Here is a 72,089-nt window from a genome sequence, read left to right on the forward strand (position 1 = left end):
CCATCATACAAAGGTTTCTCTGCATCACTTACCAACCTCTCAAACATTTCGGGACAATCCTTAAGATCTCCTTCAAGTGCTTCTGCAATCTCTTCAACTCGATCACAATCGTATGTATCTGCGCCACTATAGTTTGAGGCATAGGTCGTACTATCCCCCGGTTCAACATTCTCGTTACTTTTCTCACCATGCAAATTCCAACATGTATAACTTCGATCAATTCCATGCCTCATTAGATGCGATGTCAACTGAACTGCGTCAACCCGTTTCCCATAACAACAACCCAAGCAAGGACATATCATTCTACTGGGGTCTTCGGCGTGCGCAACGGCAAACTTAACGAATTCTGATACCCCATTCTCGTACTCTCTCGACAACCGATTGGAAGACATCCATGTATTATCCATTACTAATTAGAATAAATAAAAAACAATTTCAGAAGAGTTCAAACACATTTGGACCTAGGTTTCTAATGATACTGGTGTTGACACAAAATCAGATGTTCATAGGTCGTATAACCCATTGCATCCGCAATCATGGTCACTAAAAACCAACCGTCAATTTCCTAGTGCATCCGCTATCATGGTCGAAACAAACGTAGAAGGAGGAAACGCGCAGTAATAAGGTAAAACAGAAATTGGGCAAAGCTAAAACAAAGTAATAACATAAAACAGTAATTGGGAAAAGCGTGTACCTTTGATTGGTAGAAGGAGGAAACGCGCATGTAGATCTAACAGAGGTGGAAGGAAAACGCCTCAGAACCCTAACGTGAAAAAGAACGCTAATAACAGATAGTGAAATAACAAAACGCGCAGTATGTTATAATTTTAATGTTTACTAAAGGAGACATTAGAGGGCGCTTGTGGAAAAAAAGCGCCCTCTAAAGGGGGCCTAAGAGGGCGCTTATGAAAGCGCTCTCTAAGGCTTTCCAGAAGCGCTTTATAAACTGGAAATGTACATGGACTTAGAGAGCGCTTTTTCAAAAGCGCCCTCTAAGGGTAACCTTAGAGGGCGCTTTCACAAAAGCGCCCTCTATTGTTGTCCCTCCATTTTTTTTTTGGCTTCACTTTAGAGGGCGCTTTGTTACAAAAGCGCCCTCTAAAGGGGGCCTAAGAGGGCGCTTCTAAAAGCGCTCTCTAAGGCTTTCCAAAAGCGCTTTATAAACTGGAAATGCACATGGACTTATAGAGCGCTTTTTTAAAAGCGCCCTCTAAGGGTAACCTTAGAGGGCGCTTTCTAAAAAGCGCCCTGTATTGTTGTCCCTCTATCTCCTCCTTATTTTTTTGCTTCACCTTAGAGGGCGCTTTATTACAAAAGCGCCCTCTAAAGTGCGCTGTCTATTCCAGTTGTTCGCTCCTTATTTTTTCTCTTCACTTTAGAGTGCGCTTTTGTAATAAAGCGCCCTCTAAGGGGCGCTGTCTATTCCAGTTTTTGGCGTAGTGTCTCTTATTATCTCATATTTTGATTTATGATGAGCACTTAATTTCCCTTAGGACCCACCTCAAACTCACCAAATTCGATCTCCAAACTAATTTCCTATCACCTCCATTTATAAGGTTTGGAAAGGTAGGCTCGCTAAGAAAACCTCCAAGGTAGGGATATAAATTTGCATTTGTTAACGCGGATCCTAGTGGGATTATCTGTGTAGAGGTTCGAAGTCGGGGATCCACCCTCCCCCCTGTGTGGACGGGGATGGAGGGAAAAGTTCCTCCGATGACACTTCAGGCGAGGATTACGAAAGAACCATCTGCCCTGCGGATTCCCAAACCTCAACCATATTATTTAAACTTTATATATAATATATAATTATATAGTTTTGCATTTTTTTTTATAAAAATAATAAATAATATATTAGAAAATGAAGAGTTATCAGTGGATTATTTTACTTTTTATTTTATTGTATAATGTATTGTTTCATTACCCAGGTACCTAACCTTAGAAAAGTTGTCTCCTCTTCTTCTTTTCGCAACTCTTTATCTCCTCCATTACTCATCTCCATTGTTTCATTGTATAATGTATTGTTTCATTACCGAAGTACCCAACTCTAAAATAGTGCATCCATTACATAAAATGTACACATTGTGTCCTCTTCTTCTTTTCTCAACTCTTTGTCTCCTCCTCATCTCCCTTGTTCTCATCATCATCACAACAACCATTTTGTTGTGTTCATTGTGCTTATGGTAATCACTCTTCAACTTCACTATACTTCAATTAGTAACATATTTTTCCATTCAATTAGTAAATCAATGGTTATGTTTTCGTAATTGCAAGTGTTTTTTTATTTTTTTTTGTTATTGATGCAAGATGTATTTTTATTTTAAAAAAAGAAAGATGAAAAATATATGTTTTTTAAAAGAAAAAATAACGAAATACTAGTGTCATAGTTTTGATTGAAAAGTATATAAATTTTGTTAAGACACGATCTCTGTGGATCTCAGATTCTATATGGGGATGGGAATGGAGGAATTTATTCTCACGTAGAGGGGATCAGAGACAAAGATGGGGAAAATATTGGGGGACAGGGCAAGGAGCGGAGAAGCATCCTTTGCGCATTCCCTACTCCATTAACATCCCTACTCCCATGCTCACTTACTGCACCTACTTTATTCTAGGTTAAGCAATGTCAATTACCCTATGACTAGCCTTGTCGCATATGCTTGCTAAGCGTACCTCCCCACTAACTTAACCCTAAAGTCTTTGAACCACTTTTGACACTTATCACATGTCTTAATCCCATATAAAAATCTCACATGTATCAAAATCTTACACATTACCATAAATAACCATAAATAATTATCAACAAAAAATAATAAATTATGCATAATTAATAGTCGGAAAATTAAAACAATCTGTCAAAAAGGAAGTCTTTAAAATAACTCTCCCTTGTTAGCACTAGTCTTATAAATATGATACCATACGAGCATTACAATAACATAGTCTTCCTAGACGAAATTGAACACAAGAACCAGACAACACATCAATGGTTGTTTTTCCTCTAAATCAAACAAGTTTATCACATTTTGATAAGATAGAAGACACGATGAAGTTGATTGTGGTGGTGGTAGTAGTGACAAATCTAATTGGTGATGGTGGTCGTAGTTAAAAGGTTGAAGTTTGTAGTTGGATTTGATGGTCGTGGTGGTCGTAGTAAAAAAGTTGGTTTTCGTGGTTGGAGTTAAAGATGATGATGGAAAATGACGATTGTGATCGCAACATAAATAACTATGAGATCCAATTCAAACGACAATGTCTAACTTAACAAAATTGAATTTTGTAAGTTGATCAACTCTATTTATCATGATAAAAAATATATGCAAAAGGAGCTCAATATTTTAATTTTAGGTCCAAAATTTTGATGATTTTCTTTAACGTTTTTGGGTTTTAAAAGTTTATATTTATACCATGTTAAAACAAATTAAATTTTAATAGTAGAGATGTTTAAATCTTGTAAGCATATTTAAAAAAAATCATTTAAAATTTTAAAGTGTATTTATATATTGACGTATCAACATGAACTAAAATCAATATTTAAAAATCGAATTGAACTAGCCGGTTCAATTGATTGGATCAAAAATTGGAGTTGAATCTGATTCGATCAATTTTTCAAAATTGCTAGTAGATCAAAATCGAAGTAAAACTTGAAAATTCAAATTGAACCGTCTAAAACCATATTTCTAACAATCTTAATAGATCCACGTCTTAAGAAATGAATTACAATAACAAACAAAATTGTTATCAGATGTTAGAGCTCATGATTCTCTTATGTCAAAAAACACATAAGATGTAATTGCAATCATTGAAAAAATGACATTCAATGATCATCAAGAGTAACATAATATAAGTTCTTCTCAAAAACAGATCGGTATCATAATTTTTTTAATAAATTGATGTCATATAAAAATGCTATTGAATCATTATATTTTTCTCTATAAGTGACCATAACTATTAAAAATTTATATAAATAATTGCAATATTCCGAACTCTAACTCAAACGATAATGTTTAACTTAACAATATTAATTTTCTTAAAGTTGGTCAACTCAATTTATCATGATAAAAAATATATGCAAAAGAAGCTCAATATTTTAATTTTAGGTTTAAATTTTGGATGATTTATTTTAACGTTTTCGGGTTTTAAAAGTTTACATATACACCATGTTATAACAAATTAAACTTTAACAGTATAGATGTTTATAATCTTATAAGCATATTAAAAAAAATCATTAAAATTTTTAAAGTGTACCTATATAGTGATGTATTAACATGAAGTAAAATTAATATTTTAAAAATTGGATTGAATTAGTCGGTTCAAATGGTTGGATCGAGAATCGGAATTCAATCCGATTTGGTCAACTTTTCAAAATCACTAATGGGTCAAAAATAGAATAAAATCGAAAATACAAAATTCAATCATTCAAAATCATTGGAATAAAAGAATCGAAGTCGGTCAGTAAAACCACTAATTTTTTAAAAAAGCATACAAAGATCATTTTTTATTTTTTATTTGAAAAAGTTTAATATGTTAATATCAAAATTTAAAACATTTACTATTCACAAAATATAATTTATTGTTTTGTCTACAACGATACAAGTTTTTAAGTTTTATCATTCCGTTTTACTTTTTCTTTCAACCACACTCCATCATTATCACACCGTCCTTTTTAAACATAGTCACGTTGTCTAACTCAATATTAATTGTCGTTCAATTCAATATTATATGTGGTTGTTCAGTTATGACTTATTTGTCGTCGTTCATCTAGTATTTTTTTATTGTTATATTGTATTGTTTGTTTTGTAATTCTTTAATCATTTGAATTTTATTTGAGGTATTATGTTCGGTTATTTTGATGTTGATTTGAATTAGTTTAATTTAATTTATTTTAATTCTTTAATTTATTTTAAATTATTCTTAAATGAATGTTCAAATTTAATGTAATGTTGTGTTATTATGTATACTATTAATATTGATATTATTGTATTAATTTTGTAATAAATTTTTAAAATAGTTATTTTATTAAGTTATAAATATATAAATGTGTATGACATATTTATAAAATTTAATTTTATATTATTAACTTATTTAATAGATGGTTCAATCGTTAATTTAACATATTGAACTAATTATATTGAAAATTTTAATATAGACAAAAAGCCAAAAACAAAACCCTCTATTAAAGTTAAAAATAAATTTTAAATTTTTATACCAAAATAAATACATTTAACTTACATAAATAAAATTTAGTTGATAAGAACAAGACCATTCAATTGCGTAGAGCCGCTAATATATAATATATTAAATCTGAGACATTGCATTATATTATGACATAGGTTAACAAGTCTATTACATTTGTGCCACATCATCCTAGAGTCCTATGTGGCACCTTCAAAATCTTATTTTTATTTTTCAAATATACAAATACAATATTTAGGACCTGTTTGATTTAATTTTTAAAAACAGTTTTTTTGTTTTCAAAAATTATAAAATTAAAAATCTGTTTGATTACAATGTTTTAGAAAATTGTTTTTAAAAACACTTTTTATTTTTATTGTTTTTAAAGTAAAAAGCAGAAACAAGTTAAACATAAAAACACTGAGAAAAATGATAGTTTTCATTAATGGCAAAACTATAATTATAAATAATTTTCCACTAAATCACTTGAATGCATAATGAAGTAGAAATAAAACATGGAATGTGACGCACTTACTCCATAAGTTTGTAAAAGGTTTTCTTTTTCAATTTTATTTTTCTAAACTGTCTTTGACTTTGCAAAGTCTCATAGACTCATAGTTAGACATGATATTGACAATCTATTATATCATTTTAAAAAGTAAAAGAATATTATAATTTTAAATTAAATATTTTTTTCCTTTCAAAATTATCAAGTTTTATTTTAACTATCATTATAAAAAATCATATTTTAGATTTTATAAAATTATCATGCAAATATTATTAGTCTATAATATTTTATCAACCTATTTAAATTATTTTTGTAAATATTTTTAGAGTATTATAAAATGTTTTTTTAGAAAAATAAGTTCAAAATCTAATATTAAAATTCATTTTTTATCTTGAGAATATATTCAAAATTAATGATCATGTGTGAGATATAGGGATCCCACTTTTGAGAAGGTACAAAAGTTTGTACCTTTATGTGACCCATTATGGATACACTCGAGAGACCGATCTATCCAAAATGATCTATGTGGCTAATGTGACAACAAGACTAACATAGTCAACATGGATCACCTTGATTATGAAATAAATTTAGAATGAAACTCTGTTAGAAGTTATCATTCGATGTTTTGTAAAAAAAACTAGTATTCAACCTTGTAGAAGTAGTTAGTCGAAGTAATAAGAGTCAATTGTATTCGATAGAGTCGAATACAACATATAGTTGTTGTGTCGAAGGTAAAATAAATTTGTATGTTTTGGATTTGGTCCTTGATTGCATATATATAGACATACATTTGTAGTTTTCAATAACACTTCATTCTGTAATCAGAGCCGACCATTTCCTGGTGCAGCATGTGCTGTAGAACAGGGGCCCAAATTTTAGGGACCTACTTATTTTTTTATTATTTAAACAATACATTTTACACCTATTTTTACAAAAATATGTGTAAAATCTATATATTTTCAAAACCTACTTTACACATTCGTTTTAAAAATAGGTGTAAACTCATAATTTACTTTTTTATTTTTTTTTTAATTTCGGTATAAATTTTTATTCTTTTAGGTCTTTTTTAAAATTAAAACAGGGCCCACAAATTGATTGGGACGACTCTGTCTGTAATCACTTTAGGTTTACTCAATAACATTTTTCTCCTCTCTCTCTTCTTCTTTTTGAAACCCTAATTGTTCCATTAGTTCCAACAAACTCTTCCCAAAGATCTTCTCGAAGCCATTATTATGAAAAAGAAGAGCCTGCTCATACTTGATCGTAGGGGGAAGTTGTACATAAAAGGTATTTTTGTTGAGAATGTATCAAGTATGAGTAGTGTCGATAATGGTCTCACAATGATTGAAAATATGCAGGCTTGAACATTTATAAATGAGAGAACTCACCCACCTATCACCTTAAGGTTTTGGATGAATTGTGGTGTGTCTCTCACAAAGGTGTTGCTTTAAAATAAAGAAGTCTCACAATGTTCAATGCTCCATAGTGAAAAACTCCCCCAACAAATGGTATTATGAGTCTTTGGTTCGAGAAATTGACTGACTTACTTGTATCGAAAGTCAACGACGCCAGTGTGGTGAATAAGAAACGTTATGTGCGGTACAAGAGTTTGAGAAGTAAGAAGAACTTTCACTTGAGGGGGAGAATTGTGGACTCACACTTGAGGGGGAGTGTTGAGAATGTATCAAGTGTGAGTAGTGTGGATAATAGTCTCACATTGGTTGAAAATATGGAGACTTGAGCATTTATAAGTGAGAGAATCCACCCACCTATCACCTTAAGATTTTGGGTGTATATGTGGTGTGTCTCTCACAAATGTGTTATTCTAAAATAAATAAGTCTCACAATGTTCAATGCTCCCTAGTGAAAAATTCCCCCAACAATTTCCACCTCTTTCTCAAATGTTTAAAGCATATGAATTCAAATAAATCCTCGCCAAAGTCCATGAAGGTATATCCGAGCAACACCTCAGAGGAAGGGCCTTGGCTAATAAAATCTTTAGAGAACCATACTACTAGACTTAATGGTCAAGAATGCCGAGTAATTTGTGATGAAGTGTGAAAGGTGCTATAAGCATGAAGACACTCAAATCCCCCTATCTGAACTTAATTATCTAATTGCAACATGGCCATTCTTCTAGTGGGGCATGTATATATCCTTCGTTTTTTCCCATTTGCTCCAAGGTAGTCAAAGTTTTTGATAGCGGCGGTGGATTAGTTTTACAAATGGACTAAATTCGTGGTGTTAACAAATATCACAACCACAAACAGTCACACATTCTTTAAGAGAAATATCATGGCTAAATATGGCATTGTGCAACCTATCATTAAAGACAAACGATACCCAATTTAAAGTTATTGTCTCCTTATAAACCTTCTAGGAAACGACTCATAGTTATTGCATGTTGTGTTATTCATAATTACATACGCAAACAAAATTTACTCAACGAGTTGTTTATGATATGAGAAGAAATGGATCCTATCGAATTTGAGGGGATGAATGAAGGTCCTATCATAGAAGGAACAAATTTCAATGCTGACAACTTAACAAAGTTATCTAATGAAGGTTCAACTAAAATGAAAATGGACAAAAATCATATTAAAATGGGATGTGGGTACACCGTAACAATTAATTGAACCAATTATCTTTCTTTTAGATTTTCTTAGAAGCAACTTAGAAATTTTGGTGGTTTTTTATGAATACTTATGTTTACTTTGATACTTATCCTTATGATATTGATAGATAACAAAATATTCGGTGTAAATAAATTTATAACTCGACTTTAAAAATACATTAAATTATATTTTATTATAAAAAATTTATATCTCAACTTTATTTGTAATAAAATTGTACATTTGTATATTTAAATATGAGTTCTAAAAAATTAATTATTAATTATAATAAAAGTCTTTTTAATTTTACATTAGTTAATAATTATTTTTTAAAAATAATCAATATTTTCTCATTTCTAAAACTATTTTTAAAAATTAGTTCACCAAATAAATATTTTTATTTTTTCTCTTCCAAAACTGTTTTGAAAAGTTATGTTACCAAACAATTTTTTTAATAATTCTCTTCTTAAAAATACTTTTCTAAAACATTTTTATAAAACATATTTTAAAAAGTAAAAAACAAAATTATTTCAAACGGACCCTTAATCTCCATTGGAGGTCACGGGTTCGAACATTGAAAAACACAAAGAAAGTTCTTATTTTTAAGAAAAATGATCTAATAAGAAGAAGGAAAAGTGTAGAAATCATCATCAGAATCGTCTCTTATGTATCTTTGTGGCACTTTTTGTGGATTTTGAAGTGATAATTCTTGAACACTTGGAACTGTAAGGGATGACTCTAAGCTCTTACTTTTGGCATCCATTGCTAAATTTTCTTCAACCTTGCGTTTGATAAGAACAAGACCATTCAATTGCATAGAGCCGCTAATTAATTTCAGAGTGAAATTATAAAAACTAAATAACTTCAAAAAAGTTTATAAAGATTGAGAGAGACTTATACTATAGATGTAACCTAAAACTAGTCAAACGTAAGGTTGAAGAAAATTTAGCAATGGATGCCAAAAGTAATAGCTTAGAGTCGTCCCTTACAGTTCCAAGTGTTCAAGAATTATCACTTCAAAATCCACAAAAAATTCCACAAAGATACATAAGAGACGATTCTGATGATGATTTCTGCACTTTTCCTTCTTCTTATTAGATCATTTTTCTTAAAAATGAGAACTTTCTTCGTGTTTTTCAATGTTCGAACCCGTGATCTCCAATGGAGATTAAATATTGTATTTGTATATTTGAAAAATGAAAATAAGATTTTGGAGATGCCACATAGGACTCTAGGATCATGTGGCACAAATGTAATAGACTTGTTAACATGTGTCATAATATAATGTGATGTCTCAGATTTAATATATTATATAGATGTCTAGCTAAATTTAAATAACTATAAAATCATTTTTGTTTTATTTTGATTCTCATATTTTTTAGTAGTTATCTTTAATTTGGGTGTGTATTCTCAAAGTCAAACAAAATTAAAAATTTATTTGTAAATATTATCGAATAAAATTTTATTAGCTTTAAAATTTATATTTATTTTTGTCAAGCTTTAGTTATCTAATGAATAAAGGGTTGAAAATGCTAGTTGCTATATTAATTTAATTATTTTTTAAATAATTATTTAATTTTATTAATGAGATTATAAAAATTTATCTGATTTTGTCGTTAATATTAATTCAAATATGAATGTTCTTTTTTTAGACATTATTCTCAATATTTATATTATACTCTATAAGGTCAAATTGCTATTTTAAAGTTGAAATTTAGAAGAATATATAGATATATAGTTGGAATAGTGATTTTCTTATTAGATCATTTTTGTTAAAAATGAGAACTTTCTTCGTATTTTCCAATGTTCGAACCTGTGACCTCCAATAGAGATTAAATATTGTATTTGTATATTGAAAATTGAAAATCAGATTTTGGAGGTGACACATAGGACTCTAAGATGATGTGACACGAATGTAATAGACTTGTTAAAAATGAGAACTTTCTTCGTGTTTTCCAAGGTTCGAACCTGTGACCTCCAATAGAGATTAAATATTGTATTTGTATATTTGAAAAGTGAAAATAAGATTTTGGAGGTGTCACATAAGACTCTAGGATGATATGGCACGAATGTAATAGACTTGTTAACATGTGTTATAATATAATGCGATGCCTCAGATTTAATATATTATATAGATTGTTATAAACTAACATAAATAATTATAGTGTAAACAATATTAATTAAAGGTAAAATTGATATAAATTAATTGACTATGCATTGAAAAAGTAAAATAAACTTAATTTAGGAAATATACATTTAAATAAAAAGACAATCATTTTAGGACAGTAAAGTGATTTCAATGATATATTTTTCAGATTTTGTTTTATTGTGGAGTTAGATTTGTGAGTGATTAGTGTTGATGGACTCTTGATGTGGTATTATGGATCTCCGATGCAACAATTTAGAGTTAGATCGCAAGATAAACACTTCAACACTCAAGTTAGTTACAAAGTAAAAAATGAATAAAGTGAAAGTATGAGATCCGGAAGTGTACATTACGTATCATGTATGTTAGTTATATATGATGAATAGTTTTATTTGAGTTTGATATTTTGGATCCATTTGAAGATGTGCATATATAAGACTCGTTATCGAGTCACTAGACATTTTCGTAGTTCGACTTGAGTGGTAGCTATTTGTAGCTACTTTATTGTTCTTTTCCAGGTGTTCTTCCCTCGGGAGATTCAAGGACGATTTACATATGATCTAGAGTTGAAAGAGATTCGGCAGGGATGCCTTCCTTCGTAGAAGGTTGACAAATCCATTGGATGCGTGGAGTTTTTCTCTTCTCATGGTTGCTAGAAAAATTGGTTTGATGCCTTTTTCATTGCATTTGATACTATATATAATAATGTCAATAATTACAATTCATAATGACTAATTACAATTCGTGACTAATTTCCTATCATATGAAAGTAAATTATTCACAATCAATGCAAAAATTATTTCCTGATTAACATCCCCCCTCAAATTGATGCGGCTAGTCAAGGAGCATCAATTTGCTAACAAGAAACTGATGTCGTGGATGTGGAACAACCTTGGTAAGAATATCTGCAACCTGCAACTGAGTACTGACGTGAGAAAGTGATATCACTCGATCATCGTAGGCGTCACGTATTGAATGACAATCAACTTCTATATGTTTGGTGCGTTCATGAAAAATGGGATTTGCAACAATTTGAATTGCACTTGTATTGTTAGCATAAAGTGAAGGTGGATCTATTTCAGGAAATCCAAGTTCAGCCAAATGATCACGAAGCCAAAGTATTTCTGAACAAGCAGCAGACCTGGCACGGTACTCTGATTCAGTAGAAGATTTAGAAACTCTTGCTTGCTTCCTACTTTTCTAAGAGATCAATGAAGAACCAAGAAACATGCACCAACCAGTAACAGATCGACGAGTATCAGGACATCCCGCCTAATCAACATCACTATAAGCACTCAACTGAAGAGAAATTCCAACGGAGGCTACCCACAAGTTATCGATACAATAAGGGATCAGGTAAAAGATCACCATCATCACGATGATATTTAACATTAACCTCAAGAAGAGTATCTATCGGATTAGCCGAATTGAGACCGACCATAGAAATCAAATTTGTAGCATACTTGTGTTGATGGAGAAAGATGTCATTGGATGTAGAATGAACCTCAAGACCAAGAAAATAATATAGATTACCAAGATCTTTCATGTGAAATGAGGCTTGTAATTGTTGCTTAAGTCGCTGAATGGATGCATGATTAGAACCAGTAATAACCATATCATCAACATACAAAAGAAGCAGAACAATACTCGTAGATGTGCTATGAATAAATAAAGAGGAATTATACTGACTCTGAGTAAATGAGAATCCAAGTAGAGTGGAGCGGAATTTCTCGTATCATACTCTAGGTGCCTGTTCCAAACCATATAAGAAGCGTTTGAGCTTGTACACGCCTTTAGATGAAGAGAATAAGCCTTGAGGTGGAGTCATATAAATATCTTCTGTCAGGTCACCATGAAGAAAAGAATTCTTCACATCCATTTGATGAAGATACCAACCACTAGAAGCATCTATAGAGATGATCGTGCGAATAATTGTCATTTTGGCAACCAGTGCAAATGTCTCATCATAATCAATTCCATATTCTTGATTGTTTCCTAAAGAAACCAAACGAGCCTTGTAACGGTTGAGGGATCCGTCAGAATTCAATTTCACAGAATACACCCATTTGCAACATATAGGCTTGACATCAGGAGGACAAGAGACAATATCCCATGTGAAATTCTCTTGAAGAACTGGGAGTTCTTCATTCATTACTTTTATCCAACGCGCATCTTTAACAACTTGTGAGTAACAAGTAGGAGTAGATATGCTAGAGAGTGTGGCAGTCATAGAAGTATTTGAGAAATCATACATGTCTGGTGAATATCTATCTGGTGCCGAGATATTCGACCAGAATGTCGTGGTTCAACCGCTACAGGATCAGGTGGCGGTTCAACGTCGGGAAGGGGTGTGGGAACCTGCTGTCTGTATTTTCTGACATATACATGACCTAGTTTATAACGCTTTATAGATTGATGCATAATAGAAAATTTAGGAAGAGTAACAATATCATTAATGGCAGGAGAAACACATGGAAACATAAACTGATTATCAAAAAATGTCACATTCCTAGAAATGCGAAAAAGATGGTTAGTGACATCATAACACATAAATCCCTTATGAGAGTGACTATATTCCATAAATGCATATTGAACGGACTGTGTGTAGCACCTCAAATTTGCACCCTACCTTTTGTACATTCATTTTCATAATTAGGTCATTAACATAACATAGTTCATTGCATAACATTGCATAGCCATTTGCCCAAGTGCAGGCTCAGCTGACAAATTAGGTCAAACTGGTCAGGAGAATCAGTCAAACAAGCAAGCATGTGCTATTTTCATTGGGACAAAGCCCTAGGGTTGATTTATCAAGTTCATATGGTCTAAGGATCATTTTGAAGTGGTTTGGCCAAAGATTGGATGATCAAAGCTCAACTGTCAGGCTGAATTTCATCTGGAACCATAGAAAGTCAACTGTGGTCAACTATGCCTGATTTAATGGATTTGGAGGAGGGAGAGGGTTGGATATATTTCATTCATGTTGAAACAAGTTTCATTTGACATTTCAAACATCAAGAATGAAGAAAATAAAGTCAGATGGAAACTTTCCAAAAATAGAAAGTGACTTGTAATTGAAAATTGCCAAAAATGGAAAGTTTTTCTCCTCAAAATTACTTCATCATACAAGCTTCCAATGGAATTTGGTCCAACATGAAAGTTGGAGATCTTGATCTCACCATTCCAAAAAGTCTAAGAACTTGAAATTCCCATGTGTGGTTAGCAAGATATGGTCCAATCATTTTCAGAAAATGCCCGAATTCAAAGTGGCATAACTCTCACATGGAATGGCCAAATTGGATGGTTCTTCTTTGAGCAAACCACATTTGATGTGTACTTTCATAATCCATCATCACATTTCATGAAAACTCATCACATAAAAAGTCCATTTTTCAAGTGATTTAATTTTAAAAGTGGAGGGAAAAAGTGATTTTGAGAAATATTCATGGTTTACACATAATTTCACTTGCATTGGCTTACAAACATCATTTGAAACTTGCTCCAAAACATATTTTTTGAGTAAATTTGAAGGAAAATTCATGCACTATTCACCATGCATTTTCATGCATAGGGTGAAAACTCAATTTGCCAAAACACTCCCTAATTCATTCATTTCATTAACATTTGGCTTAAGTGTGATTAGAGAGTGATTAGTAGAGCATATATATACTCTAATCATAACAGAATTTGGGGGGTTAATCACTTTTTTCACCATTTTTGGATCTTGAAACTTTTTCCCTCCAAATTTTCTCTCAATCAAAACTTGAAGATTCTCCACATAGCATAGCATTTTTCTTCCATATTCTGGTTTATTGAGTGTAGTGGATGAAGAATCAAGCATTGGATCATCAAATTCGAGCAAAATTTGTGTACATTTCAAGCAAACTCATGAAGATGGAAGTGGAAAATTAATCAAGATCTAGTTCGTTTCAAGCTTCAATTCACACATAAAGCTTCAAGTTATCATCTCAGGAGCTGATTTGGATCATTTAAAGCCTTGGATCGTGCACATTTAGGGACTGCTCTTCAAGAGGTTCAGTTTTCGAATCTCTCAATTCTTAAATCCATTAACATGTTTAGATAGAGTTTTTCATGCTGATTAATCTGATATAAAATTCGTGTGAAATGGATAAAAAATGAATGAGTTATGCTTGCTTAAAGTTTGACATGTCAAAACGTTTTTGCTCGGATCTCTTAATCCATGGATTGTTAGGTTTAGATATTGATTGATCTGTTATCTACATTGAAAGAGCTTTCTGTTGATGTATGCATCTCAAAATTCTGGAAAATTTTCTGAACACAGCTCCGCCGTCTTCGCGAAGAAGATGGTGGAAACCACCGTTGGCCATACGCGTATCACTATGCGCCATACGCGTATCACAGTGCGCCATACGCGTATCACTGTGCACCATACGCGTATCACTGAGCCACCACTGCCCATACGGGTATCGCTGTGCACCATACGCGTATCACCTGCAGCATGTTTTCAAACTTAAATCCATTTTATTTTTCCCTCCAATTTCCATATGCATTATTTTCCAAACTTCAAAAATTCATAAGTGCTTCATTTTTTGTCCAAATTTGATGAGACTTTTTGCATTATTCTCCTTGTGATGTGTAGTTTTTTATGGTGATTTTTAATATTTTTTTTGCACGTGTAGAAAAATAAATTGCCTAGGGATTGTTTGAATGTATCATTTGTGTACCATGCTCACCATATCATTCATAAAATGATGATGCTTTCAAAGAAATGGATGAAAATTTTTGTGCTTATTATGGACATGTTGATGGTTATTTTCATGTAGAGTTTGTGATTTTTGGATACTTGGTTGAGTAGATATGAATTTTTGGATTAAGGTGTGACAGTTTGTGTCACACCAAGCTAGGTCAACTTTCTGATTTTATTTGCATGACCTAGGATTGTTTGATTGCTCCAATTTTTTGCATGAATGATCATTGATATGTCAAGATAACATGTGATTTTGTCTGGAATTTTTGATGGAGTTTTCTAATTGATTGATAATTTTCTTCACTGTATGCTCATTTGGTAACATTGTGTGATACATGTTGGCATTTTGCTTGTGAAATTCTCATAGTGTATTGGATGAAGATGGAATTTGACATGAGCATTTTAGAGACATTGTAGGACATCATGGTTTTGATCCCATTCATTTCTCAATTGTTGTCACTGTTTTGTGATTTTTGGAAGTTGATGCTTATGTTGATGTCTTGAATTGGCTTGTGTAAATGTGTTTGGACTTCTTGATTTTCATTGACCTACTTTCTTTTGTCCAATTGAGCTGAAAATTGACATGCTACTTGTTGATTGTGTCCTGTTTAGGTGTGAATTTTTGTGGGATTAATTGAATGGTTTTGGTATGCTTTTGAGTGAGATAGTTCTGTTTGGGTCTTTGGGTGTTGCAAATTGCATGTTTGATGTTAAAATGTGCATGAAATGATAATGGTGAATGGTATGAGCATGGGACCAATTGCATTTGCTTTTAATTTGTTTGAATTTGATTTTAGTGTAGAATCACTTGCTGTTTAGATTTTTTTCTCCCCTTTGGACCCTAGGCTTGGCCTAGTGGTCTTGTTTCTCACATTTGGTGTGGATTTTCAGGATGAAATGCACAATGCTTAAGGAGATTGCTTCAAGGCAATTTGAATTGAGTTTGGTTGATGTTTATAAACTAACTTGACTTTGTTTTGTAGGGATTGATGCTTGAGCTTGAGCTTATAGCTTGCACTTGTGTGCATTAACTTGTGTTGTCTGTATAGATTGACATTTGCTGTTTATTGTTGGTTTGTCTGAGTACTGATGATACTTGATTGATTTCAGGTACATTTAGTCGCTTACAGTTCTCTAAGAACTTGCTTGCAGCTGCTTGGTTTTTAAACCACTTGAGGTAGGACTTCTATTCTCCATGTAGTCTGGAAGACCTGGCCTGTTACTTGGCCAGGCAACTGTCTGAAGTCCTCCTTAAGAGGCGATGTTTGTGGTTGTTTACATTTGTGCCAAGCAGGTAAAGACCTCTATGAGGCAATTGGTGGATCAAAGGGATATGCAATCTATCCCCCACTATTCTGTTGAGTCGTCCCCCTGCTCACACGGCTGTGTGTTGATGCATTGGGACACAAACCCAAGATCTTGTGCTGTTGCACAATCGAGTCAGAGTCTTTGAGCGTAGAAGGGTCCCTCCATTCTGGACCCACGCTCCTTTGTCTGAAGCTCTCCCTGGTCAGGGATAAGAGCTGTGAAGTCTCATCTTCACTCACCTTTCATCAGCTTCACCTTAGCCCCTCAATGGCAAGGTTAAGAGCTAACCTTACCCCGATACAGAGGCTTGTTTGTTGAGGTTGATATGACCCCTCGACTAAAGCCTAGCCCTGATGTTTGAGCCCCTTGTTGGTGTGTTTATTTCATGCTGTATATGTTTGTGCGGTGTGATTGTATCCCCTAGGTTTGCTAGACTCCGCGTAGTCTCGTTTGCATGCCAATTAAGGTAGCACGGTTCCTTCGTATAGGACTTCCTTTCTTGCTTGAGCTTTCCTAAAACACAAACAAACATTATCCCCTCTTAAGGATACGTCAACTCCTTCTACTACAGGTGAGTAAGTCTCCAAAGGTCGAGTATCCGGTAGATTGCGTAGTGACGTTGTCCACTTAAAAAACACAAACCAACAGGAATAGTTTAGCCGAACTACGGCAACTCTGATTCTCATGTACAGATGAGATACGTAGGCACGAGATGCGATGTCTTGTCGAGTTTGACTAACAACTAACACTAATTCTTTTCTCTCGCCCTCGTTGCGATTGAGACCTCCCCTTTCTCTTGCCCTAGTTGCAATTGAGACCCTTCTTCTGCCTGTGTCTTCGTTTTGTGTTGTTGTGTGCTTGGAAGCTGATGTAAGTCCATCGAGTGGCATTCGGGTTCCAGTGTGCGTGTGTTTGGTTCGGATGCTGATATAAGTCCAGTGATTGGCATTCAGGCTCCACGTTTGCCTTCTTGTGTGTGTTTTGGTTCGGATGCTGATGTAAGTCCAGTGATTGGCATTCAGGCTCCACGTTTGCCTTTGCCTGTGTTTGTTTGTGTGCGTGTTAGCCGAGCTACGAATGCTCTGATTCTCCTTCGTCCAAAGGAGATACGTATGCATAGGATGCGACATCCTAGCGAGCATGTGTCGTTTCCCCAGTCCGAACTACTTTGACTCTGATGTCTATGCTTGATAGACTAAGTAGGCCCAGGATGCGATATCCTGCCGAGTCAGTCCTGTCTGTTTTCTTGTGTCTCTTTCAGCCTGTGTAGATGATTGTTTGAGCAGTGTTTTAGCAACCGTTTTCTTTCCTATTGTGCGTGGATCCCGTCGAGTACGACGGATGCGTAGGGGTGCTAATACCTTCCCTTCGCATAACCGACTCCCGATCCCATTCTCTTTGGTCGCGAGACCATGCTTTTTCCAGGTTTACTCTGAGCGTTTCCTTTCCCTCTTTTGGGATAAATAACGCACGGTGGAGGCTCTGTTGTTCTTGTTTTCCCTCCGGTTTTTCGCGTAATGCGACAGCTGGCGACTCTGCTGGGGATATGCAGATGATGTTGACCTGTGCTGGTCCATCTTCTCTGAGCGAGTCTCTCCTAGCGCTCTCTAGGTTAGGGCTTTGGTTGCTTTTTGTTGTGTTATTTATTGCATTCATTGTTTATTGTTTGCATGTATTGTTTGCATTAATGTTTGCATTCATTCATATTCATCTGCTGTGCTGGCTGTACTTCTCTGTTTGGGGGTGGGAGTTACTCGAGGTAAAAGGCCCAATACCCAGGCTATGAGTGCAATCTAGGAAACCTAGGAATAGAGTGAGTCATGGGAAGCGGGTGGTATGCGCCACTTAGCGGAACATCGACGTCACGAGCAGTTCAGACCCTGGTGGGGTACCATCGTTGCATACTTCAGGTGTGTATATGATGGTATTCTGCGAAAGGTTATTTATGCTGCGTTTCTTTCGACCTTACCCTGGCCTAGATGACACCCGTGAGTGGGGAGGGAATGATCATTTTAACAGGTACAAATGGTGACTGTTGGTGACCTGTTGGTGACTAGTTGCTGACTCAGTGTGTTCCTGTTGGTGACTCAGTTTCTCAGATTGGGTTCAGATGACAGTTGACCAGTTGACTTTGGGGTTTCAGATGGTTGTGATCAGAGTTCGAGCCGAAGCTTCGATCCTGTGTCCAGATATGCACAGCTTGCCAGTCGTGTCTGCATCATGTGCATCATAGCATGTTTATTTTTCAAAAGAAACGCAATCAACAAAAAAAAAAAGAATCAATAAAAAAATTGAAAAAAGAGAAAAAAAATGATCTCTGCATGCATATCATTTCTCAGGTACATTCCAGAGTCTGTTCACTGATAGATCCGGGTGCTCATTTACAGATGAAATTGTTGGTTTCACTCGGTACTCATTGCTCTTGTATACTGTGCCGTTGCTGCAGATTGCTTTTTTTTTTCCGAAGATGAATCAGACTCTTTGAATGCCTGAGAAATGATCATTATCATGTGCATCATATGCATTAGCATCATGATCATAACATTTGCATAACAGGTGTTCTCGTGCCGACTTCTCACTCTGGTTCCTGTGTCAGGCAGGATAGCGGATCAGCGACCACACCGGTATTCTACAAGACTTAATCAGCGCAGAAGCATGGATCAGGTTCAGACTGAACTAGCTGAGATGAGGGCGAACATGGCCCAATTTTTGACGATGATGCAAGGGGTTGCTCAAGGTCAGGAGGAGCTCCGTGCTCTGGTTCAGAGACAGGAAACGGTTATTCAGGCGTCTAACCGCGGTTCACCTGTTGCTCCACCTGGATATGAGAATGTCAACGTTGTTGCTGCTCCCGTTCATGGTTATGCCACTGGAGATGAACTTAGGGGAATACGAGTTGATGGTCAGCCTCTTGCTGCAGAGGTTAATGTCAGAGCCACCCGGGTTCCGGCGCGTCATCCGGATCCTCTTGTTGACAGACAAGAGGACATGTTCACGATGATGAGTGAGGACGACGGTGATGTTGCCAGAATGGAGGATAGGGATCGTAAAGTCGATGCCCTGGCTGAAAAGATAAGAGCGATGGAATGCCAGAACTCTCTTGGGTTCGATGTCACGAACATGGGGTTAGTGGAAGGTCTGAGAATTCCCCACAAATTCAAAGCACCCACCTTTGACAAGTACAACGGTACTTCTTGCCCTCGCACTCACGTGCAGGCCTACTATCGGAAGATCTCGACATATACAGATGACGAGAAAAGGTGGATGTATTTTTTCCAAGATAGTCTATCTGGGGCATCGTTGGATTGGTACATGGAGTTGAAACGAGATGCTATCCGATGTTGGAGGGATCTGGGAGAAGCTTTTCTCAGACAATATAAGCACAACATGGACATGGCACCGAGCCGGACTCAGCTGCAGAGTCTGTGCCAGAAAAATAATGAGAGCTTCAAAGAGTACGCCCAGAGGTGGCGTGAACTTGCTGCTAGAGTTCAACCCCCTATGCTAGAAAGGGAGTTGACTGATATGTTCATTGGCACACTGCAGGGTGTCTTTATGGACCGAATGGGGAGTTGCCCATTTGGGAGCTTTTCTGATGTAGTGATTTGTGGTGAAAGGACCGAGAGTTTGATTAAGGCTGGGAAAATCACTGATGTGGGTTCCTCTTCATCCAAGAAACCTTTCTCTGGGGCACCTCGCCGTAGAGAAGGTGAAACTAGCGCTGTTCAACACCGCCGAGGTCCGAACAGAAATCAGCATCAATACAGGCAGGTTGCTGCAGTGACCATCCCTGCACCTCAACAGCGTCAACCGCCGCAACAACCTAGACAACAACAACAGCAACAGCAGCAACGTCCTTATCAGCCGAGGCAGAGGCTGCAGCCTGATAGACGTTTTGATCCTTTGCCCATGACCTATGCTGAGCTACTGCCTGAGTTGCTCAGATTGGGTTTTGTGGAATTGAGAACCATGGCTCCACCAACTGTTTTGCCACCAGGGTATGATGCAAATGTCCGGTGCGATTTCCACTCTGGAGCACCAGGACATAATATAGAGAAATGTCGGGCTTTTCAGCATAAAGTCCAAGACCTGATCGACGCCAAGACGATCAACTTTGCTCCCGTGCCGAATGTTGTTAATAATCCTATGCCTGCGCATGGTGCTCATAGGGTAAACTGTATCGAAGGGGTCGAATCTGAAGATTTGGTTGTCAACGTTGAAGAGATTCAGACTTCTCTGATGGTGGTTAAGGGCCGTCTGCTGAGTGGTGGTGTTCATCCGGGCTGTGGTGAAGACTGTTTGGGCTGTGCAGAGGCTGAGAATGGGTGTGAATTACTGAGAGCTGGTATCCAGAGTTTGATGGATCGAGGCTGTGTTCAGTTTGGCCGGGTTGATAACAGAGAGCGTGGGGCAGTGTCTACTGTCACAATCTTCTTCAAACCATCTGAAGGGCGTGCACCTACAACGAGTGGTACTCCAGTTACCATATCTGCACCAGTTGCTACCAATACTCCAACAACAATCATTGCTCCGGTTAGAAGGGCTGTGGATAGTAATGTTGTTCCCTGGACATATGACAATGCCTACCGAAGCAACCGAAGGGCTGAAAACAGGGTCAAGCCTCCCAATCAGGCGCCCGTGACGATTAATGCACCAATCAGTAGAGCTCCTGTGGTCGTGAGTCCAGCTGTGGACAATGTGGGTGGACCAGGAGGTTTTACTCGCAGTGGTCGGCTGTTTGCGCCTCAACAGTTGAGGGATGCCAATGCTGAGGCATCTGCTAGAGCTAAGGGCAAACAGACCGTAGTTGATGAAACTCCTACTCAAGCAAATGTGCCTGGTGGCTCGTTTGAGAAGGATGTGGAGGAGTTCATGCGCATAATCAAGAAGAGTGACTACAAGATCGTAGATCAGCTCAATCAAACTCCCTCCAAAATTTCTATCCTTTCCCTGCTGTTGTGCTCTGAGGCACATAGAGACGCCTTGCTGAAGATGTTGAATATGGCGTATGTACCTCAGGAGATTTCTGTCAATCAGCTTGAGGGTGTAATGGCCAATGTGAGTACCCGACATGGTGTGGGGTTCACAGATCTTGATTTGACACCTGAGGGGCGGAATCACAACAAAGCCTTGCACATCACCATGGAGTGCAAGGGGGCTGTACTGTCTCATGTATTGGTGGACACCGGTTCTTCGTTGAACGTGCTGCCTAAGCAAATACTGAAGAAGATACCGATTGAAGGGGTTGTGCTGACGCCAAGCGTCCTAGTGGTTCGGGCATTTGATGGATCCAAGCGTTCTGTCTTTGGTGAAATCACTTTACCTATAAGGATAGGTCCGGAGGAGTTTGATATCGTCTTCTATGTCATGGACATCCAGCCTGCTTACAGTTGTCTTTTGGGACGTCCATGGATACATGCAGCTGGGGCAGTCTCGTCGACTCTCCATCAGAAGCTCAAATACGTCTGGAACGGTCAGATTGTGACCGTATGCGGTGAAGAGGATATCTTGGTGAGTCATCTGTCCTCGTTCAAGTATGTCGAGGTGGATGGCGAGATCCACGAAACTTTGTGCCAGGCGTTCGAGACGGTGGCTATTGAGAAGGTGGCCTATGCTGAGCAGAGGAAGCCAGGTGCTTCGATTACTTCTTACAAGCAGGCTAAGGAGGTTGTTGACTCCGGTAGAGCTGAAGGCTGGGGCAAGATGGTGGAATTGCCTGTCAAAGAAGATAAGTTTGGCATCGGGTATGAGCCTCTCCGAGCAGAGCAGGGGGCAGCAGGTCCTAGTACCTTTACCAGCGCTGGGCTGATGAATCACGGTGCCGTCTTTGCAACCGATGTGGAAGACCGTGACAGTGATTGTGATCTCGACTGCTGGGTCCGCCCGAGTGCACCAGGGGAAGTGATCAATAACTGGACTGCGGAGGATATAGTCCAAGTTACTCTTCAGACAGAGTAATTTTCTTTTGTTTTTTTTCATTCTGCACAAAACCCTACGTTCGGCCCAAGACGTAGTGGTTCATTGTAGGGCCTCATGTTTTCAATTTTTATCATTAATAAAGGACGTTTTGCAAACAATTTTGTGATCCCTGTCTTTCTATTTTGTCTTTCATTTTTCAAAAAAATAAAATAAAAATGGCAATGTTTTTGTTTTTGTGACTTTTTTGAACTCTTTTTCTAAAATAAAGCATTAAACATGCAGAATTGATCTTATGACATCCACTATGAACGAATCTGTTATGGCTCAGTATGATTTCGACAATCCCATCTACCAAGCTGAAGAGGAGAGTGATGAAGACAGTGAACTCCCGAAAGAATTGGCTAGATTGTTGAAACAGGAGGAGAGGGTCATCCAACCTCATCAGGAGGAGTTGGAGATTGTGAATCTTGGTACTGAGGACACCAGAAGAGATATCAAGATCGGGGCTGCTTTGAAACCTGAGGTCAAGAGCAGGTTGATTGAGATGCTGAGAGAGTACATGGAGATATTCGCCTGGTCTTATCAAGATATGCCTGGGCTGAATACTGATATTGTGGTTCATAGACTACCTCTCAGAGATGATTGTCCTTCGGTCAAGCAGAAGCTTCGTAGAACGAGTCCTGATATGGCAGTGAAAATCAAGGAAGAGGTTCAGAAGCAGTTCGATGCTGGATTCTTGTTAGTAACAACTTACCCGCCGTGGGTAGCCAACATCGTTCCTGTGCCGAAGAAGGATGGCAAAGTCAGAATGTGTGTCGATTACCGGGATTTGAACAGGGCGAGTCCGAAAGATGATTTCCCATTACCTCACATCGATGTATTGGTAGATAATACGGCTCAGTCCTCGGTATTCTCTTTCATGGACGGTTTCTCGGGCTATAATCAGATCAAGATGGCGCTAGAGGACATGGAAAAGACGACATTCATTACACCTTGGGGCACGTTCTGCTATAAGGTGATGCCATTTGGGCTGAAGAATGCCGGTGCTACCTATCAGAGGGCAATGACGACTCTCTTTCATGACATGATGCACAAAGAGATTGAAGTGTACGTGGATGATATGATTGCGAAGTCGCAGACAGAAGAGGAGCACCTGGTTAATTTGCAGAAGTTATTTGACAGATTGGTCAAGTTCAAACTGAGGCTGAATCCGAACAAGTGTACATTCGGGGTGAGATCAGGGAAGCTGTTAGGCTTCATTGTCAGTGAGAAAGGGATTGAGGTCGATCCAGCAAAAGTCAAAGCTATTCAGGAGATGCCTGAACCGAAAACAGAAAAGCAGGTTCGTGGGTTTTTAGGGAGATTGAATTACATTGCAAGGTTTGTGTCTCACCTAACTGCCACGTGTGAACCGATATTCAAATTGCTTAGAAAGAATCAGGCGATCAAGTGGAATGATGATTGTCAGAAAGCTTTTAACAAGATTAAAGAGTATTTACAGAAACCTCCAATCCTGATCCCTCCAGTTCCAGGGAGACCTTTGATAATGTACCTGTCAGTTACCGAGACTTCGATGAGGTGCGTATTGGGACAGCATGACGAGTCTGGTCGAAAAGAGCATGCCATATACTACCTTAGCAAAAAGTTTACCGACTGTGAAATCAAATATTCACAGCTTGAGAAAACTTGCTGTGCTTTGGCCTGGGCTGCTCGCCGACTGAGGCAGTATATGTTGAACCATACTACCTTGTTGATTTCTAAGATGGATCCAGTGAAATACATCTTTGAGAAGCCGGCTCTCACTGGACGTGTTGCCCGTTGGTAGATGATCTTAACTGAGTATGATATTCAGTACACGTCTCAAAAGGCTATCAAAGGAAGTGTTTTGTCGGACTACCTCGCCGAACAACCGATCGACGACTATCAGCCTATGATGTTTGAATTCCCTGATGAGGACATCATGTATCTTAAGATGAAAGATTGTGAAGAGCCTCTTGTCGAGGAAGGACCGGATCCTGATGACAAGTGGACCTTGATGTTTGATGGGGCTGTGAATGTGAATGGTAACGGTGTTGGCGCAGTGCTGATCAATCCCAAAGGTGCTCATATACCTTTTTCTGCCAGATTGACGTTTGATGTCACCAACAACGAAGCTGAGTATGAGGCTTGTATCATGGGGATAGAAGAAGCCATTGATTTGAGAATCAAAACACTTGACATCTTTGGAGATTCCGCTCTAGTGATCAATCAGGTCAATGGAGATTGGAATACGAACCAGCCGCATCTGATTCCGTATAGAGATTACACCAGAAGAATACTGACGTTCTTCAAGAAGGTGAAGTTGTATCATGTCCCCCGGGATGAGAATCAGATGGCTGATGCTTTGGCTACTTTATCTTCCATGATAAAAGTTCATTGGTGGAATCATGTGCCACATGTTGCGGTGAATCGACTCGAGAGGCCTGCGTATGTGTTTGCAGCCGAGTCTGTTGTGATTGATGAGAAGCCGTGGTACTATGATATCAAGAACTTCCTCAAGACTCAGGAGTATCCTGAAGGTGCGTCAAAGAATGACAAGAAAACTCTGAGAAGGCTAGCTGGAAGCTTTTATTTGAATCAGGATGATGTGCTGTATAAGAGGAATTTTGACATGGTCTTGCTCAGGTGCGTGGATCGACACGAAGCAGACATGTTGATGCAGGAAGTGCATGAGGGTTCGTTTGGTACCCATGCTGGTGGTCATGCAATGTCGAAGAAGCTATTGAGAGCCGGGTATTATTGGATGACTATGGAATCCGATTGCTTCAAATACGCTCGGAAGTGCCATAAGTGTCAAATCTATGCTGATAAGGTGCATGTACCACCAAGCCCGTTGAATGTCATGAACTCGCCTTGGCCGTTCGCCATGTGGGGCATTGATATGATTGGGAAGATTGAGCCTACTGCTTCGAATGGACATCGCTTCATCTTGGTTGCGATTGATTACTTCACCAAATGGGTGGAAGCGGCTTCCTACGCTAATGTTACCAAACAAGTGGTTGCCCGGTTCATCAAGAAAGAAATCATCTGTCGTTACGGAGTCCCTGAGAGAATCATCACTGACAATGGTTTGAATCTCAACAACAAGATGATGAAAGAACTGTGCAGAGATTTCAAGATTGAACATCACAATTCTTCTCCTTACAGACCGAAGATGAACGGTGCTGTAGAGGCGGCAAACAAGAATATCAAGAAGATTGTGCAGAAGATGGTCGTTACGTACAAGGATTGGCATGAGATGCTGCCTTTCGCTTTGCATGGATACCGTACTTCAGTGCGTACGTCGACCGGGGCAACCCCCTACTCCCTAGTGTATGGTATGGAGGCAGTCCTACCAGTTGAAGTGGAGATCCCTTCTCTGAGGGTATTATTGGATGTCAAGCTGGACGAAGCCGAGTGGATTCGTACAAGGTTTAATGAGTTAAGCCTTATCGAAGAGAGACGGCTAGCAGCTGTGTGCCATGGGCAGTTATATCAGAGAAGGATGAAGCGAGCCTTTGATCAGAAAGTGCGTCCTCGGACATTTCAGACTGGTGATCTAGTTCTGAAGAGGATCCTTCCTCCCGGTACAGATAATAGGGGCAAGTGGACTCCTAATTACGAAGGTCCATATGTTGTTAAGAAGGTCTTCTCCGGTGGAGCCTTGATGCTTACAACAATGGATGGTGAAGATTTTCCGTCCCCTGTTAACTCAGATGTAGTCAAAAAATACTTCGCATGAATTGACCCGCTGGACAAAAAGAATAAAAGAGTCCAGGCAAAAAAGGGCATCCCGGCGAACCAAAAAAACAGAAAGAAAAGGTTTGGGCAAAAAGTTAGGGATAAAAATAAAAAATGTACACCCGGTAAGTCGAAAACCCGCAAGGGCGGCTTAGGCAAAAATGGGTATCCCGGTGGATTGAAAACCCGAAAGGGCGATCCAGCCAAAAGAGGGATTAAAGCGAAGACTACAGTATGAGTTATCTGTACTTCATCACGCTTCGTCAGCTGCCATCTCGAAAGATGTGATCGGTCTAGTCAGTCTTCTCAGAAAGCAAGGAGTTGGGAGGAAAACTGATGATCTGTGAGTTATAACAAAATTGGGAAATAGTGGATGCCGTATTCACATTGCCATTAGGATAGTTTATTTTCCTATTGTGCGCAATTACCTCTTTCTAGGAATTGCTTCCCAATGTATTTGCCTTTTCAGGCACATTTTCAATCAATAAAAGTCGTTATTCAGATAAATAGCTCTCTTGTTCTTATTTTTACTGTTTTGTTTGCAAAAACGTCCGAATTTTTGATAAACATTGCATATGATAAAACATGAAGGCTGAACAATAACTTGCAGAAGGATTAAACATTTGAAAATCATTTTGAATGTTGAGGATACTTGAGCGTATCTTGTCCATGTATCCCCCGGGGCATTGTGTTTTGCTGTATTGCAGGTCGACACCTGTGAGCTTTTCCCCAGTAGATCCTTCTCAGAGCAGATCCTTCTCAGAGCAAGTTTGATATCCGTCAGAGTTGTGTTCCTCTGCAGAGGTGTCTGTGGATGGTACCTTCTTTCCTCAGCAGATTTAAGGATTGCCTATCCTCGGCAGGCCGGTGTTTGCAGATTTCCTCAGCCAAGATCCCCGCTGAGTACCTGGCAGGTGTTGTCCCCAGGAGGGTTTCCCCAGCGGAGTTTGTCATGAAGATGTTGTTTCCCAGCAGTCGGGTTTGTGATGTTGGTATCCCCAGCATGGCCGTGAGTGCTTCTCCCCAGCAGGGTTGTGATGGTTTACCTCCAGCATGACATGATGTGTCATCATTCTCCAACAGAGCTGTTACTCTCCCCACCAGAGTGGTTCTCCTCAGCAGAGAGGTGTGGGTTTTCCTCAGCAGTTCCCCGAGTGGAGCGGGTTTCATGAAATATTTCTCCAACAGAGTTATCCCACCAGTGGATTGGGCGAGTTCCCGTAGCAGAGTTGTATCCCCAGCTGAGTTTATTCCAATTTGTGGATTGTGTGGGTCGTCCCCAGCGGAGTAACAGTTATTCCTCGAAGCAGAGCTATTCTACCTAAGGTTTGGTGGAATCTTCCCCAGTGAAGTCGCTTTATCAATCTCTGGTAAAGATGTCTTGTTACTCCCTGGCGAGTACTATCCCTGAAGAGTTGCCTGGTCTACTTCCCCAGCGGAGTATTGTTTATTTGCTTCCCGAGCAGAGTCCCCGAGTGGATTTGGATTGTGAAGGATGTTCCCCAGCAGAGTTTATCCTGTCCCGGCATCAGTTTTGTTTTCTCCAGCATGAGTGAGAAGTCGGTGCTTTCTCCGCAAAGCATTTCCCCAACAAGGCTCTCCCCGCGGAGTATTCTTCAAGCAGATTTCCTCAGCAAAGTCTCCCCACAGAGTTGGAGTATCTGATCAGTTCGGCTCCCTAGCCGGAGTTCATTTTGCATTTTGCATATAGTAATCATTGCATCCTCAAAGGCGTAGCATTTCCATTCATAATGGAGCATTACGCCATAGAAAAATTCAAACATATGCATTCATGTGTTAACCCGATCAGACCGTCTCCCCGGCAGAGACAGCTTCTTGTTCGACGTCTGTACAGCGCTTTCGCTACAGTTGCTCCTGACGGCACTCAGGATTGGTAGCCCCAGAGAGGTTTATTTCCTCATCCGTTGGTGAAAGAAAAACCTGGTTCTACCCAGTAGCCTCCTAGTAGATGTGGGTGTGTCTGATCTCTCCATGTAGAGCCTACCCCTTAAGCAGAAAGTGTCCATCCTTTCCTGCCATTTCCCCACTGAGATACATCCTCGTGGATGACGGTTGCTTCCGTTCCCTCCCTAATGGGATGGGTTTTCCCTATTGAGTTCTTTCCTCATTAGGATGAGTCTTGTTTCAGTTTGCCTTTTTGGATCGATCCTAAATTGGCATCTTGGTGGTTTTCTACCTACAAACCGGTAGTTGTAAAATCCCACTTTCATCCCCTAGCAGAGGTAACCTTTGTGGTTCATTCTGTTTGTTGGCCTCTACCTGCAAACCGGTAGTTGTAAGTCCTATCTTTGTGGTTTTCTACCTACAAGCTTGTAGTTGTAAAATCCCACGTTCTCCCCTTGGTGGAGTTAACCCTTTGTGCTCATCCTGATTGATGACGGTTACTTTTCCGTGGTTTTCTGCCTACAACCGGTAGATGTAATCCCCTCTTTGCAGTTATCAGTACTCAGTTTGCGGTATTGATATTCTTTTCCCCTCTGGATACTTGCCTTGATCAAGCAGTATTGTCCCTAGTGGGTCTTCCCCTTCCCTTTGGGTATTTGCTCCGAGTTGGCAACTTTATCCTCTTTTGATTGGTCATCTTTGCATACCTAGTCCTGGTACCCCGATGCCTTTCTTGTCGGTCGTTTATCCATTTAACAACCTCCAACCCGGTTATGGATAATCTTCCATGCGAGTGTGTTATCTACGTTTCGACGGCTATAGATAATATATCTCATGCACTCTCTGGTCAGTCTTTTGATTGTTTCCTCCAGCAGAGTAAGATTCGTATTCCCTGTGGAATCGAATGTCTGTCCTTTAACAAGTTTGCCTTTGCTCTCTTCAGGATGATGTCGGTCGATTTATCCATTTAACAACCTACAACCCGGTTATGGATGATCTTCCATGCGAGTGTGTTATCTACGTTTTGACGGCTATAGATAATATATCTCATGCGCTCTTGGGTCGAAGTCGTCCTCCCCAGTCGAGTAAGATTCGTATTCCTTGTGGAATTGAATGTCCATCCTCTAACAAGACTGCTTTTCTAGCCCTCTTCAGGATGTTGAGTGTTTTTGAACACAAACCAATTCACGTTTTGGTCGGTCACCTGTTTTCTGCCTACAACCCGGCATCCTTGGTGTTCCTTCCTGTCTACTCTCTGTCATGACCTTGATCCCTAGTGATTTTCCTCCTTTTCCGTTGGTGTCGATAAACGTTGAGTCTCCCTTTCGTCCTATGACGTCTGGTTGAGTTTTCCCATTCATTCATTAATGATTGGTTACCTCTCCGTTGGTCTTGGTAAACGTCGAGTTTTTCCTAGTCGTCCTATGACGTCTAGTTGTACCTTTCCCCAAGTTGGTTCACCTCTCCGTTGGTCTTGGTAAACGTTGAGTTTTTCCCATTTCGTCCACTGACGTATGGTTGTATCTCTCTTTCCATTCATTCATTAATGATTGGTTACCTCTCCGTTGGTCTTGGTAAACGTTGAGTTTTTCCCCATCACGTCCGCTGACGTATGGTTGTATCCTTTCCTGGTTATCCCCAGTAGAGTTGAGTTACCTCTCCGTTGGTCTTGGTAAATGTTGAGTTTTTCCCCATTACGTCCGTTGACGTATGGTTGTATCCTTTCCTGGTTATCCCCAGTAGAGTTGAGTTACCTCTCCGTTGGTTTTGGTAAACGTTGAGTGTTTCCTAGTTGTCCGTTGGCATCTAGTTGAGATGATTTCTGTTCCCATTCATCGTGTGTCGATGTCTGGATGTGCTTTACCCTGAAAAGAAAGAAGAAAACAAAAAAAATTCCCAGCAGTGTGCAAATTTCTACGGTTCTTGGTATTCAATCCCTGTTTACCCTGAAAGTCTGACAGCCGTTGCTCTCATCCATTCGGGTTCCCAATTGATTGAATAGGGGCAGCTGTAGCACCTCAAATTTGCACCCTACCTTTTGTACATTCATTTTCATAATTAGGTCATTAACATAACATAGTTCATTGCATAACATTGCATAGCCATTTGCCCAAGTGCAGGCTCAGCTGACAAATTAGGTCAAACTGGTCAGGAGAATCAGTCAAACAAGCAAGCATGTGCTATTTTCATTGGGACAAAGCCCTAGGGTTGATTTATCAAGTTCATATGGTCTAAGGATCATTTTGAAGTGGTTTGGCCAAAGATTGGATGATCAAAGCTCAACTGTCAGGCTGAATTTCATCTGGAACCATAGAAAGTCAACTGTGGTCAACTATGCCTGATTTAATGGATTTGGAGGAGGGAGAGGGTTGGATATATTTCATTCATGTTGAAACAAGTTTCATTTGACATTTCAAACATCAAGAATGAAGAAAATAAAGTCAGATGGAAACTTTCCAAAAATAGAAAGTGACTTGTAATTGAAAATTGCCAAAAATGGAAAGTTTTTCTCCTCAAAATTACTTCATCATACAAGCTTCCAATGGAATTTGGTCCAACATGAAAGTTGGAGATCTTGATCTCACCATTCCAAAAAGTCTAAGAACTTGAAATTCCCATGTGTGGTTAGCAAGATATGGTCCAATCATTTTCAGAAAATGCCCGAATTCAAAGTGGCATAACTCTCACATGGAATGGCCAAATTGGATGGTTCTTCTTTGAGCAAACCACATTTGATGTGTACTTTCATAATCCATCATCACATTTCATGAAAACTCATCACATAAAAAGTCCATTTTTCAAGTGATTTAATTTTAAAAGTGGAGGGAAAAAGTGATTTTGAGAAATATTCATGGTTTACACATAATTTCACTTGCATTGGCTTACAAACATCATTTGAAACTTGCTCCAAAACATATTTTTGAGTAAATTTGAAGGAAAATTCATGCACTATTCACCATGCATTTTCATGCATAGGGTGAAAACTCAATTTGCCAAAACACTCCCTAATTCATTCATTTCATTAACATTTGGCTTAAGTGTGATTAGAGAGTGATTAGTAGAGCATATATATACTCTAATCATAACAGAATTTGGGGGGTTAATCACTTTTTTCACCATTTTTGGATCTTGAAACTTTTTCCCTCCAAATTTTCTCTCAATCAAAACTTGAAGATTCTCCACATAGCATAGCATTTTTCTTCCATATTCTGGTTTATTGAGTGTAGTGGATGAAGAATCAAGCATTGGATCATCAAATTCGAGCAAAATTTGTGTACATTTCAAGCAAACTCATGAAGATGGAAGTGGAAAATTAATCAAGATCTAGTTCGTTTCAAGCTTCAATTCACACATAAAGCTTCAAGTTATCATCTCAGGAGCTGATTTGGATCATTTAAAGCCTTGGATCGTGCACATTTAGGGACTGCTCTTCAAGAGGTTCAGTTTTCGAATCTCTCAATTCTTAAATCCATTAACATGTTTAGATAGAGTTTTTCATGCTGATTAATCTGATATAAAATTCGTGTGAAATGGATAAAAAATGAATGAGTTATGCTTGCTTAAAGTTTGACATGTCAAAACGTTTTTGCTCGGATCTCTTAATCCATGGATTGTTAGGTTTAGATATTGATTGATCTGTTATCTACATTGAAAGAGCTTTCTGTTGATGTATGCATCTCAAAATTCTGGAAAATTTTCTGAACACAGCTCCGCCGTCTTCGCGAAGAAGATGGTGGAAACCACCGTTGGCCATACGCGTATCACTATGCGCCATACGCGTATCACAGTGCGCCATACGCGTATCACTGTGCACCATACGCGTATCACTGAGCCACCACTGCCCATACGCGTATCGCTGTGCACCATACGCGTATCACCTGCAGCATGTTTTCAAACTTAAATCCATTTTATTTTTCCCTCCAATTTCCATATGCATTATTTTCCAAACTTCAAAAATTCATAAGTGCTTCATTTTTTGTCCAAATTTGATGAGACTTTTTGCATTATTCTCCTTGTGATGTGTAGTTTTTTATGGTGATTTTTAATATTTTTTTTGCACGTGTAGAAAAATAAATTGCCTAGGGATTGTTTGAATGTATCATTTGTGTACCATGCTCACCATATCATTCATAAAATGATGATGCTTTCAAAGAAATGGATGAATATTTTTGTGCTTATTCTGGACATGTTGATGGTTATTTTCATGTAGAGTTTGTGATTTTTGGATACTTGGTTGAGTAGATATGAATTTTTGGATTAAGGTGTGACAGTTTGTGTCACACCAAGCTAGGTCAACTTTCTGATTTTATTTGCATGACCTAGGATTGTTTGATTGCTCCAATTTTTTGCATGAATGATCATTGATATGTCAAGATAACATTTGATTTTGTCTGGAATTTTTGATGGAGTTTTCTAATTGATTGATAATTTTCTTCACTGTATGCTCATTTGGTAACATTGTGTGATACATGTTGGCATTTTGCTTGTGAAATTCTCATAGTGTATTGGATGAAGATGGAATTTGACATGAGCATTTTAGAGACATTGTAGGACATCATGGTTTTGATCCCATTCATTTCTCAATTGTTGTCACTGTTTTGTGATTTTTGGAAGTTGATGCTTATGTTGATGTCTTGAATTGGCTTGTGTAAATGTGTCTGGACTTCTTGATTTTCATTGACCTACTTTCTTTTGTCCAATTGAGCTGAAAATTGACATGCTACTTGTTGATTGTGTCCTGTTTAGGTGTGAATTTTTGTGGGATTAATTGAATGGTTTTGGTATGCTTTTGAGTGAGATAGTTCTGTTTGGGTCTTTGGGTGTTGCAAATTGCATGTTTGATGTTAAAATGTGCATGAAATGATAATGGTGAATGGTATGAGCATGGGACCAATTGCATTTGCTTTTAATTTGTTTGAATTTGATTTTAGTGTAGAATCACTTGCTGTTTAGATTTTTTTCTCCCCTTTGGACCCTAGGCTTGGCCTAGTGGTCTTGTTTCTCACATTTGGTGTGGATTTTCAGGATGAAATGCACAATGCTTAAGGAGATTGCTTCAAGGCAATTTGAATTGAGTTTGGTTGATGTTTATAAACTAACTTGACTTTGTTTTGTAGGGATTGATGCTTGAGCTTGAGCTTATAGCTTGCACTTGTGTGCATTAACTTGTGTTGTCTGTATAGATTGACATTTGCTGTTTATTGTTGGTTTGTCTGAGTACTGATGATACTTGATTGATTTCAGGTACATTTAGTCGCTTACAGTTCTCTAAGAACTTGCTTGCAGCTGCTTGGTTTTTAAACCACTTGAGGTAGGACTTCTATTCTCCATGTAGTCTGGAAGACCTGGCCTGTTACTTGGCCAGGCAACTGTCTGAAGTCCTCCTTAAGAGGCGATGTTTGTGGTTGTTTACATTTGTGCCAAGCAGGTAAAGACCTCTATGAGGCAATTGGTGGATCAAAGGGATATGCAATCTATCCCCCACTATTCTGTTGAGTCGTCCCCCTGCTCACACGGCTGTGTGTTGATGCATTGGGACACAAACCCAAGATCTTGTGCTGTTGCACAATCGAGTCAGAGTCTTTGAGCGTAGAAGGGTCCCTCCATTCTGGACCCACGCTCCTTTGTCTGAAGCTCTCCCTGGTCAGGGATAAGAGCTGTGAAGTCTCATCTTCACTCACCTTTCATCAGCTTCACCTTAGCCCCTCAATGGCAAGGTTAAGAGCTAACCTTACCCCGATACAGAGGCTTGTTTGTTGAGGTTGATATGACCCCTCGACTAAAGCCTAGCCCTGATGTTTGAGCCCCTTGTTGGTGTGTTTATTTCATGCTGTATATGTTTGTGTGGTGTGATTGTATCCCCTAGGTTTGCTAGACTCCGCGTAGTCTCGTTTGCATGCCAATTAAGGTAGCACGGTTCCTTCGTATAGGACTTCGTTTCTTGCTTGAGCTTTCCTAAAACACAAACAAACATTATCCCCTCTTAAGGATACGTCAACTCCTTCTACTACAGGTGAGTAAGTCTCCAAAGGTCGAGCATCCGGTAGATTGCGTAGTGACGTTGTCCACTTAAAAAACACAAACCAACAGGAATAGTTTAGCCGAACTACGGCAACTCTGATTCTCATGTACAGATGAGATACGTAGGCACGAGATGCGATGTCTTGTCGAGTTTGACTAACAACTAACACTAATTCTTTTCTCTCGCCCTCGTTGCGATTGAGACCTCCCCTTTCTCTTGCCCTAGTTGCAATCGAGACCCTTCTTCTGCCTGTGTCTTCATTTTGTGTTGTTGTGTGCTTGGAAGCTGATGTAAGTCCATCGAGTGGCATTCGGGTTCCAGTGTGCGTGCGTTTGGTTCGGATGCTGATATAAGTCCAGTGATTGGCATTTAGGCTCCACGTTTGCCTTCTTGTGTGTGTTTTGGTTCGGATGCTGATGTAAGTCCAGTGATTGGCATTCAGGCTCCACGTTTGCCTTTGCCTGTGTTTGTTTGTGTGCGTGTTAGCCGAGCTACGAATGCTCTGATTCTCCTTCGTCCAAAGGAGATACGTATGCATAGGATGCGACATCCTAGCGAGCATGTGTCGTTTCCCCAGTCCGAACTACTTTGACTCTGATGTCTATGCTTGATAGACTAAGTAGGCCCAGGATGCGATATCCTGCCGAGTCAGTCCTGTCTGTTTTCTTGTGTCTCTTTCAGCCTGTGTAGATGATTGTTTGAGCAGTGTTTTAGCAACCGTTTTCTTTCCTATTGTGCGTGGATCCCGTCGAGTACGACGGATGCGTAGGGGTGCTAATACCTTCCCTTCGCATAACCGACTCCCGATCCCATTCTCTTTGGTCGCGAGACCATGCTTTTTCCAGGTTTACTCTGAGCGTTTCCTTTCCCTCTTTTGGGATAAATAACGCACGGTGGAGGCTCTGTTGTTCTTGTTTTCCCGCCGGTTTTTCGCGTAATGCGACACTGTGCTCTAAGCTTATGCCTTTCAAATGGAGGTAAGTGGACAAAACACACACACACCCAAAAGTATGTAAAACACTATAATCAGGATGAATTTTAAAAAGACGAAAGAAATGAGAATCAAGATCAATAATCGTAGAAGGAAGATGATTGATCAAGAAGACAACTGTGGAAAGAGCCTCCACCCAAAATCGGGATGGTACAGAGTCTTGGAGAAGTAAGGTACGTGTTACATCAAGCAAATGATGATTCTTACGTTCTACCATACAATTTTGTTAAGGGGTATTGGGACAAGATCGTTAAGACAATATTCCTTTTTGTTGAAGGTATTCCTAAAACTTATGAGACATGTACTCACCACCAAAGTCAGAGCGGAAAATTTTAACACTTGCTTGAAATTGAGTTTCAACATATGTCAAAAATTTCGTAAACCTAGAAAACACTTCAGATTTATAACTGGGAAAATATATCCAAGTAAAATGACTATAATCATCAATGAATATGATAAAATATTTATAGTGATCATGAGAAACTACATGAGACATTCCCCATACATCACTATGAATCATCTCTAAACAAGTGGAGGCACGATGAGCATCAGACGGAAAAGGAAGTGTTTTACTTTTAGCCAATTTGCAAACAGAACATGAAACATAGGCATTAGAAATAACAATTTTATTTCCCAACAAACCAATTTTAGATAAATTAGACAAAATAGAAGAGTTTGGATGACCCAATTTTCTATGTCAATCCTCATAAGAATTCAAAACATTATTACAAGCAAGAGATAAATGACTCGAAATGAACTGGACTGGAAACATTCTTCCCACTTTATGCCCCTTCGCGGTCACCTTCCCTGTCACCTGCTCCTGCACAAGACAACCAACACTAGAAAAGTTAACATCATAGTTTTTATCTACCAATTGACCAAAAAATAATAAATTAGAAGCAAGTCCAGGTGATACAAGCACGTCCCGAAAATCAGAATTTATTTCGCCAATATCAGTAATAGGTAAAGTATTACCATCAACTATTTGAATTTTTTGATTACCACGATAAGATTGTAAATTCTGCAAATATTTTGAAGAACCTGTCATGTGATTGGATGCACCCGAATCAAGAAACCATGGGCGATAAATATTAGAAGACTTACCCTAAATTCCCAAGACCGAAAGAGCAGAAAATACCATTTGTTGAATCAATTCAGGATGTATAGCACCATTGTGTGGTGCCGCATTAAAGGAATGACCAACTGCAGAATTTGTAGTTGTATGGAATGCCTGCACTGAATGTTGTGTTGGTCGTGGAGGACGTGTGGGACACAAAGATAATATGACCTTGTTGCTTGCAGTAATTACAAAACTTCTTATTGCAGCTACAAGCAATATGACCAAATTATTTGCAAGAGAAGCACTGAACCTATCTCATATCACGACCTTTACCTCTACTTTGAGCAACATATGCAACCGTCACTGGCTCGCAAGTGACTACATCATGAGACATGGCTTCTTCGGTAATAAGTCGTTGTTCCTCCATTAGAAGTTCTCCAACACATGTATCTAAAGAAGGAACGGGATTCCTATTTAGCAAGGCACCTCTGACAATCTCAAATTATGGACGAAGCTTCATGAGAAATTGATCTCGGCTACTTGTGTTACAGACCTCTTGGATATCCGCGAGAGAAGTCTTAGGAACACCAGCATGTATAGTAGAAGAGTGTTATGTCCACAGATTCAGAAAATCATAATAATATTATTGAATAGATAAAGTACCTTGTTTGTCATTAGCTATCTCCAACTCCAATTAAAAGTGTTTGGTTGCATTGTCTTGGTTGTAAATATGCTTCAAATAGTTCCACGTTTCTTGATTAATTGAAAATGGATGTAAATTATTGATCATTTGAGGATCAATATTACTCAGGATTCAAGTGATTATTTGAGCATCTTTAGTTTTCAACGTATCTAGCGCAACTTTTCATTGATGCCTTGGAGACACCATCTAGGTGAGTCTACAATCCCTTTCCCTTGACATAATTTTCAAATTGAAATTCCCAAATTGAATAATTTTTTTCGGTAAATCGGACACAAAAATTCTTATCTTTTTCTAAAGCCATCTAAATTATTATGCCACCAGATACAATGACACTAATTATTTTATTATTATAATGATAATAATAATCATAATAATAATTATTATTATTTTTATATAATAACAATAAGTGATCAGGAACAAGAAATAATTAGAAACCATAGTAACAGTACCACCCACGAACAACAACAAGACCACAATCCTATATCACGATATGGAAGGAGCAGCAAAAGTAGAAGATTATCACGGAACAACAACAAGACCACAATCCTATACCACGATATGAAAGGAGTGGCAAAAGCAGAAGATTGTCATGGTCCAGAATCACGAACCAAGAACATCCAAGAACAAAAAACACAAAATTGCAACAGCAAACTGAAGGTCTAAACCCAATAGATAGTCACGATGGCAATAGGTTTGATCGACGAGGCTGAACGCAACCAAATGAACAAGAACAAAATTTTATTGCGATAACAGCGGAACAACGAGAATCTCCATGACGAAATCACGAAACGACAATCAAGGATTTAGAATCTCAAGCATCTACAAGGTTTCGATTTCGAAAGGAAGGATTTTGAAACGAACACGAACAAATAACACATTACAAGAGCGAACAAGTGGAGTATCGTTGTTCAGCCAAGATAACAAGATTTTCTAGGTTTGATCGAACCTACTGATACCATGTCAGGAATATTGGTTTGATGCATTTTTCATTGCATTTGATACTATATATAATAGTGTCAGTAATTACAGGTAATTACAATTCATAATAACTAATTACAACTCGTAATGACTAATTTTTTATTCTATGAAAGTAAATTATTCACAATCAATGCAAAGATTATTTCTTGATTAACAATAACACCTTGGCCTGCGTGCTCAAAATTTAATTTTATGTTTGTCTCAAGCTAAATATGGATCAGTCAAGATCCCTTGCAGCTCGAGTATTATAGAGTGGTCTGATATGTTCTTAATGATAGGGAAAATTTTCAAACTTTGCGTCAGAGGTTCGTTTATTCTATCACGATAGCATCAGTTTATCGATTCTTTTGATTTATCTTTCCGATATGGTGAGATACAACGATAGGAGATCATTATTATTATTATAGTGTTTTCTTCTCGATATTCTTAATTACATTAATTAGAATAAATTGTTGGATCAATATATTTAGAGGAGTTTCCTGGCGCGGGGTTGAGAATGAATTCCTCTTATGATTCCATCGTAGTCTATCTTTGGATCAAGTGAAATATGGGAATCAAAAATTGATTCTCACAAACAGTGTCAATGTTCTGTTATGGAACTATTAGTGGTGATGGACTACTGATAATTAGGTATGGATTTCCAATGCCGCAGTGCGAGGGTGGAGTTGCAAGGTAAGCAGTCAAGAACCCAAACCGAATAAAGTGAAAGTATGAGATTCAAAAGTGTACCTTATATATAACATGTGTTACTTATATATGATGAATATTTTTATTTAGACTTAATATTTTGATCTTACTCTTACTGGGCTTTTGGTCGGCTAGAACAAATCATATGATTAGTAATTATTGGGCATGGATTTCTATGTTCCCGGCTTGAAAATTCCGATTTCAATAGTTATATGTATATTATATTTATGGTAAATTCATAAATATAATTTTCTCTAATTATTTAAAATGCATGAAGTTAACCTAACAGCCTACTTGGATAAGATGATTTGGTTATTCATTAGTCTTAACATCAAATTTTACTATAAGAATGTAGCAACCTTAAAATTCTAAGATTAAATTCTACTTGACTTGATTAAATAGTATTATCAACTAAGAATTGAGTTTTAATGAAGTGGATTTCCCATTGATTGAAACTAGTTACATGGTCAAATTTTACACCTTTTACATTACTTGCACCCTAAGCTACCATGTATTTTCTCTACTATATTACTGCTTGTGAAATTAGCAACTATACTAACTAACTTCCAACTACCTCATACAAAATGTAAACTAACTAACTTCCTTGTCATATTCTTTAATGATATATATCTACCATCTTCAACTTGAGAAATAAGGTGTGAAATGGTTAAGGAAGTAATGGCTTGGTAAAGAAGTCTTCAAACTGATCTTAGGATGAAACATACAATAATTCCATGACTCTTGTTGCTTGTTTTTCTCTCACAATTTGGAAATCAATTTATACATACTTGGTTCTTACGTAGAAAACCTGATTGGCTACAATGTGTAATGCACTTTAGTTGTGGCAATACAATACATATGTTTTAATGCAGTCGATTTGCAAAATTTGAAGAATATGTAAAAGTCATTTGTAGCTCACATGTGGCTGATGAAAGTTCCCAATACTCTACTTCATTTGAGGATCTTTAGGTTGTAAGCTCTTTATTTGTTCTCCAAGAAATTAGTTACTAGTCAAAAAATAAACACTTACATGAGATGAATCTCCTTGTGTCTAAGCATCATGTCTAGTCAACATCATAATAACCATTTAATTGAATGGTTGCATCTCTAGGAAACATCATGGTAAGTACCACTTGAATCTTAGTGCAACTTTAGTGATAGATCAGAGGGTGTTTACATAGGTTTGGAATTGATGAATTATGAATCCTCTAATAAATCAAGACAATATTTACTTTGACACAAAGTTATGTCACTATTTAAATATGCCATAGGATCAATAAGGTTTTGGTAATTTGGATTTGTACAGAAGATCTCTGCCATAGATGATTGTGAGCCATATATGAAGTTAATATTTTGTTAGTGGTGGAAGAATGAATGGAGTTTGTTATGTTTGCTTGTTGGAGCAAGTTTACAAGTTAATCATACAGAGCTTGAGAAATTGGAACATTTTTGCTTGCAAATGAAGCCACCTCAGTTTCACCACTAGGTTGATTAACTTTATTGCTATTATTGTTAGCCATATTTACATAAGGTTTGCATTGACCAAAATGGAGGCATCATTAATAGGTATCAATTTCTTATGATTTCTCTTTTCTTGGTAAAAGAAGACTTATAACAAACTTTCAAAGTCTAACCAACTTTTGAATGAAAATTAAGAGCACTTATAAAATGTACACTCAATGGTAAAAAAACTTATGAACCAAAAATTGAGTGTTCATGAAGTGCATTTTTCATTAATTGGGAATTAGTTACATGGTCACATTATAAAGCTTTTATATTACTTGCACCCTAAACTTTCATGTACGGGCTCTAATATATATTATTGCTTGTGAAATAAAAAACTGCACTAAATAACTTTCAAATAACTCATAACATCGTTTAAACTAACTAATTGCTTTGTCACCATCTTTAACTATCTTCAATTAACGATTCAATAATTAGTTTATGTAATTATCTGCGAGGAGACTTTGATTATCCAACAAAATTAGGATCAAGTTGAACAATTTATCATATTTATATAATTGAAATTTTAGATTTTAGATTTTCATTTTGAGTTTGGAATATATATATATATATATATATATATATATATATATATATATATATATATATATATATATATATATATATATATATATATATATATATTAGTAATTATATTCTCAATAATAATATAGTGAAAAACATTAATCGGAGTTGTGTCTATTTTTCAATTTTTATATCAGTAAGCTAGTTGAATTATTTTTTGTTCCATTTTTACATGATCTACTAATTTTCATGCAGATGGTAAATCATGGTGTGTCGTCTCTTAATAATATGGGGAATGTAGTTAAGAGATTTTTTGAACTTCCTTTACAAGATAAAAAACGATGTGCACAGAAACCTGGAAGTCTTGAAGGGTATAGTCAAGCATTTGTTACATCTCAAGAACAAACACTTGAATGGAATGACATGATCTTCCTCAAATCTTTACCTATTCAAAACATAAAATTGGACTTGTGACCTCAAAATCCTCCCGAATTCAGGTATATGCATTATATTATTCAAAGTCTGAACTCAACTGAATAGAACAACATATGTTCGTATTGTTGAAGGGTAATTTAGTATTTTAGTATTTCGCCTACGTTGAATTATTGTTTATGTATGTAGGTAGTAGTGTGCTTAGCCATTAAGTATGTAATAGTTGTAAGAGCAGTCTGTGTAGTAGTGTGTGTGTGCAACCATTTACTGTAACCGTATTAGCAAAGTAATAGAAATTTGTTATTCTCTCTTCTCTCTCTTCTTCCATCTTCATCCATTTCATCTTATGCACCAATAATTGGTATCTAGAGCTCCAATTCAGATCCACAGGAAAACACGAGTGAACGGTGAGACGTTGTGTGATTGATTTTGTTTCTTGAGTTCGTGTTGAGCTTTTGATTGGAATCATAGCAAAATCACATTTCTTGATTCTGGGAGATTGGGAAACACTAGTGTTAGGTGAGATCTGAGTTTTCACAAGGTTGAAGATGAACGAAAACGATAATTTGAGTACCAAGTTTCTAGTGTTCGATGGCAAGAACTGGAATCATTGGATGATTTAGATGTATGTGTTATTTGACGCCCAAGATGTTATTGATCTCGTCAACGACGACTACGTACAAGTTGCACTTGTTGTAAATGCAACGGATGCACATAGAAATGTTCAGCGTGATCTGAGGAAGAAGGATCAGAATGCGTTGTTCTATATTCATCAGTGTGTGGATGTGAATGTGTTTGAGAAAATCGTTGATACGATTATAATGAAGGTTGTGTGCGACACACTGGTACAATGCTACGGCGGTGATGCATCAGTGAAGAAGGTAAAGCTTCAGTATCTACATAAGCAGTATGAGAATCTCAGCAGGAAGAACAATGAGAAGGTACCTGACTACATCTCCAAAGTGATTTTGATCACTAATGAGATGAAGTCGTATGGAGAAACTCTCTCTGAAGAAAGTATCATCGAGAAGGTACTTAGATCTCGTACTCCTCAGTTTGATTACATTGTGGTAGCAATTGAATATTCTAAGGATCTTAGCACCGTGAGAATTGAAGAGCTGCAAAGCAGTCTAGAGGCACAAGAGTTGTGTCTGACTGAGAGAAACTCTGAAATGGAAGTAGAGTCGCAGGCTCTAAAAGCAACTTCTGGTAAGAAATATCATAAGCAGTCTTGGTCAGAAGTCAGGAAGAGATCTGATGGTGTTCAGAAGTCAGAAACCTTAACTTTTGAAAGATAGAAGAGTGCTCTGAAAAGGAAGGAGAAGTATGATAAGAAGAAAGTTCAGTGCTATTGTTGTAAGAAGTTTGGTCACTTTGTTGTTGATTGTTGGTCAAAGAAGGAAAGGAAATCAAAAGAAGCAAACATGGCCAGAAGAAATTCTGATGATGAATCTGTGTTATTGATGGCTTCTGAATTTGATGATGCATATTTGGAAGACTGATGGTATATGGACACTGAATGCTCAAATCATCTTACTGGAAATAAGAAATAGCTGGTTGATTTTGACCCTGGGAAGATGACCAATATAAGATATGTTGATGATAAACACCTCAATGCTAAAGTATGGGAAATGTTAGAGTAGTTCTGAATAATGGTAAAACTGCAGTGATTCAGAACGTGTGGTATGTTTCTGGCTTGAAAAGCAATCTGATGAGTGTGGGTCAATTAATTGAGAAAGGTTTTTTAGTTACCATGAAGGACAATCTTTTGAAGTTGTATGACTGTAATCAGAAGTTGATTATGAAGTCAGAACAGGGGAGGAATAGAACATTCAAAGTGAATGTTAAAACTGCAGACTTTGAATGCCTTAGTGCAACAAGTGTTGTGAAGGAAAGTGAGTTATGGCACACAATATTTGGCCATTTAAACTTCAGAAGCTTAAGACATCTTAATTCAGAGAAGTTGGTACATGAAATTCCTGTAATTAAGAAGCCAGAGAAGTCATGCAATATGTGCATGAGAGGTAAACAACCAAGACTTCCATTTGCATCTTAAATGCCTCCAAGAGAAAATCATGCTCTGGGTGTGGTGCATTCTGATGTGTTTCAACCATTTCCAGTACCTTCACTTGGAGGGAATAAATAATTTTTGTCATTTGTTGATGAGTTCACAAAAATGACATAGGTATCCCTCATAAATTTCAAACACGATGGGTTTGCTGAATCTAAGAAATTCATAATCAAGGCTGAGAACCAGAGTGGTCAGAAGCTGAAAGTTCTCATAACTAATGGTGGAGGTGAATATAACTCTACAGAGTTCATAAAGTTATGTGAGGAGAATGGAATTGAGCATGAGGTGACTTTTCTATACACTCCTCAATACAATGGTTTTGCTAAAAGAAGAAACCGAAATTTGCTTGATATGACAAGAAGTATGCTGAAGGAGAAAGAGCTACCTGACACTTTGTGGGTAGAAGTCGTTGCCACCTACTCATATGTGCCCAACAGGTGTCCAACCAAAAACATGAAGGAAATTTTTCCTTTAGAGAAATGGACTGGAGATAAGCAAAGTGTGAGCCATCTGAAGGTGTTTGGTTTTGTTTGTTACAAACATGTTCCAGATGCTAGGAGAAGGAAGTTGGATGACAGAAGCAGAGTTATGTTGCTTATAGGGTGTCATAGTACAAGTGCTTATAAGCTTTATTGTCCTGTCACTAACAAGATTGAATTCATCAGAGGTGTTATTGTGAAAGAATCAGAAGTGTGGGATTAAGGTAAATCTCAATCCAACTATGGTATAGAGTTAACCTCTGAAGATACTTCAGAATCTGAAGGTTCTAAAGATGAGTCACAATCAGAAAATGATTATGAATGTGAGTCTAAATCTGAAGGCGAGTCTAACTTTGAAGGTGAATCTGATTCTGATCCAGATTCTGAGGGTGGTCATGCCTCTGAAGGTGGTACTTCTAGGGTTCCAACATCTGATACTATTTCAACGTTCGAAGGAGATTCTGAACAAGTTCAGAAGCCATAAAGAATCATAAACATTCCAAGGAGATTTGTAGAGTTTGATATGTTACAAGAAATTGAAGTAGACTCTGAAGAAGAAGTCATTCAATATGCCATGTTAGTAGATTCTGAATCACTCAGTGTTATAGAAGCATTCAAGAAGAAAGTGTGTCTGAAGGCCATGAAAGAAGAACTTGAGGCTATAGAAAGAAACAAGACTTGAGAGTTGACTAAGATTCCAAAGGACAAGAAAGTCATCAAGTCATATGGGTTTTCAAGGAGAAACTGAAGCCAGATAGATCAATTGGAAAACACAAAGCAAGGTTAGTGGCAAGAGGTTTTCTACATAAACCTAGGTTAGACTACTTTGAGGTGTTTTCTCCTGTAGCGAGACATGAGACAATCAAACTGGTGATTGCGATAGATGCTAACAGGAATTGGCCTCTAATACATTTAGATGTGAAATCTGCCTTTTTGAATGGTCCATTACAAGAAGGGGTATACGTGTCACAACCTCCTGGATTTGAGAAAAAAATCAGGAAGGGATGGTGTATAAGTTTCATAAATCCTTGTATGGATTGAAACAAGATCCTAGAGCTCGGAATATGAAGATTGATTCATTTTTCAAGCATCAGAGATTCAGAAAGTGTGAGATGGAGTATGGTGTGTATGCTCAGCATACTTCTAAAGGCAATATGATTCTGGTGTATCTTTATGTTGATGACATATTGCTAACAGCGAGTTGTGAACATGAGATAGATAGGTTCAAGAAGGTGTTGATGAATGAGTTTGAGATAATTAATCTAGGAAAGATGACATATTTCCTATGGATGAAGTTTATTTACTCTGAGAAGGGTATCATTTTGCATCAGCTGAAGTATGAACTTGAGCTTCTGAAGAGATTCAAGTTGCTTAATTGTAAGGTTGATGTCATACCGTCAGAAACAAATCACAAATTGGATTCTGATTCTAAAGGTGATGATGTAGATACCATAAATTTCAAGCAATTGATTGGCTCTCTGAGGTGTTTGTGTAATATAAGACGTGCCATTTTCTATGGAGTTGGAATGGTTAGTAGGTCCATGAGTAAACCGAAGTGGTCCCATTATCAAGTTGTTGTCAGTGTTCTGAGGTATATAAAGGAAACTCTGAAGTATGGAGTTTTGTTCCCTTCTGAAGGAAAGGCTAATTTAGAGTTGATGGGTTACTCAGACTCTGATTGGTGTGGAGACAGAGTTGACAGGAGAAGTAATCCTGAATACTTGTTTAAATTTCTGGGAAGTCCTATTTCTTGGTGTTCCAAGAAGCAATCAGTTATTGCTTTGTCAACATGTGAAGCAGAATATATTGTAGGTGTTATGGTTGCGTGTCAAACTGTTTGGCTTCTGAATTTACTACAGGATCTGAAGATCAAGGTAAACAAGGCACTGAAGTTGATGATGGATAACAAGTCTGCAATCAATCTTGCCAAGAACCTAGTGATGCATGGGAGAAGCAAGTATATTGAGACTAAGTATCATTTTCTGAGAAGTCAGGTTCAGAATGTAGTACTAGAAGTTATTCATTGTAGCACTCAGAAGCAGTTGGCAGATGTTCTGACGAAAGCGATCAAGACTGATCAATTTCTCGACTTGAGGGATGGAATTAGTGTTGTTAGTTTTGATGAGTTAAATCCCGAAGGGTAATTCAATATTTTAGTATTTCGCTTATGTGGCATTATTGTTTATGTATATAAGTAGTAATGTGCTTAGTCATTAAGTATGTAATAGTTGTAAGAGCAGTTTGTATAGTAGTGTGTGTGTGTGTGTGTGTGTGTGTGTGTGTGTGTGCGTGTGTGTGTGTGTGTGTGTGTGTGTGTGTGTGCAATCATTTACTGTAATTGTATTAGCATAGTAGTGGAAGTTTGTTATTCTCTCTTCTTTCTCTTCTTCCATCTTCATTCATTTCACCTTGTGCACCAACATGTAATGGACATGGATTCCCTGTAGTCAAGGGATCGTGCAATCACACAGTCACTTTGTTGAAGCCCTTTAGATTGAATTTTGATGGCCCAGATTTAAAGATCATCATATAAATAAAAGAAATTATAAATTGATACTCAAAATGGATGGTTGAGATGTGTTTGTAATCACTCGTTCACAGCAGGGAATCCATTTTTGTTCTTGTGTATTACTTCAACTTTAGATTCAAAGCATGTTCTACTTCTTACAAGTGTGATTTTGAAAAAAATTCTAAAATATTTATTTGATAAATAATAATGATTAAATTTATTTAATGATGGTTGTGGCTACTTAAAGGCCGTGTGTTTGAAACATGGTACTTATCAGTTTTAAAATTTATTTGTCATTTTAACAAAATAAATAGTAAAAAAAGAGTATTTTCCTTTTACTAAATAACATGAATTTGTCTATAAATTATGATATTTTACAAACCAAAAAACATTTGTGAAAGAATAGTGATTCAATTTCTTTTCACTAGGAGACACAAATTTATCTATAAATAAAAATTATTTTGCAAACTGAAAAACTTAAAAATTAACATGTTACAATATCTAAAAATTATATCTTTATTTTTCTAAAATATCATTGATCAATATATTGTTTGATGTGGATGTGTAATTCATGTTAAGGTTTTCAAAATATATTGAAGAGTAATCGTCAGAATATCCATTTGCATCCAATTTGTTTAAATTGGTGGGACGAATCAAACTTAAAACTTAGTGTAAACACGTATTTTGGAATTTATTTTGTGCAATTTTCATCATACTATTTTTCTGTCAGGCCCTACACAAGATCTAATATGTGGTTAGCAGTGTTTGGGTGTGAGTGTTGTATTTGATATCCGTGTCACTACTTGGTATATTATTTATATTGTCTCAAACTATTATGAATGTCTATGTTGTGTGTGATGTCGGTGTCCAGCTTAGTTAGATATTCATATAGTGAGACTATTCTACAATTTTTTTTACTTATGCTCTCTTCATATTTCTTCTTCTCATAATAACAATCTAATATCGTATTTAATTTATCAGGGAAACATTGGACAAATATTCTGAAGATATGAGGGAAGATGCAATATCAATAGTGAGTTTCATTACATTGGCTTGAGGGCTTGAGGATACAAAGATATCAGAAAGTTTCCATGAAGGACTATATGATATTAGGATGAATTTATATCCACCTTGTCCCGAGCATGAAAGAGTTCTTGGTATTAATCCTCATGCTAACATTTCTGGGATTACTCTCTTAGTTGACTATGGAGATTTTCAAAGGTTGCAGTTTCTTAAAGATGGAAAATGGGTCAGTGTTGAACCAATAGAAGGAGACATTGTTGCTAACATTGGTCATATAATTGAGGTTAGTATATGTTGACTCACTATATATGCTTGTAATTAATACTTCAACATGTTAATAATTACACTTCACTTAAATGGATAATGCAATAATATTATCATGGTACAATGTGCATATCTAGATCATTAGATGCACATTGAAGCATGTGAAAAGTGATTTTTCTTTTGATAAATAAGATTTTCGTATAATCATAATTCACTTTGCTTCCACATATCTATAAAAGTGTAAAAAGTAGCTTTGATATTGATGTGAAAGACTAGTAAATGCCTTATATTCCATCAATAGATCCAAAAAATCAGATTATTAAGCTTCTCAATAGATCCAGAAAATCAGATTATTAAGCTCCTACGAAGCTCTCTCTCTCTCTCTCTCTCTCTCTCTCTCTCTCTCTCTCACACACACACACACACACACACACACACATGCACGCACACACATTTATCCTTAGATCTTCCATAATGGATCCAGAAAATCAGATTATTAAGCTCCTACGAAGCTCTCTCTCTCTCTCTATCTCATCCCTAGCTCTTCCTCAATAGATCTAGAAAATCAGATTATTAAGCTCCTACAAAGCTCTCTCTCTCTCTCTCTCTCTCTCTCTCTCTCTCTCTCACACACACACACACACACATACACACACACACACAAAGTAATCAAATGTTATAAGTTTGATTGCTCTAAGTTTTGAAACGGATTCCTCAAACTCCCAGCACTGGGATCCTAGTGGAAGGACCACGGTCTTTTACTTTTGTACAATGAGAGTTTTTAGAAGAATTCCTTCTGTTTAACATACCTTCCAACTAACTATCCTTTCATTAGAGTCATTTTGTGCCTTTATATAGATGGTTTAAAGATTTAAAGGAGTTACCTTTAGGGAGATCTTTTATGTAGTTAAGGAAAGAAAATATTTTCTTCTTAGGAGCTTGGCTTTATAGGCATCACGATATTCATCATTTTGCATATATCTAATTTTACATTTGTAGGCATCATGGTATTCATCATTTTCTCTAATTTTACATGAATATTACACTAATTTTTCCAATGTTTTATTATTTTTATGCATTTCTTCGATATTATGTAAGTTTCGATGAAACGGAAACGTAACACTTATCGCCATTGGTAATAATTTGAGAAAATAAATATATGGAGAATAATCTGTTGAATTGTAATTCCTTTTGTCGAAGAAGGTTGCTCGACAGAATGAGGGAAGTGTCGAATCACCTAGTGTGTCGAGTTGTATTAGTGTGTCGAAGCATGTTGCTTCACATAGGATTTCGACTTAGGCCTATTTGTAGTAGTGTTACCTGTTATGGCCTTTTTATAGTTTTGGGTTTTGACTTGGGGAGTAAGTTAACTTAAATCTATAAATAGAGGGAGTAACTTTTATTCTTGTATGAAGAGAAGAAAGAAATCATAACATTGTATTCACAAAATTTTGCAATTGCAAAGTAAAAAGAAGTTTTCCACAGGTTGTGGGCAGAGAGAAAACTCTGCAGAAAATATTCTTCTTCTTCTCCAATGCTCTTTCTTTCTTTCTCAATTGTTCTTTTTCTTTTCATTATCATTGCGTAGTTGATAATAATCTTGTTCATCAAGATTTATAGAAATTCTCCATAGGTTGTGGTGGATTTCCATCATCTGGTATCAAGAGCTCCGGTTTAAGTGATTCGTGGGAAGAAAATAATGATAACAATGAATGATCTAAACAAGTATGAGAATTGGTGCAAGCAGATGAAGGTTGTGTTCTGTTATCAAAATCTTTGGGATCTTGTGAAAGAAGGAGTGACAACGCTTGCAGAAAACGCGAAGGATCAAGAAAGGGCTGCACATAAAGAATTGAAAAAGAAAGATTATAAAGCTCTCTTTATAATCCATCAATGTGTTGATTCAGATAACTTTGAAAAGGTTAGTGATGTAGAGTCAGCGAAAGAAGCATGGAAAATTCTGGAGAAGTTGTTTGGAGGCGCAGAGAAGGTGAAAGAGGTGAGGTTACAAACTTACAAAAGGACATATGAATTGCTTCAGATGGAAGACAATGAAAGGATAACGGATTTCTTCACTAAGGTTAAGAAACTGGTGAATCAAATCAAGGTATGTGGAGAAGTGTTAACATCAAGATTTGTTGTTGGAAAGATCTTGAGGTCGTTGGGTCTAAAGTTCGACCACGTGGTAGTAGCCATTGAAGAGTCGAAAGATTTGTAAAAACTAACAAAGGAAAGGCTTCAAGGGACGCTTGAATCTCATGAACAAAGAATGGCTGAAAAAGTTGCAAGTAAGTCAAAGAGTGATATGACTTTGCAAGCGCAATTAGCAAAAGAAAGGAAATGAAAAATAAGTTGGAATGGCAACAAAGGCAGATGAGGCTACAACAATTCGATTCGTCGAAATCAGCATGAAGGAAACTGGTCGAATCAGAGAAAACCCTAGAACCAAGGAAACCAAGGAGGTGGTGCTGCAGGTAAAGGAATACGTGGTGTTCAAAATCCAGACAAGAGTCACATTTAGTGTTACAATTGTCATAAGCATGGTCACTATTCTAGTGATTGTCCAGAAAAGCAGAAGAATCAAGAAACTTATGCAAATCTGGCGAAACATGAAAAATAGGAGATGTTGTTGATGGTTACAACGAGAGGTGAAGAGAGATTCAAGGACCAGTGGTACTTGGACTCAGGATGCTCATCACACGTGTTTGGAAGGAAAGATTGGTTTTTCAACATAAATCCCTCAATGAAGAACATGGTGAAATTTGTAAATGATAATATTATAGCAGTTGAAGGTGTTAGTGATGTTATGATTATGAGGAAAGATGGCAAGAGGTCAGTAATTTTGAATGTGTTGTACATAACAGGCATGAAGAGCAATTTGCTCAGCATAGGATAGTTAGTCGAAAAGAACAACAAGGTGTTGATGAAAGACAAGATGATGAAAGTTCTCGACTCAAATGGAAGGTTGATCTTGAAGACTCTAATGTCTCAAAATAGAAACTTCAAGATTAAGCTTAATGTGATGGAGCATAAGTGCCTTACAACAGCAGGCATCACGGATGACTGGATATGGCATTATAGACTTGGCCATCTCAATTTCAAAGACATCAAATATTTGAAGAGAATAAATATGGTTACAAGATTACCAGAAATCGACATTCCAAACAAAGTGTGTGAAGAATGTGTGCAGGAAAAGCAAAACAAGAACATCTTCGGTAAGGATGCAGGAAGCAGGTCGAAGGAAATTCTTGAAGTCATATACTCTGATGTATATGGTCCTATCTAAGTGGACTCAATTGGAGGTAACAAATACTTTGCTATATTCATAGATGATTTCAGTCGAAAAATGTGGGCTTACCTGATCAAGAAGAAAAGTGAAGTGATCGAGGTATTTGCCAAGTTTAAATCAATGGTCGAAAGATAAAGCGGTTGAAAGATCAAGATTCTGAGGACTTATGGTGGTGGATAATATGTGTCGAAAGACCTCGGCGCATTATGTGTGAAAGAAGGGATTGTGCATGAGGTGGTGCCACCCTACACTCCATAGCATAATGGAGTCGTAGAAAGGAAGAATAGAACCATCATGAATATGGTGAGAAGTATGTTGAAAGGCAAGTATCTACCTAAAAAACTATGGGGAGAAGTTTTGCCAACTGCAACATATATCCTGAAAAGATGTCCGACAAAGAAGCTAGAATGAATCACACCATAGGAATGTTGGTCTGGTGTCAAGCCTAACTTGAGTCATCTGAAGGTGTTTGGATATATAGCATATAGACATGTGCCTGATCAGTTGAGAAGAAAACTTGATGACAAGTCAAGTTAGATGATCCTGATATGATATCATTTGGTCGGAGGATACAAGTTGTTCGACCCAGTGAACAAGCAAGTGGTGATCAATAGGGACGTGATCATATATGAGCTTAAGGAATGGGATTGGACTGATAATGTTAAGAAGGGTTCAGTGAGAATCTTATGTGATGAACCAACTAGTGAAGTTGAAAGAGAAGTTCGACAAGAAGTCAGAGGTGAAGCAGGCCCAACCAGACATCAAAGAACAAGACACATGCCTGCAAGGTTGCAAGAATGTGTAATTACATCATATGATGTGGTAAATGAAGAAGGTGAGTTGGTATACTATGCTTTCTCTACATATGTTAAACCAATGAATGCAGCTGAGGCATTAAAAGATTCGAAGTGGGTGAAAGCAATGAACGAAGAACTGAAGTTGTCGAAGTCAATAATACTTGATCACTTGCCGAATTTCCCCAAGACAAGAAGGAAATCAATGTGAAGTGGGTATACAAGGTGAAGTTGAATCTCAAAGGAGAAGTGACTTGACACAAAGCGAGACTTGTGGCGAAAGGATTTCTTCAGAAAGAAGGAATCTACTTCGACGAAGTTTTTGCACATGTTTCTAGGATCGAAACAATCAGGTTGGTTATTAGTCTAGCAAACACTAATAACTGAAAGATGTGTCAGATGGATGTGACATGTTAATTCCTGAATGGCCCTTTAGAAGAAGAAGTTTATGTTGCACAACCAGTTGGTTTTATAAAATAATGCAAAGAAAGAAAGGTGTACATGCTGCATAAAGCCCTGTACGGACATAAACAAACTCCAAGAGCTTGGAACAAGAAGATAGATAGCTTTCTAAGGAAGAAGGAATTTGTCAAGTGCACAACTGAACATGTAGTATATGTGAGAAGAAGAAAGAGTGAATTGTTTATACTATGTATCTATGTCGATGACTTGTTGATAACATGTAGCTTCAAGAAGGAGATCGAAGACTTCAAAGGTGATCTCAACAAGGAATTCGAAATTTCAGATCTGGGTGACATTTCATATTTCCTTGGCATCGAATTCTACAAGAGTGGTAGAGGTTTTATGATGTATCAAAGAAGGTATACAGGTGAAATACTCAAGAGATTTGAGATGCAAGATTGTAATCCAACTTCGACTCCAGTTGAGCCCAGATTACAATTGTCGAAAGATTCAGATGAAGATGATGTCAATCCAACCCAACATAGAAGACTTATTGGGTCACTTTGATACCTTTGTCACACAAGGCATGACTTAGCATACAGTGTAGGTATGGTGAGTAGATTCATGCAGAAGCCAAAGGTATCACATCTAGCAGCAGCGAAGAGGATACTAAGGTATCTGAAAGGAAATCTCGACTATGGCATTTTGTTTCCTACAGCTGATGAAGGAAAAGAATGCAAACTAGTGGGATACACCGACTCAAGTTGGTCTAGTGATGCTGAGGATCAAAAATCGACAATTGGCTATGTGTTTATGTTAGGTGATGCACCAGCTGCTTGGAGTTCGAGAAAGGAGCCATTAGTGGCATTATCTTCGTGCGAAGAAGAATACATAACTGCTTCCCTTTGTGCATATCAAGAAGCATGGATGATGAATCTAGTCGAAGAGATAACAACAAAGAGTCATGGAGCAATTACCATGAAAATCGACAACATGTCAGCTATCAATCTGGAGAAGAATCCGATAGCACATGGTCAAAGCAAGCACATCGAAATGAGGTTCTATTATCTTCGAGAGCAAGTAACTGATGGGAAGATAAATGTGGAACACTGCAAAATTGAGAATCATATTGTAGACATCATGAAGAATGGAATGCATGTCGAAGTGTTCAGAAGACTAAGAGCTATGATTAATGTAGATAGCTTAGACACAATGAATTAGGTGGTGTATTGAATTGTAATTCCTTGTGTCGAAACAGGTTCTCGATAGAAGCAAGGAAGTATCGTATCACCTAGTGTGTTGAGTTGTATTAGTGTGACTAAGTGTCGAAGCATGTCGTTTCACATAGGATTTTGACTTAGGCTTATTTTTAGTAGTGTTAACTATTTTGGGCTTTTATAGTTTTGGATTTTGGCTTTGGGAGTAAGTTAATCTAAATCTATAAATAGATGGAGTAACCCTTATTCTTGTATGAAGAGAAGAAAGAACTCATCACATTGTATTCACAGAATTTTATAGTTGCAAAGTGAATAAAAAAGTTTTCCACAGGTTGTGGGCAGAGAGAAAACTCTGCAAAAAATATTCTTTTTCTTCTCCAACGTTTTTTATTTCTTTCTCAATTGTTCTTTTCTTTTCATTATCATTGTGTGATTGATAACAATCTTGTTCATAAATATTGATAGAAATTCTCCATAGATAATGATGGATTTCCAACATAATCAACTTATGTCAGTGTCATACACCGACATGTGTCAGACAACAAATACTTGAATTTAAAGTGTTGATTAAACTCAATTTTGATTAAAATAGATTTACAAAAGCATATTAATTCAATTCATGTTTGACAACCATTTATCCAAATTTACTCTATTTAAAAAACTAGGGTACCATGATAAATGTTTTCCCACTACACAGGTTATGACAAACAGGATATACAAAGCACCAGAGCACAAAGTTGTAGTAAATAAGGAGAAGGAAAGACTATCAATAGCAGCATTCTGTAATCCAACTCCTTCAATGGATATTGGACATGTTGACAAGCTAATTTGTGAAGGAAACCAACAATTATACAAGAACATGACAAATGCAGAATACTTCAACATGTTTTTCATTAGGAAGCTCGATGAATCCTTTATTGATAGTTTGAGATTATGATGAAAAAAAGTGTTGTTTAATAGAACATCATTTTTATCGAACATTATGATATTATTTATTTTTTGAACACTTATAATAAAGAAAATTGTATTTTCTAATAAGAAAGAAAATATATCTTTTATTGGTTTAATCGGGAAAAAAAGGGTAAAGATGATTTGTTTTGACTGCATTGCATTATGACAAAATTTTAATCTAATGTACTTTTGTTTTTAAATACTTGTAGAACTCTAATAGATGTAAATGATAATAACTAAATTTCAAATAGATAGATTTATTATGACACGTTATGACAGTTCTGTTGGTTCTAAGTGTTGGCAGCAATTTTGGTAAAACAAAGAGTGTTCACAAGATGTTACATATGATGTCTTAACATAAGATGTCTTGTACCTGCTGGATGTTGAAAATATAATTATGCAGGATTGTTTCAGGATGTCATACCCGATGTCATGACATCTGATATTATGTACCAGCTGGATATTTAAAATGGATTTATGCAGGATTGTTCCAGGATGTCAGACCCGATGTCATGACATCTATACACGGAACATTCAGTCTGAATGTTATGTGTTATGTGATTGCGTTTTTAATGGAAATCTATTTATGATTGAAGATCTGATTTACAAACGCATTCAATCATTAATTATAACCAGATTTACTTATTTTCCAAAGAGATCTAATCAGCTGTCATGAGAAGATTTAAAAGGAAAATAGTTTTAGGGTTTTATGATGTCCAAGCCTAGCCAAATGCTTCTATAAAAAAGACATAGAAAACCTGATTTTATACACAAGAAATACAAAGCGAAATATTGAGAGAGAATAAGGGTTTTAGTCTTGTGTGGTCGTGTGACTTGTAAGCCATTCAATTCATCCATAGATGATTGAATCGGTCTGATTTTTGAGTTGTAATTTGTCACTATAAGCTTTTAAGCATGAGTGTGTGTCTACTTGATTGAAGCTGCTAAGTAAGATCAAGTGTGTGTCTTTGAAGAGTGTCTTCTTTTCATAAGTAATTCTTGTTTAATATCACTGGTGTGATTGAGGGGGAGTGAGATGGGATCTCATATCTAAGAGTTCTTAGGTAGAAGTCATACGGATAGAGACTAGGTGAAAAAGACTGTAACTTGTGTAGTTTACTGAGAGTCTTTGAACTGATTCTATTTAGTGGATTTTCTTTCTGGCTTGGTAGCCCCCAGACGTAGGTGAGTTGCACCGAACTGGGTTAACAATTGCTTGTGTCTCTTGCATTACTGTTCTCTATCTTTATCCTGTTTGTATTATTCAGATATTAGTGTCGTGACATTACCTTTGACATCGCATATCTAATACAAGAATTTCAATTGGTATCAGAGCAGGCATCCTGCTTTGGTTCTGGGTGAGATCTAGGGACGATACTTTCTGGTATTATGGAGAGAGATGGAGGATCTGTTCACAGGCCACCAATTTTGGATGGATCTAACTATGACTATTGGAAACCTCGAATGGTAGCCTTCCTAAAATATCTGGATAATAAGGCTTGGAAGGCTGTGTTAACAGGCTGGGAACATCCAGTAGTTGCTAAGGAAGGAGAAGCTACAACTGATAAAAAGCCTGAAGAACAATGGACCAAGGAGGAGGATGATCTAGCCCTTGGAAATTCTAAAGCATTGAATGCTATATTCAATGGAGTAGACAAGAATATCTTTAGATTGATAAACAACTGTGAGGTGGCTAAAGATGCTTGGGACATTCTGAAAACCACTCATGAAGGCAACTCTAGAGTGAAGATGTCTAGACTGCAGCTGCTCACCACCAAGTTTCAAAATTTAAGGATGAAAGAAGATGAAAATATTCAAGAATTTCATATGAGTATCCTTGAAATTGCTAATGCCTCAGGAACCCTGGGAGAGAAGATGTCAGATGAAAAATTAGTAAGGAAAATACTCAGGTCACTCCCTAAGAGATTTGCAATGAAGGTGACAGCCATAGAAGAGTCTCAAGACATCTCCAATATGAGAGTTGATGAGCTAATTGGTTCCCTCCAAACATTTGAGATGGGAATGTGTGATGAATCTGAAAAGAAAGCCAAAAGCATAGCCTTCATGTCAAACACTGAGGAGGAAAGTGGTCAGGATGTTGATGAAGACCTGGCAAATGATGTAGCAATGCTGGGAAGACAGTTCAACAGACTTCTGAAAAAGATGGATGTAAGATCCAAGGAAAATGTCAAGAACATCTCATCTGACATCAGTAAATCCAACAATGTTGGAAGAAGAACAAGGTCAGATGAAAAGCCCAAAGAAGGAAAAGGAGTTCAGTGCCATGAACGTGATGGGTATGGATACATTAGAACTGAATGTGGAACCTACCTCAAGAAACAGAAGAGGAGTCTTGCTGCCACTTGGTCTGATGAAAGTGAAACAGAAGAGTCTGCAAATCTGGTGACTGCCTTGACTGGAAGATGAGGTTCTGATGAAGACTTAAGTGATGATGAAGTAACCTTTGAAGAGTTGGCCACTACCTACAGAAAGTTGTATCATAGAAGTGCAGAAGTGTGTAAACAGGTTGAAAACCAGAAGAAGGTGATAACTCAACTGGAGAATGAGAAGGTAGAACACTTGGAAACCATCTCTAAATTAAAAACTGAAGAAGTGTTACTGAATGCCAAACTAGATGAGAGTCAACAAGTTGATAGCCAGAAGAAAGTTATAGCACAGCTGGAGAATGAGAAGGCAGAACATGTGGAAACCATCTCCAAGTTAAAGACTGAAGCTGTTTTCTTGAATTCTAAACTAGAAGAGATGACCAAGTATGTAAGAATATTAAACAATGGATCTGACTCCTTAGACAAGATTCTCCAGACTGGACAAATAACAGGAGACAAATCTGGCATTGGGTTCAATGAATCTAAGGCTGAGCGCAGTTACACTGGTGGCAAACCTAAATCCAAACATAAGTGCAGCCATATTGATAGCAAACCTGCGATGTCACATCACATGTCACAACATCATAAAGGAAGACAGCAAAAAGGGAAACATCAAAAATGGAGATGTCATTACTGTGGGAAGTTTGGCCATAAATGGAGATGTCATTACTGTGGGAAGTTTGGCCACATAAAACCCTTTTGTTATAAGCTGTATGGTTACCCTCAGCCTGCTCATTATCAACCTAGACCCAAACAATACAGACCACTCCTTCAACATGTTAGCATTCAGAATTTCCTTCTGTCATCTCCTTGAACAACCTAAAGGATTCACATATCCAAATCTTCCAAAGCATGTGTACAGATTGAAGAAAGCCCTCTATGGGTTGAAGCAAGCTCCTAGGGCTTGGTATGAGAGACTCACAGTGTTCCTCACTAACAATGGATACAGGAAAGGAGGTATTGATAAGACCCTATTTGTGAAGAATGAAGGAGGGAAGCTCATGGTGGCAAAAATATATGTAGATGACATTCTGTTTGGTGGGATGTCGGATCAGATGGTTGAACATTTTATTAGACAAATGCAGTCTGAGTTTGAGATGAGCTTGTTGGAGAGCTTACCTACTTTCTTGGGCTACAAGTCAAGCAGATGGAAGATTCTATCTTTCTATCTCAAAGCAAATATGCCAAGAACATTGTTAAGAAGTTTGTCATGGAGAATGCAAGTCATAAAAGGACACCTGCTCCTACACATGTGAAAATCTCCAAAGATGAAAATGGTGTCAGTGTAGATCAAAGTCTATACAGAAGCATGATAGGTAGTCTGCTATATCTCACAACAAGCAGACCTGACATTGCATTTGCTGTAGGTGTTTGTGCTAGATATCAAGTTGAACCAAAAGTCAGTCACATAAACCAAGTGAAGAGAATACTGAAATATGTCAATGGCACCAGTGACTATGGGATGTTATATACTCATAGATCTGGATCTATGCTGACTGGTTACTGTGATGCTGACTGGGCTGGAAGTGCTGATGATAGGAAAAGCACATCAGGAGGATGTTTCTTCTTGGGGAACAATTTGATATCATGGTTTAGCAAGAAACAAAATTGTGCGTCCCTATCCACTACTGAAGCTGAGTACATAGCAGTTGGGAGTAGTTGTTCTCAACTGGTTTGGATGAAACAAATGTTGACTGAATACAATGTCACACAAGATGTCATGACATTATACTGTGACAACCTGAGTGCTATAAATATTTCCAAAAATCCTATTTAACACAGCAGGGCAAAACACATTGATATTCGTCATCACTTTATTAGATAACTTGTGGAAGAGAAAATCATAGCACTGGAGCATGTTACTACTGAAATGCAATTAGCTGACATATTTACAAAAGCTTTGGATGCTAATCAGTTTGAATGTTTAAGAGGGAAATTGGGGATTTGTATTCTTGAGAATTTATAGCAATTAAAGTGGAGTGGAAAAGGTAATAAAAATATTGTCTGCCCACTTAAAAGAAAGTGCCTCATTTATGGTAAATCATTACCTAGTATTGGAACTAGTATCTATGTCATTTCCACACGCTACCTCAACACAACCATTTCCATCTTCATCCAACTTATCAGACAACCTCTGCTAGGGAAACAACATTTTTCTCAAAAGATCAACAAAATGTTACAACATCCCTCATCCTCTGGATCAAAACCCACTCACAAAGCTAGGACTCCCTCCATGGAGTTTCTGGATGAAGATATTTTGGAGGTTATTCCTCTGTCTGTAATCCCAGGCGACACCCCTGGCCCTTCTTCCAAGGCTGGAAACAATAAAGAGGAAGAGAGTTCAGAAGAAGAAGATGACACCTTGGTTCATCACTTGAAACCAAGTGTTGCAAGGAAAATGAAGACCAGGAAAGACAAGACTGTGGCTGAGATGTCGACAGCCAGAACAGGTAAGAACGTTGTTGGGGTAGGACCCTTTAAGTCATGGAGTAAAGTAGAGGTCAAGAAGAGGAAGGCCAAAGAAAGCTATGATTCTGAAGATGATGTCGAAGACGATGTCTCAGACATCTCTCCTACTAAAAGGCAGACTGTTAAAAAGTCTCCAGCTAAGGTTGCAGGTGTACATTTGGACAACATTTCCTTCCATCTGGAAGATGGGGCTGCCAAGTGGAAATTTGTTATACAGAGGAGAGTTGCTGTGGAGAGGGAACTAGGGAAAGAGGCTGTGGAAGTAAAGGACGTTATGGAGTTAATCAAGTTTGTAGGTTTAATGAAAACAGTGGTTGCACTACCCTAATGTTTTGAAGGTTTAGTGAAGGAATTTGTTGTGAATATCCCAGAGGATCTTTCTGACAAGAATAACAAAGAATTCTGCAAGGTCTTTGTGAGAGGAAGGTGTGTAAGGTTCTCCCCTGCTGTTATCAATAAGTTCCTAGGAAGGGGAACTGAAGGAGGTGTTAAGTTAGAAGCCACGGACAATGAAGTCTGTAGGACAATCATTGCTGGCCAAGTCAAGGAATGGCCAAGCAAGAAGCATCTATCAACTGGCAAATTAACTGTAAAGTATGCCATCTTGCATAAGATTGGTTCAGCCAACTGGGTGCCAACTAACCATATCTCAACTATCTCTAATGGTCTTGGAAGGATAATTTATGCTATTGGAACCAGGCTCAACTTTGATTTTGGAAGGTTCATGTTCGAACAAATTGTTAGACATGCCTCCACTAATGCAGTAAAGCTGCCTATTGCCTTTCCCTCTATCATTTGTGGAATTATTTTAAGCCAACAACCTGGTATTCTAAACACAACTGATATCCCCAGCAGAAGGAAGCCTCCATTGTCCATTCACTACAAGTTATTTGAAGGAAGCCATGTCAATGATATTGTCATGACATCTGCAAGAAAGGAGCCAGCCTCTTAAGGTGGCTTGATTGCTCAATTGAAGGAAACTTGTAAGGAGCTGGAAACTGGGATTAGGGTTGCCAAGGCTAGGAAAGAGGCTTTAGAGGTTCTCATTAGTAGCTTGGAGCAAGAAGAGATGGATAAGGTTGGTAAAGCCAAGGAGTCAGATGCCCATACCTCAAGTGAGAGGTCCAATTCTCAAGATCAATCTAGTGGAAGTTCTGAATTTGAAGGTGAAGAAGATGCTACTTCCTCAGACTAAGTTGTGATGGTCCCCCTATTATGAAGACTGTGTGTTCTGGATGTTGTTCTGGATGCTGTTTTGGATGTTTTGGAAGCTTAGATGTTTTGATGTTTTTCTGGTTAATGTTTGTAATTTTTGGCAGTCCTTTCTGATGCCATGATGTAATATTTGGGCTCTTTATGAGTTCCCTAGATTTCTGATTATCTCAGCTATTGCAGCTGTGTGTAATTACGGTTTGTACCACCTGACATATATGTTTTAACATTTTATATGTTATAACATCTCTTGTGACATTCTCTGCAGGACTGATTGACATTTATTTTGTCTAATTGGTCACTTTGGTCTATTTTGACTGAAAAGGGGGAGAAGTTATTATGTGGAGAGTTGTAGTTAAATATGTGGATATGGAGATCTGCAGTGCTGATGTTGAAGGAGATGTTTGATCTTGAACAGAATGATGTTCTGTTATGTGATGTTGGAGGAGATGTCTGATGTTCTGTGCATATTCTGTGTTGCACAGGTGATGTTGAAGGAGATGTCAGAGGGTAACTCTGAATGTTACAGGTGCTGAAGGAGATGTTTGTATTGAACAAACTTAGGGGGAGAAGAAGTACCCATGTGTTTTATGTGTGTATTACTAGATGTTTGATGTTGAACATAATGATGTTCTATTCTGTGATGTTGGAGGAGATGTCTGATGTTCTGTGCATATTCTGTGTTGCACAGGTGATGTTGAAGGAGATGTCAGAGGGTAACTCTGAATGTTACAGGTGCTGAAGGAGATGTCTGTATTGAACAGACTTAGGGGGAGAAGAAGTACCCATGTGTTTTATGTGTGTATTACTAGTTGCTATTATAGCTAGTAATTGTGTTTGCTTCTGCTGCTGCTTAAACTGCTGTTATGCTGTTTAACTGCTGATGTGTTTTTTCTTGTGAACAAAATGGATTAATATATGTTTTAGCCAAAATTTGCCAAAGGGGGAGTTTGTTGGTTCTAAGTGTTGGCATCAATTTTGGTAAAACAAAGAGTGTTCACAAGATGTTACATATGATGTCTTAACATAAGATGTCTTGTACCTGCTGGATGTTGAAAATATAATTATGCAGGATTATTTCAGGATGTCATACTCGATGTCATGACATCTGATATTATGTACCTGCTGGATATTTAAAATGGAATTATGCAGGATTGTTCTAGGATGTCAGACCCAATGTCATGACATCTGTACACAGAACATTCAGTCTGAATGTTATGTGTTATGTGATTGCGTTTTTAATGGAAATCTATGTATGATTGAAGATCTGATTTACAAACGCATTCAATCATTAATTACAACCAGATTTACTTATTTTCCAAAGAGATCTAATCAACTGTCATGAGAAGATTTAAAAGGAAAATAGTTTTAGGGTTTTATGATGTCCAAGCCCAGCCAAATGCTTCTATAAAAAGGACATAGAAAACATGATTTTATACACAGGAAATACAGAGCAAAATATTGAGAGAGAATAAGGGTTTTAGTCTTGTGTGGTCGTGTGACTTGTAAGCCATTCAATTCATCCATAGATGATTGAATCGGTCTGATTTTTGAGTTGTAATTTGTCACTATAAGCTTTTAAGCATGAGTGTGTGTCTACTTGATTGAAGTTGCTAAGTAAGATCAAGTGTGTGTCTTTGAAGAGTGTCTTCTTTTCATAAGTAATTCTTGTTTAATATCACTGGTGTGATTAAGGGGGAGTGAGATGGGATCTCATATCTAAGAGTTCTTAGGTAGAAGTCATACGGGTAGAGATTAGGTGAAAAAGACTGTAACTTGTGTAGTTTATTGAGAGTCTTTGAACTGATTCTATTTAGTGGATTTCCTTCTTGGCTTGGTAGCCCCCAGACGTAGGTGAGTTGCACCGAACTGGGTTAACAATTGCTTGTTTCTCTTGCATTACTGTTCTCTATCTTTATCCTGTTTATATTATTCAGATATTAGTGTCGTGACATTACCTTCGATATCGCATATCTGATACCAGAATTTCATGTTTTAGTAGTCATGACTGTTACGACGCGAAAAATACCCGAGTATATGAACGTTCGAAATATAACAGAGTGGTCACCGATGTTCATTTTTTTAAAAGGAAAACATCGATAAAATCATAAAAGAACAAAAATATAATTATCGCAACCAAATTTAGGTTCAAGAGTCGATTATGCGTGTGGAAGGTAATAACACCTCACACATCCGTTGTACTCAACTGGAACTGTTTAATCAACTTTGCGAATAAGAGTGTTAGCGTAAGTTATTTGATTTTTTCTAATTATTGCGGAATATTTATGAAATGAAGTAAAGGGGAAAATTAGGTATTTTATTAGGGTGCTTGACGAGATGTTGAATCCCGCTCCTTCGTATCCCCAAGTGCAATTGAGAACTTAAAGCTATATAGTTCTTTGTATTAAAAGGTTGTGTGTTTGTTGATTTTAGCTAACGATGTTTAGGTCGCATTCGAGTAGTTAAGTGTTGCTTGTTCCTCGCGCAAAACGAAATGAAGTGTTTGCTTGTATAGCGTCGGAATGGAGAAAACATCATTCGTATGTGAAAAAAACATTTTACTCGTGCTTGGACGAAAAATATTCATTTGATTGGTTGAAATTATTTTTAGACATAAGACAAATGATCGATTAGTACGAGGCATGCGACTCGTGTCCTATTTTTCGGGGGTTAAAATAGTGTGCACCTGTCATACCCCAATTTTGTTCGGGCATTTTTGTAAGCCTTCATTAACACTCATAACCAATGAACACAATGCATAGACTCGATACTCAGGGATCTTTACTTTCTCATAGCTTCACAAACCCAAATCATATATGGCATTCTTTGTGTGGCTTCCCAACCTTAAGTTCTTCTAAACTTTTCATCTTGTATAGCTTGATCTCATTTGCATGAGTTCATTCAGTATGCACTCGTTCATGACTATTAGTTCTAGCTTAAGTTCTCGGTCCCATAAAATTTCATTTACTTTCCTTAATCTATGGCAGTTCATCTGATCATTTTCCTTGTTCATAGCCCATGACTTGTTCTTACTTTGGATATGTTCGTTTAATCACTTCAAAATGCATGACACGTTCTTAACATGATCATTTTCAAATCTTGTGATTTATGGCAGCTTGTTTTTATCCGGGTTTTGTCCCAAGTTTAGCACTACCCTCACATGGCCGATGATTTGGTTATCATTCTTTCATTATTCTTTTGTGGGCCTTTAGTTTTAAGTTGTAACCATACGACATAGTCCAAGTTTAATTCTCTTGTTAGCATGTGCCAAATACTGTAAGTTCATTTTGCTTGTTAACACTTATTGAATGACGTTTTGCTTTATTGCAAGTTCACGTTTCATTTGGCCTCCTAATAATTACACCCTCACTTACCATTGGTTAAGGAGTTCTTAAATTAATATTACATTTTTGAAACGTGTTTGTATGTTGCTTAAGTGATCCAAAGAGTTGCTTATGTGCACCGAATGTAATTCAAGTTCTTTCTTTACACAAATTTAGAGCCATACATATGAATGGGAACTTATACACGTTTCTGTTCCAAAATCATGATTAGGAATAGGTATGATATTTAATTACAAATTGCAAAACCAAGTTTTGACCAAAAGAAAATGTCATGCAACTTGAATCCATCCAACTAGAGAGAGTGTGTTGAACCAGGACCATAGCTTTCATTGAATTAAATTCATGCTAAGTGTGCAAGTCACTTTATCGTCATCCTCCTCGCGCTCGCACCAAGACGACTTGTGCATAACCTGTAAGAAAAACAAAGGACATATTCAGTAAAAATCCTACATTTTCATGATAAGTAGTATACATAGCCATTTGGACTGTCAACCAAAGTCAAAAGAAAAGGAGTAAATACCAGCTTATATCAAAACTCATTTGAAACAACAAAGAGATATTGAAAAGTTGAAAATCGTTTGTTAATGCTAATGGGGACCACCCAAGCTTGACAGATATGAAGACCTCACTACAGACAAAAATAAACCAATTCAATCCTAACAGATTGGCAAGATTCACCAAATCGCAGGGAGATGAAAATCTAACAGAATGATCCTATAATCCCTGCCAGCTCCTAATCGAAAAAATCACACGCCCATCTATAAGAGATGGCGTTCAATCATTGAAGAGGGGGGACCGTTATTCTGCAAAAAAATCCAAGAACACCTTTCAGAAAAGCTCACGATTTTTTTAAATCTACATTGGAGTTTCACGCTGAAATTCTAACGTCGATGAGCTCAGACCAACACAGAAACTAATAGCAAACAGAGCAGAGTAGAGAAGAAGAAGAAGGAGAAAGTTCGAAGAAAGGACTTATCTGAACCGCGTCGAAGGAGATCTTGTCGTCGGATCCGCTCCGACCAAGTAGCCTTCTTCTCCCTCTTTTACTTGAAACCTTTAAGTCGTTATATTCGCCGTTCTGAACTGAGTAAAACCCCTTTAACGATTTCTGTAAATTACAACTAGGGAGGTTTTAATTTTGAAATTAGGGTTTGGGGTTTGAATTATTTCTTGCTGTTGATTTCATTTTGAGTTGTCTGTTAGAAGGAATCGAGGGTTTGTTGGGTTACGTTGAAAGTTTATTTCGTCGGAGTTTTGAATTTTCGTCTGGTTGGGAGGGCCGATCCGGTTGTTTGTGGAGGATTTAGGAAGATTTAAGGCCGGATTTGATTCTCCGGCCAAAACAAGGTAGGGTTAGTATTTGACGTTCTGGTTTTTGAGTGGTGGTTCGCCGGAGAAGAAGGTGGCGCCGCCGCCGTTGGCCGGAAACCATCGTCTTCTCCGGAAGGTTTATCGGAGGAGGTGGTGAGCCTCGTCGGCATTGACCAACGGTCAACCAGGCACTCTTATGTAGTTATACCACCATCCACTACCGTGTGCACTCCTCATCCGTTTGTTGATTTGTTTGACCAGGTCAGATCCACGGATCTGACGGACGATGGCGATACATGGGGTCAACAGGGTTGGTCGAGCTCACTAGGCTCCCCTTTCAGTTTTGGGCCTAAGGTTCTCTGGCTAACCGGACCCCCCCCCCCCTTTACTGTTATGCAGTGCGCACAAATTTGGGCTTTTCCTCACTTTAAGCCCATATTTTTTTGTAGTTACTATTTATTTATTTTTTCACCCATTTTCTTTTCCCTTATCTTTATGTAAAATATATATAGACTATTATTACCGTAAACTTAATTGTTTTTTAGCTATTTTATTTACTATTATTTTAATATTTAATTCGTAAACTCAAAATTAATCATGGATTTGATACTTTATTTGTAAACCTAAATTAATCGTTGATTAATTCGTAAATTGTTTGAGCTATCATTTTTCGTATATGTTTGACTAAACTCATTTGTGCAACTTCTAGGTCCGAATGAATCATGTTCTAAGTCATATCTTCATAATGACCTTCATCACTTCATTGCCCTAATTATCATGATAAATCATTAAAATCAATTAACTCTAGATTCAAAGTCGAATCCATCTTCAAACACCTTTGTAAGTCGATCGCTTTTAAAGCATCACCATCAACCTCACATAGCTTACTCTTGGGCTTTCTTACAATGAGACCTAGTCGATTGTAAATTGATCGATTAGATGATTCACTAAATAAAATCCACTTCATTCGTAAACTCAAATTTCAAATCTCGATCCAACATTGAGTATTGTCTATTCAAATTAAATTAAAATACCTAATCACAATTAAATACCATTTCATTTGGAAATGAAAAATGGGATGGTTTTGAGTTTTCAACTCCTCTCCTCGATTATTTGGATACGAGTTATTTTACTCGGTTAGTCAAATAATTGTCATTCCCATCGACCTAAACACAATCAAATCAATTCCATTTCATAATAACAAAGTGAAAAGGGGGATGGTTTTAAGCCTTTAACTCCTCCCCTCGATTATTTGAATATGAGTTTTCTTACTTGGTCAGTTAGACAGTCGTCATTTGTTTGCAAACTTCTAAACCCGATTAAATCAAAATACTCGTATAATAAGCGAAATGAAAAGGGAGATGGCTTTGAGTTTTCAACTTCTCTCCTCGATTGTTTGAATACGAGTTCTCTTACTCGGTCAATCGAACAACTGTCACTTTTCCACAAATCAATAAATTAATCAAATCATTTCATAATAAACTATACAAAAGGGGAGATGGTCTTGAGTTTTCAATTCCTCTTCTCCAATGCTTGGATATGAGTTGTCTTACTCAGCCATTCAAGTACTTATCGTTCATTCTAAAATACATCAACCATACATAAAACTATTTTCATAATCACTCAGATGAAAAGGAAAGTGGTCTAGAGTCTTCTATTCCCTTTCTCGACTATTAGGATACGAGTTGTCTTACTCAACTATCCGAGTAATCGTCATCCAACCAAAATATCTTAACACAACAAACCTATCCTTTCTTGCCCACGTGCGATCTAACCCAATCAAACAAAACATTCAACATATTAATCCAACTCGTCACCCCCTTGTGACCAAAACTTTTTTTTCAAAAAAAAGAACAATGTTAATCCTTTCTAATGCGCACAACGAACTAGTGTTAGCGCCTCCACCAAGAGTAAACAAGTCAACGTTTAGCCTTTAGAACGTCGACCTACACAGTCGTTCATAAAACAAAACACACCAACCAACCGTAGTTCCCCGAACTACGAATGCTCTGATTTCCTTATTGCACCATAAGGATACGTAGGCACGAGATTGTGAGATCTTGGCGAGCACACTAATAAAAAACCTCCCTTTTCCCCCTTCTGAGGTTCCCACCATCTTGTTTTTTTAATATTCTTATCACTCGAAGAAAACAAATAACATAAGTTAACATTCAAATCGCAAATTAAACTAAAAGGTTCCCATTGAGTACAACGGACGTAAGGGGTGCTAATACCTTCCCCTTGTGTAATCGACTCCCGAACTCGAATATGGTTACGACGACCATAATTCTATTTTTGAAAGGTTTTATCGATATTTTCCTATTCCTTTATTGGAATAAATAAAGTTCGGTGGCGACTCTATTCGAACATAACATTTCCGCGTTCATCGCGAGGGATCGTATTTTTCGAGGTGCGACAAATGGCGACTCTGCTGGGGACTAAGCTCCAAGCAAGAGAGCATGAAGCCTAACTTAGTTCATTTTATGTATTGAGTGTTAACCTTGTTTATTTGTTATCTTTATTCTACTATTAGTCGATTGTAATTATTATGTTGTGGTTTATTTCCTATGATACTATTGAGGTTCTCTGCTTGTTGGTACTTTGTGAGATAGGCTTTCTACCCGAGTCTGAGAAAAACCCTAAGATTAAGTTGGTGGTTGCATAGTGGATGCCCACAAGGAGTCTTACTTGTTGGGAAGATACGAAGACCCCGCCTAGAGGAGATTCTCTTGAGATATTCTTGCCCAACGAGTTTTCGTCACGACGATAGTATTCTCAAGTTGGATCAATGACTCTAGGGACCTTTTAACCCACTACATCCGGCGGTTATGTAGTATTAACTTACGAAGTTTCATACTTGTTGGGTTAATATGAAAACCCCAATCAGATGAGATCCCTTGGACGTATTACTATCTTACAGTAATATTTCCAACCTCGATCTATGACTCTGAGAACCTTATTAGAACCTTGGACTCGAGAGTTGCATAGTAGAATCCCCACGGAGCCCTCCTTGTTGGGACAATACGAAGACCTCGCCTAAGACGAGATTATCTTAAGGGTATCATTGTTCGACGAGTCTTCGTCACGGCAGTGACGCTCTCAATAAGAATCAATGACTCTAGGAACCTCTTAACCTTAGAGCCTACCCTTGGGAATTTCAGTAATCAGAGATACCTATTACTTCCTCCTATTATCTTGATGTGCACGAAGTGTGATTGATCTTGAGTATTTGTATTCCTTTGCAAAAAAAATGGCAAAAATTCGTGCATTTACATATCATCAACATGCATTTCATATCATTTCTCAGGAACAAAAACTTACACCATATTCTACCCTTTTTCCAGTAACACTGACTACTCGACACAGGTACGAGACACGCCACAACTACAAGATGACACTCGAACAGCTTGAGGCAAACCAATTTTCGATGAGGACAGATATTGACTCCATGCAGGCTAAGATGGATCATTTGCTTGAGACCATGTTGCTCCTAGCTCAGAAGGAAAAGGATGCCGAGACTAGCGCCGAAGCCAGAAAAGTTGCTACTCAGTTTAGATCACCATCGCTTAGCATCCCTGGAGTGACTGGCCTTGATGGTAACCCTAATCATCCTAGAGGAGGACCGACCCCTATTCCTGTTCCCATGGACAATGTGAACCCCCATGAGCATTCTGCTACATCTGTTCGCCATGGATCCATGATGGGTGATGAAGATCCGTATGACGCTTTCTTCATCCCACAACCCACCAAACCTGCTGTTGGAGGTCTCCTAGACCTAGCTGTTGAGAGACTTCACGCTTTGGAAGAAAAACTCAAGTCCTTGGAGGTTACCACTACTCCCGGTTTGGACGCCGTTGACATGTGCTTGGTGCCAGGCCTTGTGATTCCGCAAAAATTCAAAGTCCCAGACTTTGACAAGTACAAAGGGATCAGCTGCCCTAGAACTCATCTCAGAGCCTACTGTCGCAAGATGGCTGCTTACATCAGCAATGATCAACTCCTGATTCATTACTTCCAAGATAGCCTCAGTGGGGAATCCTTGGAGTGGTATAGGCAGCTAGAGAGAGGACAGGTCCAGTCATGGAGGGACCTTGCTGAGGCTTTCCTTAGGCATTATAAGTACAATACTGATCTAGCACCCAATCGCACCCAGCTGCAAGACATGACTCAACGCAACAATGAGTCATTCAAGGAATACGCCCAGCGTTGGAGAGAGCTAGCAGCTCGCGTCCAACCTCCTCTCCTTGATAAGGAGCTAATTGATATGTTTATGGGAACTCTTCATACTCAATATATGGAGAAAATGGTAGGATCCAGCTTCCCAACTTTTACTGAGGTTGTCTCCGTGGGAGAACGAATCGAGAGCCAGATCAGGAAGGGAAAGTTACCTTGCGCTGCCAATGCTTTAGGTGGGATGAAGAAACCCTACCCCAATCTCCCAAAAAAGCCCGAAGGTCAGACCAACACCATAATGAGAGGAGGAGGATATAGGGCGCATATGTTTGTTCCTATGCCTTACCATCAAGTTGCCGCTGTCATCCCGACACCATACCAACCACCATATTAGCAACAACATTGGCAGCCGTATCAACAGACAGCTTACCAGCAGCCACATCAGAATCAACAGTAACGCACTCCATCGCAACGTCAACCTTACCAGCAGAGGGTAAGGAGGCCAGAGAGACATTTTGATCCTCTGCCAATACCATACAGCAAGATCCTCCCCTACCTACTAAAGGATGGATCAATTGTTTTGAAGGAGCTAACGCCTGCAACTCCACCCTATCCACCAGGCTATGATGCCAATGCTCATTGCGAGTATCATATGGGTGCCCCAGGGCACACAGTGGAGAACTGCAAGGCCTTCAGACACAAAGTCCAAGACCTGATTGACAGCAAGGCATTTTCTTTCACGCCAGCTAGGCCAAATGTTGCGACAAATCCCATGCTGGAGCATGCGGAGTAGAGTGAAGCTCGAAGATAAAGCTTCTCACCGGTCTGAAAGAGCAGAACAACTCCCAAACAAAGAATCAAAAGATGAAGGCCCGTTGCTTTGAATGAAGGCAATCATTATGCCATTTTTACCGTCTCGCATTCTTGTAATTTGTTCTTGTTTGTTTAAGTACTGTATGCTTTAAACATTGTTATTTGTATTTGGTCTTATTAATGGGATGATTATGAATGCTTTGAATCAATCTTTCATATTCACTCATCTATCATATTTACAAAGCACAAAAACATACTTTTCCACTTCACCTTCTTTATCACACTATTTTTAGTAAATGTTGGAAGGAGGATGACGAAAACAAAATACTCATAATTGCTGATTGTATGCTTTCGGATAAAATCCTTCTAATGATGTACATGCATTGTTTCAAATCCCCAAACACCAGAGAGATAAGGAGTTAATCCCTAGTCAACCATTTCGAGCCTAGAAGTAGGATTTTCTTTCGTATCTACAAACCCTTTTGCTTAACCTGGGCCAGGGTAGTGTTCAGTTAATCTGACTACGCATTCAAATCACAAGAGGAAATATCCCATGTGAGGGTCAACCGCATGATATTTCTCGCACACATCCTGAAGTGTCGAAGGAACCATACAAAATCCAAAAGTTATGTTGGTTGACCAATGACTTGGCAAGTCATAATTTTTCCAAAAAAACCAAAATCAAAGAAATAACCCGCTAAGTCCAAAACCTTAAAAGGAGACTTAGGCAAAAACTGGGGCAACCCCGATGGATTAGAGCTTCAAACAAAGCGGTCCATGCAAAAGTTAGGGACCAAAACAAAAAACCGAAAGAGACAATGAAAGTCCTCAACAAAACAAAAAGAACAAGAATCAGTGACCACCATACCAAAATCAAAAGTCACCAACATCCATGAAGAGAAAAATAAGATGATTGCCTTTTCAAGAGATCTTACACTGCCAAACTCTCGTAAAAGTTTAATGTATGTATCGAATTAACTGAACGTAGGATTGGAGATCATCAGGAAGAAGGGGTGGGTTAAAATAAATTTTGAGCCTTATATCCTTTTGTTTCAATAACCATGAACCAAACCACGTTACAACCCTCAAAAGACCTAATTGAAGTAAGGTTTATTCTGAAAGCATACTACAGCAAGGTTGTGTAAACTGACTCCTAGAGATTTTCTAATATTTTATTCTTACTATATCACACACACACTAGCTAAATCAACATCGTGGTTGGAATCATGGTCCACTCGTAACACACTACCACAACACTCCCAAGTGAATGATTGTTTTTCAAAAACTTGCATAATTATTGCATTAAAATCACCATTTCTTGAATAACAATTCTTAATTGTCAGTCAGCACTTGACATCTAGGAAAATTCCGACAAGGGGAAATTCGAGTGGTAACTGATCGTTAGTGCCAACTGTAAGACCCCAATTTTGACTCTAAGATCCCTCATGTAATTTCATCATAAGCATTAGCATTGGGATCATACCTTGGCATCCTCCTTACCCCTTTTCATTGGGTTTCTTTTGGGAGAGATCACCAAGAACTTTGTGATTGTATCATACTTATATTTTATCATTTCACTAACCAAAATACCAAAAATATGTCTTTGCATTTGTCTAACTCTTTTGTAGGAAGGGCATGATTTCATTGATTCATCAAGTGCACATCTAGGGTTTGAGACCCTCATGAACAAAGAGCACAACCAAGAATTGATTCAATAATAGTTATGAACATCATATATGAGTCGCAATTGTTCTCTACATGTAATATTGTTCAAGTTTTCTTCAAGAGTTTGTGGGTGATTTGCCTTGGAAACCCTAGTTTGACTGGGTATCTTGAGTAACTTCTCCAACAAGCTATCTCACCAATTGATCAAATTCCTCAAGGGACACTTCAAAATTCATCATCTTATGCATATATGATCTACCATGAGCTAAGAAAGTCAAGAGAATTGGAATTTAGCAAGTTGGTTGATGGTGGTTGGCCAGATGGATTCATCTGATCAAAACTGGGTCTCCCTAAATCCTAATTTGAAAGTCAACTTCCCAAGGCCATAACTTGCTCAATTTTTATGAGATGAAAGATTTCCAAGTTGCACAATCAAATTCAATGTGTCTACTTCAACGTTGGTGTTGGGAAGGGGTGCTAATTCAACTTTTTTGAGCATGTGATATGAGGTTACATTATAGGTCACTTTTGACCTATACCCTTGATCAAGTGATTTTTCCAAACTTCAAAAATGCATAACTCTATCATTTTAAATCCAAATGACATGAAATTTGTGACCATTTTGAAGGTCTTTGAGATATATACAATTTTGATGAAGACACGTTTCTCATTTGAAGCTCATGTAAAAAGTTAATCAAGGTGGAATATTGAGACATATGGCTTGACACTTAGAAAAAATTTGATATGTCAAAAATTTCCA

The 72,089-nt window shown here is 37.7% G+C and overlaps 1 long non-coding RNA gene and 1 pseudogene across 1 annotated transcript; one reads left to right on the forward strand and one right to left on the reverse strand.

The window, feature by feature from the left end:
* Positions 1-9,240: 9,240 nt before the first annotated feature.
* On the forward strand, positions 9,241-53,941 carry LOC127085512 (protein SRG1-like; annotated as a pseudogene).
* Positions 53,942-63,460: 9,519 nt separating this feature from the next.
* LOC127085514 (uncharacterized) lies at positions 63,461-64,116 on the reverse strand. Its single transcript, XR_007789168.1, has 2 exons — positions 63,888-64,116; positions 63,461-63,777 (listed from the first exon to the last, which is right to left on the reverse strand). It is a non-coding gene; the product is annotated as an uncharacterized LOC127085514 (long non-coding RNA).
* Positions 64,117-72,089: the final 7,973 nt, after the last annotated feature.

The sequence above is a fragment of the Lathyrus oleraceus genome, chromosome 5, assembly GCF_024323335.1.
Source record: "Lathyrus oleraceus cultivar Zhongwan6 chromosome 5, CAAS_Psat_ZW6_1.0, whole genome shotgun sequence".
NCBI lineage: Eukaryota > Viridiplantae > Streptophyta > Magnoliopsida > Fabales > Fabaceae > Lathyrus > Lathyrus oleraceus.